This window comes from Carassius carassius, chromosome 40, assembly GCF_963082965.1.
Source record: "Carassius carassius chromosome 40, fCarCar2.1, whole genome shotgun sequence".
NCBI lineage: Eukaryota > Metazoa > Chordata > Actinopteri > Cypriniformes > Cyprinidae > Carassius > Carassius carassius.
The window spans coordinates 27,806,324-27,878,412 of record NC_081794.1 but is presented as its reverse complement, the minus strand read 5'-3'; the positions used below and the strand labels follow the sequence as shown (position 1 = coordinate 27,878,412).

The 72,089-nt window shown below is 38.4% G+C and overlaps 2 protein-coding genes across 2 annotated transcripts; both read left to right on the top strand.

The window, feature by feature from the left end:
* Nucleotides 1-13,046: 13,046 nt before the first annotated feature.
* On the top strand, nucleotides 13,047-38,612 carry LOC132122546 (alpha-tectorin-like). Its single transcript, XM_059532927.1, is given in 34 exon segments — nucleotides 13,047-13,095; nucleotides 13,182-13,208; nucleotides 15,468-15,884; nucleotides 17,796-18,185; nucleotides 18,281-18,352; nucleotides 18,723-19,115; nucleotides 19,257-19,646; nucleotides 19,737-19,826; nucleotides 28,082-28,462; nucleotides 28,566-28,670; nucleotides 29,011-29,132; nucleotides 29,305-29,583; nucleotides 29,678-29,773; nucleotides 29,852-30,005; nucleotides 30,171-30,424; nucleotides 30,516-30,569; nucleotides 30,571-30,663; nucleotides 30,744-31,323; nucleotides 31,407-31,990; nucleotides 32,098-32,662; nucleotides 32,764-33,368; nucleotides 33,478-34,042; nucleotides 34,204-34,409; nucleotides 34,528-34,737; nucleotides 35,034-35,222; nucleotides 35,304-35,593; nucleotides 35,831-36,102; nucleotides 36,654-36,773; nucleotides 36,891-37,075; nucleotides 37,249-37,406; nucleotides 37,518-37,763; nucleotides 37,971-38,133; nucleotides 38,295-38,397; nucleotides 38,498-38,612. Coding segments are annotated over 34 exon segments (8,511 nt in total). The 3' UTR covers nucleotides 38,602-38,612.
* A 5,291-nt stretch (nucleotides 38,613-43,903) lies between these two features.
* LOC132122545 (alpha-tectorin-like) lies at nucleotides 43,904-65,778 on the top strand. Its single transcript, XM_059532926.1, has 31 exons — nucleotides 43,904-43,968; nucleotides 44,177-44,249; nucleotides 44,336-44,362; nucleotides 45,810-46,226; nucleotides 47,536-47,925; nucleotides 48,016-48,087; nucleotides 48,469-48,861; nucleotides 49,003-49,392; nucleotides 49,485-49,574; nucleotides 50,485-50,862; nucleotides 50,945-51,025; nucleotides 52,534-52,787; nucleotides 52,878-53,024; nucleotides 53,105-53,684; nucleotides 53,767-54,350; nucleotides 54,451-55,015; nucleotides 55,117-55,721; nucleotides 55,831-56,395; nucleotides 56,519-56,724; nucleotides 56,844-57,053; nucleotides 57,351-57,539; nucleotides 57,621-57,910; nucleotides 58,148-58,419; nucleotides 58,869-58,988; nucleotides 63,097-63,281; nucleotides 63,455-63,612; nucleotides 63,724-63,969; nucleotides 64,247-64,409; nucleotides 64,718-64,820; nucleotides 64,922-65,374; nucleotides 65,682-65,778. Exons 2-30 carry the CDS (start codon nucleotides 44,201-44,203, stop codon nucleotides 65,023-65,025), a joined length of 7,833 nt encoding a protein of 2,610 aa, XP_059388909.1. The 5' UTR covers nucleotides 43,904-43,968; nucleotides 44,177-44,200; the 3' UTR covers nucleotides 65,026-65,374; nucleotides 65,682-65,778.
* The last annotated feature ends 6,311 nt before the right edge of the window (nucleotides 65,779-72,089 follow it).

Genomic DNA, 72,089 nt, shown 5'->3' with positions numbered 1-72,089 from the left:
CCACTCGCCCCTTCTAATTGTGGCTCTGACATTTTGACGGACAAAAGACTACAAAATAGTTCAACCAGATTTCAGTAATCCCACCGCTGCCACCAGTGTAATGAACCTTATTTAAGTCTATGTCCGTCAAAAATAAGACTCCACAATCATTGTACCACAGAAAGCACTTCTTTTATTACAATTATAAAGCTTCTAAAATAAAGGCACAGGTGCGAGTATGGGGACAGAGGAAAAAGGCACGGGATGACACACAATCCCCACGTCAATTCATCTACACACACACACACAGTGAATCTTCAAATGCAATGGATTAATACAATGGTGCCCCCTATTGGAAACCTCACGTCAACCTACACTACACACATAATTAAGACGTGTTACTCCGTCCCTATACTCCCCGACTCCCCTTCCTTATACCGATCGCCCTTCACACACTCTCACCATTCATTCTCTCTTACACACATGAATAAATTAAAACACTTCCCTCTCCCCCGGTTTACAGGACCCAGCCGTGGGGTAGAGAGCAGTCACGACAGACCGTCAGGGGGAAATCATTCCAATCGGAGACGGGGATGAAGTTCACCGTTACTTCTAGTCCATATACCTTCAGAAGCGGGGGAAACACTCAAGTCCAATTATAGCCTCATTCATTTCCTTAAGTTAGCGTGACAGTCGGGCAAAAACGCCAAACAAACAATCCCGCGAGGTGGTGACTCTAATAGTTAACCCCTCCCTCCTAGCTCAACTCACTCACACACACCGGAGTCTAACTAACTGATTATCTTCATCTCCGGAGGACCTATTGTCCCCGAGAGACAGCCAAACGTAACCACACAAGTCACCCACCTCACAGCCGCTGCAACATCTCATGCACCTCCTTTTCACGAGTCCTTTGATGTGGCAACAGGTGAATACAATCGGAGCAAATCACATAATCACCGGATAACAACGTTCTACAACACCAAGTCATGTCAATTCAGCAAGGGGAAATAACTGTAACCTAAGACCTTCTTTAATGCAGCTCTGAAATGAATTGTATTATGATATTAAAAAGAGAAAAGAACAAAAAGGTAAATTTAAATGGTAAAATACATGATTCTCACCAAGTTTTGATAAAACATGAATCACGAGGGGGCAGCTCATGAATGCAGATAGTGCTTGCAATGAGCTATCTTACAACATTTACAAATGGGTTTATGAATCTGTAATAATTCATACAATGAAAGGCAAATTTTGGTCAAGTGTTTTTATTGAGCTATTCACTATCATAGGCTGCATCCGAAAGCTGAAAAATGCTGCCTTCGGAGGTCGCATTCCAAGGTAGGACGGCTTCAAGGCACTTCCAAAATCAATGTCAGCTTCATCTCCTGTCTCCTGAGATGACTTCATCTGGCCGGTTTTTGAAGGCAGCATAGATGTATCCTTCGCTGCCTTTGATATCCCACAATCCCATGCGTTCCATTCTGTGACAGTTAATTCAAAAAATAAAGATGGCGTCTGAAAGTTGCGGTCGGTGGTCAGTTTGTGTGTAAATGTATGTTTCTGAACAACGTTTTCCACTTATGTAATTTCTAGCGAGAAACTAATATTGCAGTAATGAAATATCCACTTAGTTAAAACCAAAGCTCTCTACATTTTGCTGTAGATCATTAAACCATTACTCCGCCTCAGAAGCCTGTCCAAAATCTGTTTCATGAGGTGCCTTCGGGAAAAAACGCTGCCTGCAAAGTCATTGACTGATTAGACAGCAAGCCAGCAAGTGGAATTTTATCATCTTTTTATTCCACTATTTCCCAGTCTCTACTGTAATGTCAGTGTCTACTAATCACTCAATGCACAGCGTTGCCGACATCACATTCCCATTCTGATGACCGACTATTGATGTGATTACATGGTTACAAGTAATCAGTTTTACATATTTACATGGCAGGATTTTGACTTGGTTTGGTTATAGAAGGTTATCCTACCTCTCAACAGATTACCATTTCGGTTTAGGCATTTTTATTCTGACGGAGGTGTTTCTATGGAGCATTTTCAATCATACTGGACGCCATTCTAAGTTTCTGAAGGGTGCATGCTTCCCCTGCTGGACTACCACCCTCCATTATGCAACCTACAGCATTAATGCATATTACATGTTCCTCATGCCGCAGCAAGGGGTCGTATGTTTCACACGTTTGCTTAAAGGGGGGCTACCAGGGCCGGCCCTGACCAATTTGCTGCCCTAGGCAAGATTTTACCTGGCGCCCCATGCATCACAGCCCATTTCACCCTGTCATTGTGTTCATGATTTAGCATATATATATATATATATATATATATATATATATATATACACACACACACACACACACACACACACACACATTACAGCAGAACTGTTTCCAACACTCATAATAAATCATCATATTAGAATGATTTCTAAAGGATAATGTGATAGACCGGATGTCACATGTGACACTGAAGAATGGAGTAATGATGCTGAAAATTCTGCTTTGCATCACAGAAATAAATGATAATTTAAAGTATAATAAATTGAAAACAAATTATTTTAAATTGTAATAATATATCACAATATTAAATTTTTTTTTCTGTATTTTTGATCAAATAAATGCAGGCTTGATGAGCAGAAGAAACTTCTTTCAAAAACATTAAAAATAGTAATGTTTCCAAACTTTTGGCCTGTACTGTATCCCCCCAAAACTGCACAACTGTAGAGTAAAACATTAATAAAAAAGTGATAATAAAAAATGCGTCTTAAAACTGACATGATTGTACAAAATCACAGTCTGGGGACTCAGAACTCAGAACAACTGCTAACATTAAGTTTAAGGTAAAAAATAACTGCCATGAAATTATAGTATCTTACTCCTATGCAATAAATTGTTCATTCACTACATCTCTTTACCTCTGTCTTTATCCTCTTCTCTTCTTTTTGGCACTGTATCTATCGCAGACTATGCTCATTTACAATGTGTCATGTAAATTCGGCCTTCCGTCACAATCAGGAAACTTTCACCGTGTCTAGAACTGGCGCGAGCTGCCAGGCCCGTTTCTACGAGCTGTGTGTTAACAAAAGCAGTGCTGTCTACATTGGATGCGGCATCGGGCACGCTACACAACAAATTACCAACAACTGATCGCGCGCGCTCTGTTTCTGACGCACTTCAAGCACTCGATGGGCGGGGGAAGATTGAAGAGCCGGACTTTTTTTTTTTTTTTTTTTGCTTTATTTGGTAGTATTTCGAAATAATGGTTTTTAAATAGTAGCCTATTATAAAAAAAAAAATATGTAAAAAAAAAAAAAAAAAAATTCACTCGTTCACTCATTCTGGCGCCCCTATGGATGAGTGGCGCCCTTAGCATTTGCCTATGCCGCGGGCCGGCCCTGGGGGCTACAATGGTGTTTCATGGATTCAGAGTTGTTCAGTGTTAAAGAGATGGATTTTCATGCTAAACATGGCCAATTCAGATGAGTGGAGAAATCTTATTTCTGGGTGGTACAAGTTTCGGTAGTTTTTCGATGATGGATCTATGACGTAGACGATGGTGGAACTCCTTATGAGCATTTCTCTTTGGAAAGCACGCCCATGCACATCTCGACCAGAGGAGAGCGAGACCTCGCCCGTAAACACGCTTCATCATGAAATCGTTGGCAGCGCTGCATAGGATTTGTTTGAGAATGTCTCCAAATAAGTGTGTTTTGGATGTGAGGGGAAAGTTTACCACGTTCAGCTTCTCAAAATATATAGCGTTACATGGACCGTGGATGCAGTTGCTTTTCTGGGCAGCAATGGAGTGTAGCAAGTGTTGTTCTCGTCATTTCAGTGATGAATGTTTTATAAACAAGACCAGGTTGACACTGGATTTGCACATCGTTTGCTATTAAAACATGGTAGAAGACCCCAGTCAGCTAAGTACAACTGCATCAGATTTCTGTTTTTTGTTGGAAATCAGCACATAAGTGAATATATGTTATGGAAACAACACAAATCAGTATTATAGCTCCTTCCACAGCATGCCTCCAGGAGCTTGGTTTTTCCAGAGACAATCGGAAGCTGTATTTTTGTTTTGCAGATATGACCAGGCTGGGGACTTTTGGAGATGGGGATTCGTACTGCTCTGTGGGTACTCGGGACTGGCATGAGATTTAAGCATTTTAAGAAACATGCTTGTTGCACATCCTCAGTTGCTTAACTTGGGGTGACGCTTCCCCCTTTGTGATTTTTAAAGCATGGTAGATACATAAAATTGGATAATACTGCCATTATATCAGACTGCTGCTGCTAGGGGCGTATGCTTCCCCCTTTACAATCACATTTGCTTATTCATTTTAAGAACATACTTGTTGCACACCCTCTATTGCTTAACTTTGGGTGACTTTTGGGAACATCTTTGCATTCGAAATGCGTATTACATGTGGAATATATATATATATTTGAGAGCGGTTCCACATGTAATATGCATTTCGAATGCAAAGATGTCAGCCAATCACAACAGTTGTCGTTTACTCGGAGTCTCACAGCAGACACGCCCCTTCAAACAGAGCATTCAAGCCAGAGGGCTAATATCAGGATATAAAAAATGCTTTTTATTTCTAAATTTTAAATGTAAAAATAATACTAACAATATAAGTACACCTAAGGAAACATTAAAAAGCATTTAAAGAAAAGGAAATAATCCATGTCATGGGACCTTTAAATTGAATGATATACAAACTGCCATCGTATTAGGCTGCTGCTGCTGCTAGGGGTGTATGTTTCCCCCATACAGTTCTCTCAAATATTTTGCATAAGCAGCTAAGCAACATGCTTGTTGTATGCCACTCTCCGAGTTTGGGTGATGCTTCCCCCATAAATATAGTATCAAGCAACATTTCTCATTGCTGGCCATTCAAATTGCATCAGTTGTGTTGGGGAGTTTTGCATATGGTTGTTTTGGGGGTCTGTCTTGCTGCTCTCCCCAAGCATGGCTGCATGGACAGGCGTCTGGAGTGTTGCCCAGAACATAACCATACCGCCAACACTAACTGTATGCATTTATAATTGTCATAAATTTACTTGACGGAAGTGGTCCTGATTGAAATCGAGCATCGCGTTAGTTCAGTCAGGCCATGTTAGTCACGCTTGCATCAGCTGACAGTCAGCTGTTCCTGACGTGTACCAATCCAGTCTTGACACCTATCACCTGCGGTCTATTTAAATTCCCATTATTCAGTGTCTCTTCCATCGCATTGCTGCTTGCAATTAACTCCCTCCTCCAACCCCAACTCCACCAGCTGAACCTGTAATCCGATCTAACTTGTTCTTTCTTTACAGTGTCTTCATTGGAAGCAGTCTCTATGACATTTTGTTTACAACTCATGTAATTGTGAATTGTAATTATATATGCTTATAATGGTTCTGTTCTGTACCCCAGGGGGGTTTGTTTTGCTGCTCTCCCACTGCTCTCCCGTAGCCTCTTTTTCCTATTTGTAGTGGAGATGAGTGGTACCCGGTGGGGTCTTCTGCTGTTGTAGCTCATCCGCTTCAAGGTTGTGCGTGTTGTGTCTTCACAAATGCTTTGCTGCATACCTCGGTTGTAACGAGTGGTTATTTCAGTCAAAGTTGCTCTTCTATCAGCTTGAATCAGTCGGCCAATTCCCCTCTGACCTCTAGCATCAACAAGGCATTTTCACCCCAGGACTATCACATACAGGATGTTTTTCCCTTTTCACACCATTCTCTGTAAACCCCAGAAATTGTTGTGCTTGAAAATCCCAGTAACTGAGCAGATTGTGAAATAATCAGACCGGCCCGTCTGGCATCAACAACCATGCCATGCTCAAAATTGCTTAAATCACCTTTCTTTCCCATTCTGACATTCAGTTTGCAGTAGATTGTCTTGACCAGGACCACACCCCTAAATGCATTGAAGCAACTGCCATGTGATTGGTTGATTAGATAATTGCATTAATGAGAAATTGAACAGGTGTTCCTAATATTATAGGAACACCTGTTCCTATAATATAGGAATATTATAGGGGAAGTCGTGGCCTAATGGTTAGAGAGTTGGACTCCCAATCCAAAGGTTGTGAGTTCGAGTCCCGGGCCGGCAGGAATTGTGGGTGGGGGGAGTGCATGTACAGTTCTCTCTCCACCTTCAATACCACGACTTAGGTGCCCTTGAGCAAGGCATCGAACCCCCAACTGCTCCCCGGGTGCCGCAGCATAAATGGCTGCCCACTGCTCCGGGTGTATGCTCACAGTGTGTGTGTGTGTGTGTGTTCACTGCTCTGTGTGTGTGTGCATTTCGGATGGGTTAAATGCAGAGCACAAATTCTGAGTATGGGTCACCATACTTGGCTGAATGTCACTTCACTTCTCACTTCTTCTATTCCTTTAGGTGAGTTTATATAGGCATCCTTCCGTCTTGTAATACAGCTAATTGTCAGAAATAGCAATACAATTGTCAGAAATAGCAAAAGCTGAAATATGTGATATTGTGATAATTGAATTATGATTTCTTTTAATAATAATAATAATAATAATGGTTAAGCAAAATCTTTTTTCTTTTTTTTCTTTTGTAGTCATTTCCTTTCAGTAAAAGTAAAAGAAAAAGAAAGATGAAGGCTGATAGTGCTATCTTTCTCTGTAATTGTTTTGCATACTTTTCATGGCTATGCTATCTATGCATGAGAAGTGTCTTGCTATTTTGCTTTTCTGGTCTAACGATTTTGAAGAATATATGCACTCTGGCTGAAATGTTCTTTCTTTGAGGGAAAGATAGACTGATTTTAAGTCACTGGTTAGATTAACAAAAATATGTATTGTTGTTTTTAAAGAAGGTGAAGAGAAACTGAAATTGAGGAGTTAGTAGGGCAGAGTGCAGTCACATAAGTTGATGTCTGAACAATCCTTTGATACTCTTCTTGAATTTTCCAACATTTGACTAAAGACTCTGTAAATCCCTTCTTAATAGTTTCATTAGAATGCTGCAAAATTAATTTGGAATATTTTCTCTAAAATTTTTGACTGCATTTCTGCTGAAATTTAAAATTTTAACAGCATTTTTATGAATGTTGATGTGTATCTTTCAATAGAAATCTTTGGAATTGATGACAAAAAAATATAAATCAAGTCTATATTTCTAAATTCTAAATTTTATCATTAGCAATCAGCAGTGGTGCCAGCCGTCAGTGACAAGGTTGTGTGACTTAAATTGTGAATATGCTCCTACCAGACTTGTCATCATCACAATTATATGAGCTAAAGCATAAAGCTGCTGTTGAAGATTTTGAAAAAGGAGGTCAAGGTAATATGATTCACCAATTAATGTGTCAGGCATACTTTAGCTAAAATTCTTTCATTTTGCATTTACCATTACTATGCGTAAAATGAACATCTGGATAAAGCTGTCTTAATTTCAGTTTAGTAAGAAAGTGTTTGTTTAGTGGAAATGCATCCTCTGCAGCATGTCTCTATAGCATCTTTGTGCTTCAATGTGAGCCAATAGCTACGATCATCTTCTAATAATGTTCAGCTTTTTTATGCAAATATTAATTTTTTCATGTTTTTTATTTGATTATTTGGCTCATTGGCAACTTGTAATAATATGCAGAGACTGCAATAACCAGAATTTGTCATAGCAAGATAATGGAAAATATAACAACAATAATAATAATAATAAAATTATGTGAAGGGGACAGTCATGTAATGTACTGCATGAAGTTCTTGGTGAATCTTGTTCAACTGGTTGCAACTGGAAAAATCCACTTTCAGTGATTGACAGGTGCAGATTAGTGTTTTGATCAAGAAACTTTCAATCATCATTGTCTGGTGGTTTTCGAAAAGTCCTAAAATGTATAGAAATTACAAACCTGACTATCCAGTTTGACTAAACAAATGGGGAAACATTTTCTTCTTCTTCTTTATCTCTTTCTATATGGGTGCCAAGTTTGTTGCTGCAGCAGATTTAGTAGCTGTCATTTTTTTTCCCAATAGTGCACACTTGCGCCTGTTTCATCGCTACTAACAGGCGCTCAAGGATGAGCAGACAGCGGCTTTCAGCTCAGAGCGCAGCCGAGCCAAGGACTCATCGAACCATCATCCATGTGGGGAAGAATGATATTCGTAAAGAGCAGTCAGAACTCCTTAAGAAGGACTTCAGTGAACTCTTTGAAACACTTAGAAGACTCAAAGTTCAGTCGTTCATCAGTGGACCACTCCCAGCATGGGGAACAAATATGTTTTAACAGTTGCTTGGGCTGAACACATGGCTACAAAGATCTTGTAATATAAAAGGAGTGAATTTCATTGACAACTGCAATCTTTTCTGGGGCCATAGACAATTGTTTAAACCGGATGGCCTCCACCCAAACAAAGTTGGTGCTAGAGTGTTTAAGGACAATATCTACTTTTCCCTGCGTCATCCTTCAGCAGAGTGTGTCAATCCATTCAGCACACACACACCGGGCCCGAGTCATCATGTGGTTGACATATCCCACAAGGACACTGATAACACCACACATCCAAAACAAGCACTGCTCATGGACACTATCCCGACTGAGCCCTGCCCACATACCTCCTCACAGACTGACTGTGATGTATCAAAACAGCTACAAGATTCAGCACCCAGGGATTACTTTCTGGAAAACAGCCAGGGAAGCCAGGACAACATATCACAGGCACCGGAAACACCAGAGACACAGCCCATCTCACCAGACACATTATCACTTTCTCCAGCATCTCCACTTCTGTGCTTCTCACAGAAAATGGAGGAATTGGTGTATGCTGGGACTAAACTCTCTCACTCATTTGCTGCAAGCCCGCAGATATCACAAAAAAAAAACGGCAGGCCCCAAAACCACCAAAGCCTGTGGTCCCTGCTCCTGCGAGAGCTCTTCGACCACTGCCACAATGCCAGGGCCCAAACCCTCTATCTGCTGAAGGTGAACCAAAAACAACTGATAGCAGCTCTCAGTGATATGTGTCGGGTCCCCGCTATAATAACAGCAACATTCACAAATGCTTACAGAACAAGCGGGAACCCAGTGTGCCTGTAGCTTTCTCTATTTCAGTTTTATCAAGTGATAGAAAGTCTAAGGCCATCTCAAGCCGAAGGGGAAACTCATCTAATCTGTGGCCTATTATGCATCAAACTAAGATTGATGTAAAGACACAAATCACAGCCATCAAGTTAGCATCTTTAAACATTCGCTCACTAAAAAATAAATCATTTCTAATCAATGATTTTATAACCACAAACAATCTGGATTTTATGTTTCTAAACGAAACATGACTAGAAGACAGCTGCAGTGCAACAGTCCTAAATGAAGCAGCCCCTCCTAACTTCAATTACATGAGTGTCTGCAGGACTGTTAAGAGAGGTGGGGGTGTAGCTGCTCTATTTAAAGATGTCTATCAATGCAAGCAAGTGTCATTTGGTCAGTACTTGTCTTTTGAATATCTAGGGATTGTGCTGAAAGATGCTCCACGCATTCTGTTTATTATTATTGACAGGCCTCCAAATTACTCTCCAGCCTTTGTTGAAGAGGTCACAGAAATGTTATCAATGATTTCCTCAGAGTTTGACTCTTTTGCTATTGCAGGGGATTTTAATATTCACATAGATAATTCAGAAAACAAAACTACAAAAGAAATGATAACGGTTCTAAACACTTTTGACTTGACTCAGCATGTGCATGGACCCACACACAAAGGTGGACACACTCTAGACTTAATCATCAGTAGGGGTCTAAACATTTCATCCATTGTTATTAAGGACATAGCACTATCTGATCACTTCTGTATTTTCTTTGTTATTTTTTAATGTCTGCTACAACTGAATCTAGATCGGTCTCTGTCAGAAGGAGATGCATTAACGAGAACACAAGTGTACTATTTATGGAGGCTATATCTTTAACACCAAGCATTTCTGCAGACTCTGTTGATACTCTCCTTGATTTATTCAACTCAAAAGTTAAGAATGTTATTGATGATATTGCTCCAATAATAGTCAGTAAGAAAACAAACAGACAGAAATCAGTTTGGAGAAGATCAACAGCAGTTCAGACTATGAAAAGACAATGCAGAAAAGCAGAGCGGATGTGGCGGAAGACAAAACTTGAAATTCACTATAGCATCTACAAAGACAGCCTTCATGCTTTTATTGTGAAACTAGCCACAGCTAGACAGAATTTCTTCTCAAGCCTTATAAACAGTAACTTAAATAACACTCGTACTCTTTTTGCCACTGTTGAGAGACTGACAAACCCCCCAAGTCAGATTCCCAGTGAAATGCTATCAGACAGCAAATGCAATGAGTTTGCATCCTTCTTTTCTGAGAAGATCATCAATATTAGGAAGGTGATTAGCACATCCTCAAGTAATGCAGAGGTCAGACAGATTAGGCCACAATATCAAAAAGATACTATGTCGATTTTTGAAGCAATTGTTAGCAAAATTCTGGAAGACATAGTGCAGCACCTAAAATCATCAACCTGCTATCTTGACACACTTCCCACATCTTTTTTCAAAAATGTGCTTAACTGCTTAGAAGCAGATCTTTTAGAAGTGGTGAACGCCTCACTTCTTTCTGGGACATTTCCAAACTCCTTAAAAAATGCAGTTGTTAAGCCCCTCCTGAAAAAGAGCAATCTTGATAACACCATTTTGAGCAATTTTAGACCAATATCTAATCTTCCTTTTATCGGTAAAATTATAGAAAAGGTAGTTTTTAATCAGCTGAACAAATACTTAAACTCAAATGGATACCTGGACAATTTTCAATCTGGTTTTCGACCGCATCCCAGCACAGAAACAGCACTCATTAAGGTAATAAATGATATTCGCTTAAATTGTGACTCTGGCAAAATATCGGTGCTGGTATTGCTAGATCTCAGTGCTGCGTTTGACACTGTCGATCATAACATACTACTAGAGAGACTAGAAAACTGAGTCGGCTTTCTTGGATGGTACTCAAATGTTTCAGGTCATACTTAGAAGGGAGAGGCTATTATGTGAGTATAGGAGAGCATAAGTCCAAGTGGACGTCCATGACATGCGGAGTCCCACAAGGGTCAATTCTTGCACAGCTCTTGTTTAGCCTGTATATGCTTCCACTAAGTCAAATAATGAGAAAGAACCAAATTGCCTATCACAGCTATGCTGATGATACCCAGATTTACCTAGCCTTATCTCCAAATGACTACAGCCCAATTGACTCCCTCTGCCAATGCATTGATGAAATTAATAGTTGGATGTGCCAGAACTTTCTTCAGTTAAACAAGGAAAAAACTGAAGTCATTGCATTTGGAAACAAAGATGAAGTGTTCAAGGTGAATGCATACCTTAACTCTAGGGGTCAAACGACTAAAAATCAAGTCAGGAATCTTGGTGTGATTCTGGAGACAGACCTTACTTTCAATAGTCATGTCAAAGCAGTAACTAAATTAGCATACTATCATTTAAAAAACATTGCAAGAATTAGATCTTTTGTTTCCAGCCAAGACTTGGAGAAACTAGTTCATGCCTTCATCACCAGCAGGGTTCATTATTGTAATGGGCTCCTCACTGGCCTTCCCAAAAAGACCATTAGACAGCTGCAGCTCATCCAGAACGCTGCTGCCAGGATTCTGACTAGAACCAGAAAATCTGAGCATATCACACCAGTCCTCAGGTCCTTACACTGGCTTCCAGTTACATTTAGGATTGATTTTAAAGTACTTTTACTCGTATATAAGTCACCAAATGACCTAGGAACGAAATATATTTCAGATATGCTCACTGAATATAAACCTAACAGAGCACTCAGATCATTTGGCAGTTGGAATCAGCTTCCAGAAGAGATCAGATGTGCTAAAACACTAGTCACATTTAAATCTAGACTTAAAACTCATCTGTTTAGCTGTGCATTTATTGCATGAGCACTGTGCAATGTCCGAACTGATTGCAATATATATTTTCACTGTTTTTTTTATTTTATTTTATGTAAAATCATTTTCTAACGGTTTTAAATTAATTTTAAATAAGTACAGTTTTAATAATTTTAAAAGTTTTAAAATTGCTTGTTTTATTCTTGTTATTATTTTTCTTCATTATTATTTTACTTTCTTTTATGTAAAGCACTTTGAATTACCATTGTGTACGAAATGTGCTATATAAATAGCACATTTAGCACTCCCTATCTCAGGTTGAACAGCCTGGCCATTTTCAAAAAAGTCTAAAGACATATCTTTTTCACCAATACCTGATATTCTATTCTATTCTATTCTATTCTATTCTATTCTATTCTATTCTATAAAAAAACAGTAGCTATGTGCACTGTGCTATACTAACTGAAACTTGTCACAGTACTGTTGCTCTCTCATTCGTCTGATTGCTTCTATTGTTCTCCTCATTTGTAAGTCGCTTTAGATAAAAACGTCTGATAAATGTTTAAATTTAAATGTCTAAAAATCTCCACTGCCTGCATCTCTCCAGTGGTTTTTAAGTAATTAAATGGAAACACCATCAAACACCATTAACATGGTGAAACATTATTTACAAACAGAATGATATTTTCTGAACCATTTAGTTCACTCTTTGGGCATTTTATAATACTATTTTTGCAAAGCTGCTTTGAAAAGGTAAAAAGAAAAAAAAAACATAACAAATTAAACTGACTCGCTTGTCATTCCATCAACATGCACATCAGTTCAAGCACAAAGTGAAAGAATGTGTTGCACACAATGTAGTCGCACAAGGAAACAACCAGTTCACATAACAAATATGTCACATGAAAAACTGGTTCAGGACATTGTTGAGAAATTACTTCTGGTTCCAGTAATGATCCACCTACATGTATTAATAAAGGCACTGATAAGTGTGAGATCAGCAGTTCATCATAACTGTGTTCAGCTGCTGAAGAGAGAATCTGCCTGAGTTTGCTCTGCAGCAGCATTTGTCCTCAGGTAAAGTTATTTCTCTACATTTCATCACACTGGGCTCAAATGATTAAGGAATTACTTTGTAAATGTACAATTGTTGTATATGTGTGTGCAGGTGCAGGAGAAGCTGTTTATCACAATGAGGTTTCTGATCTCTCTGTGTGTGTCTCTTCTGCTGCTGATTAATGGTGAGTGATTTACAATCTGACGTGTGCATTAGTGAACCGACTGAATTTCTCCTTAAATCATCATGTTTATATTGTGTATTCAACAGGTGAAATAATCAATGGACAAACTTCAGGTAAAATAATTTTTTAATTAATCACAAATTCAATTATTCCATCCTTTGTATTCCTTCACAAATGTAAAATTGAAAGAAAATGAATAATTAAGTAAATCAGATTACCTTTTTATATGAAATATCATACTGTAGCATTTCTGATGTTATTTTTATCAGGCTAAGTTTTTTCTTTTCACTTGGAAAAACTATCATTATTTTCGTAACTTTGTGATAAAAAACAGACCAAAAACAAATGGTTTGGAAACTTTGAAAATTATGACATGCATATCCAATGATGTCATAAATATTATTTAGTGGAAGTCGTGGTCTAATGGTAAGGGAGTTTGACTCCTAAGCCTAAGGTTGTGGTGTTCAGTCTTGGGCCGGCAGTACCATGACTGAGGTGCCCTTGAGCAAGGCACAGAACCCCCAACTGCTCCTCACGGATTCTGAGTATGGGTTTACATATATGCATCCATATTTTCAGGCTCTTTGGGACAAAATATGCTTTATTTTAAGAAACTAGATAATGACTAAATATTGTTTTAGACAACAACTATAACAAGAAAAAAAGATATTGACTTTTAAAAGTCAGGTTTATAGGCTCATTGGGCAATTTTATTTATTACCATTGTGACCTTATTTCTCATAATTCTAATTTCCAACCATCTCACAAATAACTGTTATTTTATATAGTATATTTATGTATTTATTTATTGTAAACAGGGTTCAGCTAATATATGTTTCTGTTGATGGATGCGCATTCTGGCTTCCCAGACATTACAAAAAAAATAAAAAAATAAACCTGGACAAATCATACACTCTTGCTCAATGCGACTGCTGTATGCTGGAATATGAGCAGTCATTTATTCCGTCATCATCCGGGTGCTGATAGCGCGCACACAGATGAGATCTGAATAGCACACGTTGATATGTCTTTAAACTAATCTCATTTAAATTTTGCCAGATTAAACATTTAAGAGCCAAAGAACGCGCGCGCAGTGAGAACATGTGTGCGTGTGCTCACCCAAAGCGCGCAAACCTGCGCCTCAGAACGCGTGCAAATATTAATCTCTCTCTGAAGTATTGTGTTTAAATCGACAAATTTAGACAAAAATTTGATCAAAATGCTCGTCTTGGTAAGTATCCTATTGCAGACATAGCCGTCTGAATGTAGGACTACTGTATCGGTGCACTGGATCAGTGTATTCTCTTAAAGTGACAGTCTTTAAATTAATCGAATAGCAACAACAAAGAAATCATTAATTGCTCTTGATTAAAAAGATTTTGTAATGTTATTAAGAATAATCTTTTATTTATACACTCCAATATGTAATGCTATTTTACATTTGATTACTTTATTCAATTTTTGTATATAAAAACTAATGCTAGACCTACCAAAAAAAAATAAAAGAAATTAATAAAACCCTGAATATCACTGTCTATTTTTTGTATCTTTACTATGTTGTATTTATTTATGCTGTTGCTTGTAGTTCGATAGAATATTATAATTTTTTAAAATATTTTTTTAAAATTATTATTAATATTAGAAAGTATAATTTTTCCATAAACATATACTGAACTGTACCAAAACCTTGACTCTAAAACTGTGAAACAAACCAAACTGTGAAAAAGTTGAACCGTGCCACCCCTAATATATATATATATATATATATATATATATATATATATATATATATATATATATATATATATATATATATATATGCTCTTGTTTTTGTGTCCTATCAGGACACAACTCTGTATAATGACCATGGGTATGACACAGGTATTATAAGGAGAGGGTGACTTATGAGGACATAACCCATGTCCCCATTTTTCAAAACGCTCATAAATCATACAGAATGAGTTTTTTGAGAAAGTAAAAATGCACAAAGTCTCCTGTGAGGGTTAGGGTTAGGTGTAGGGTTGGTGTAGGGCAATAGAATATACAGTTTGTACAGTATAAAAACCATTACACCTATGGGATGAACACACTTTACAAGTGTGTGTGTCTCTCTCTTTCTCTCTCTCTCTCTCTCTCTCTCTGTGTGTGTATGTGTGTGTGTGAGTATCTCTCTCTCTCTCTGTGTGTGTGTGTGTGTGTTACAATTTAGAAATGGAATGGCCTTCCATTAAAATGTCATATTACTGAAAAACGTTTTTGCAAAGGGAGTAAAGATTCTTCTAAATTGTTGATATATGATTTATCTTGCCACATAAAAAGTGAGTATGTGTATCATCACTGGATTGTCCTTTTCTGTGTCATTATTCTCTCAGATCCTACCACTTCCAGCTTTGATCCATGCTATAATTATAACACTCTTGATGACAGTTGGAGAGAAATACAACAATATAACTACTATGGCCATGATGACACCCTTGATGAATGGAGTGGCTGGTATCGTCTGTATCTGAATGGAGAAAGTGCCCAGATGTCTGAGTGGTGTGTGAGTTATATGGGATGTGGTGGTTACACTGCGCTGTATCTCAATGGCTCTCATCCAAGAGTTGAGGATGGAGTGGTGACCCGTGAAGTCTTGGGAACTTCTTCATGGTGGGAGTGGTGGAGATATTCCAATCAGTGTGGCGCCTACACATCCACATCTATCCAAGTCAAAGCCTGTCCAGGAGATTATTATGTCTATGATTTTGTCAAACCCAACATATCAGACCCCAGTCCTACATATTGTGCAGGTGAAGTTTTAGCATTTTTTCTCTCCAAATTATTGTGACTTTTTTATTTTTATTTTTCCAATGTCAGTATCTAAATCAGAGTAAATAATCTGATAATTTGATAACATAACATGCATTTTAATTTATTATTTAATGAAGTTAAACATGGTTTGACCAGTTAGAATTAGTGCAGTCCATTAACCATTCTGTAGGCTTCTGTAACATAGGTCTACTAAAGCGAGTTGAACAGAACCCAAGAGCAGTTTAGTAATAAGCACAAACATATACTGCGCTCTCCAATTTTTATAACAATATTATTAATGAACTGTTTTGTTGTTAGATCAATTGTGTATTTTTATGTATTATTAATAATTATTATTTTTTTTTTTTGCTCGGACTCGGCTCAGAGAGCACAGAGATAGCAAATAAGTAAAGCTAACGTCAACAGCCATGGCACTGGACGAGCAATTGTTATGATAATCCATGGGCAAACAGTCTAAATAATGCAAGTTGACTCCAGATACAAAAAATGCAAAACTACAAAGTCGCTTTTGTTATCCGTCACCGTGAAAGTGAGAGGACAGGAATAATGAGTAGATTAAGCCTTTAATTTTCATTCAATTTGCTGTGGAATATGTGCCGATCGGGTACAGTCGGGTCTGTGTCTTCCCGGCTGGGTTCGGGTCCAACTTTCAAAATAATAGACGGGTCCAGGTCGGTTCAATGAATTTTTGGACCCGTGTAGACCTCTATCTCCTACGGCGAACGTCAAACTGTCTCCGTTTTTCAGGACAAGCCATGAGCAGAATTAATGCTGGAGAATTTTTCTATTCGCCCCAAGTGCTGCGCTCCCATCCTCCGCTCAACAAAATCATAATATGTTACCTTTTGCTATGATGAACACCAATTGCGCTGCTGTTTTCATGTGGGTGTGTAGTGCTGCTTATATTCATCTTAAATATATCTCAGACAGCAAACAGTTTCGGCCCAGAACCCGCCCACATCTGGCCCGCGTGAAATCCATGCTGGCCAAATGTGGGCCAGATCTGGGCCGAAAACTGCTTGCTATCTGGGTACCGGTATTGCCGACATTCATATACTTTTCATGATTTCAGCCAGCATTTCAGCCCCGCGTGCAATGCAGCTCACAGTCACTGGACATGTATTGGCTGATAATGTAAAACTCAGACCAAGTTTTCTTGTGCACCCCCGTTTTTTAATGCGTCTTGACTGTTGTACATTCTGACATTAATGACAACTGAGATCCCACAGTGTGACATGATCATCATGTTCGTACAGTCTGACAAGAACAAAAGGACTTTTAAAAATCGCCCCCCCCCCACACAAGTTTAGATAGCTAAACAAAAAATAGCACTAAATTAAATATATTTAATTTCTACTAAATTATTCTAAATTTGACTTAAATTTCAACTGTCTTGCCATATTATTAATATTAAAACAATAATTCAGAATCAATAAATTACTTAACTTATAATAAATATCTCTTCATAATTTACCTCTCCTCCAGCTAAAAAGGAATCTATTCATTTCTAGTAATATTAGGATATTTACATCCTAATCAAAATACTAGCTTATTTTTGCTCAAATAAATTTGTAGGCCTTGTGAAATTGCACTGCTTTTGCAGTTTAACTATATAAACTGTAATCATATCAAAACTATAATGTATTATGTAATATTAAACAGTATATTATCATGAATGCAGTGCTTGTACTGTACATAGTAATGGTGTTGTTCTGTGCCGTTCTGCAGGCTGTACACCACTAAATAGATTTGCTATAAGTGGTTGGTTGAAAATCATAAAATGAACAATCATTGTGTTTTACAATGTAATATTCTAAATTGCTTTCAATGTACAGTAAATAGTACAGTAAAACAGTAATTTAACAGTAATTTTTCTAACTATTTCACAGTTGCTTTCAGCAGCATCAGCAGTGACCCCTGCTACAACTATGAGTCTCTGGATCGTCCCTGGAGAGCCACCAATGAAAGTGCAGATTACATTTGTGATGAACGTTTCCCCTGGAATGGCTGGTATCGGCTTTTCTACTATGGAATGAACATCCAGATGTCAGAGACCTGTGTCAGTTTTTACACCTGTAACACAGAATATAGTCTATGGCTCAATGGTCCTCATCCTCAGATAGAGGATGGAGTGGTTACTAGAGAGGTCTGTAGTGGTTATTCTTGGAGCAGCTGCTGTAATTACAAATCAAAACCCATCAGAGTGAAAGCATGTCCAGGCAATTACTATGTCTATGAACTTGTGAAACCACAAATCTGGTGTTCAGGATACTGCACAGGTACCATAATTTTGAATTTTTTATTTATTTATTTAAAAAGTCTTTCCTAACTTTTAAAATGATCTCTGTCATGTCTTGAATGTCCTTCTTTGTAGATGTCAGCACCATTTCACAGGTGGCTCCCACTGTAAGTCCAGATATAATCACTGAATCCAGCATCACATTCAGTAAGTTATATGTTTTAAAAGTATTTATGGTAACACTTGAGATTAGGGACGATGCTCTCTCTTATAGTTGCTTATTAGAATGCAAATTCTTGATTCCTTAATATACGTAAACATAACCACTATAATAATTAATTATTTACTATTGATGAGCAGAAGGTTTACTGAGGGAAATCTCTTAATACTAATCCTGAATGTGTTCTCTAATCTAAATCTTATTTTGCAGAGAAAACATCATCTTTTATACTTTTAGCTTCACTATGTCACAGTCTTGTTGTGAATGATTGTTACTTTGTTTTCCTGGTTGAGATTTGCACTTGTGAAGCTCCTCATTAAAATGTATCTTCTTTGTTTTGATATCATAATAAAACAGATTATGACCCATGCAATAAATACAACATTCTTGACAACTACTGGAGAAGCACACTCAATTACTGGTCTTTGTATGGATACATCGCTGATTTTGATGACACTCGTGTTGAATGGGATGGCTGGTATCGGCTCTTCATTAATGGATCAAATGCTCAAATGCCTGAGTGGTGTATGTCTTACATGTCATGCGGAGGTTTTAGTTCTCTGTGGCTTGGTGAATCTCATCCTCGGCTAGAAGATGGAGTTGTTTCACGTGAAGTTTTTGGTTCTCACTATGAACAGTGCAGTTATTACAGATCTGAACCAATCCAAGTCAAAGCTTGTCCTGGAGATTATTATGTCTACAAATTTACCAGACCAACAGTCTCAATCCCAGCTCCTGTGTATTGTGCAGGTATTGTGTACTTTCATTCATCATTACTGTATATATGACATGCTTATCATCACTTTTACTGTTGGTTTTCATATTATTGTCTTGAATTGATTTAATCTTCAGTATTTACAGTAATGCTCTCTTTCTACTTTTTCATAATAGTTCCTTCATCCACCCTAAGTGTCGATCCCTGCTACACCTATACCAGTATGGATGAGCCTTGGAGAGCCACAGGAAACTCTAGTACCTTTTATTATGACTTGTGTGATTATAATGTGGAGTGGAATGGCTGGTACAGGCTGTTCTACAATGGTGAAAATGCCCAGATGCCCGAATCATTTGTAAGTCCAGGCATGTGTGACAGTGAAGCCCCAATGTGGCTCAATGGCCCTCATCCACAGCTGGAAGATGGAGTGGTCACTCGTCAGGTCTGTTTGTCATTTGGTGCCAACTGTGAATACACATCCCACCCTATAAGAGTCAAAGCCTGTCCTGGAAATTAGTATGTTTATGAGTTTGTCAAGCCAATATTTTGTGGAGTTTACTGTCTAGGTGAGCATTTTCTCATATGTAATTTATTAATTTACTGTATGGTTTTTCTTTAAAAAATATTTATTGATATAAAACTGTTCTTAATGCCAGAAGCCTCAAGTCAGTCCATCCCATCAGTGTCTACAACATCAGAGACAATCCCATCCGTAGAATCCATTACTCCACCAATCACAACAACTGGTAAAGTATTGTCTTGTTTTTGTTGCAAATAAGACACAAAGTGTGGTTTCAAAGCATTCTTCTCAAAGTCATATTGCTCAGTTGCAAAAGGGCTCATGCTTGACTGTAATGAAAGGTGAGGCAGTGGGAGAATCCACATGCACGCACAATTAAGAAAAGGCCAAACTCAGATAGTCCACACATTTTTTTTCAGCGTTTTATCAGTAATCACTTTTGTAGGGCTATGTGAAGTGATTTCCCAACATTTTTTTTCAAACACTGACCAGTTGCAAATGTAATATTTATTTACAACAATTCAGTAATAGTAGGTGTAATGTAGTTGCTTCAGAGGCATAAGGTATTTCAAGTATTACATAAAATATAATAAAACAGTGCAGTGACATAAAAAAAGAGAAATTTACTTTTGATACTAAAGTAATTTTAAAAGCAAGTTCTTCTGTACTTTTGCCTAAGTAAAATATGTATTTACAACTTCCACTTATAATGGAGAAATATTTGACCAGCAGTATCTGTACTTTCACTCAAGTAATGGAATTGTGTACTTTGTCCTCCTCTGGTGAAAACTAAGCAGTATACATAATATACATACAGACAGACAATTAAGGGGGCGTGGTCGGTTGTCATGGGAACACACTAGGGTAACTATGGGAACAAACAAGCAAGATTTGGGGACAGAACATCTTTTTTTTCACAGCTAAATAAAAGGAGATGTTCAAACTTAGGACAAAGTGTTAAATGCTTTAAATTAATGTAAGTGAAACTGGTCAATTTAGCTCAAAGGGAATCATTTATGATTGTAAAGGGAATTTAAACAGAATCACTGTTTCAAGGCTGATCACTGAGACGGCCAGCGATTCGTTGAATGATCCATATAAAATGAACTCTGCAATGGATATTAATATCCAAAGTATAGTGAAAGCACTATTAATTAGCCCAGTAACAAGATCGGCAGTTTAAAACATTAACTTGTAAGCACAAAACACAAGATACTTCTATTTTCAATATGAATAAGGCTTTATTAGATAAATCTAAGACATATAAACACATAAGCACATGCACTCACACATTCACACAAGTTGCGGGAATATAGAAAGTTAGGAAAGAATGAGTTTAAGAGGAAGAAAATGTGAAATCCCAAGTTTACAGCAATACCTGAAATTGCATGGACATGAACAACCATCAATCACTTAATTAACCTTCGCATTGAGTTCCTCAATGAAGTTAAAGGAGATATGTGGAGGTTTTTACATAAAAAAAATCTTTAAGATAGAGTTTTCATTTGTACATGTATGAGCCAACCATGATGTAAAACAAAGAATGACACCTCGACTGTCCACCACGGTTGCCTCTATCAGCCTGTAGGCTCAATTGTGTGTGGAGGAGTCGGGCCCGAATTGGCGCGAAAATTCACAAAATCTGACGTCATGCACATTCTCGTCTACTTGGGCTTACAACCGTTCGGCACGCCAGCCATTAGAGTAAGCAGCAGCAATAGTGTTTTCAAATGGACTCTGCGGATGGAAAGAAGCGACCAGCCTCCAGAACAATTGAGACACCCACGGACACTCCTCATAAGTAAAAAAAAAAAAAGAGCGTGCGCACTGAGAACGAGCATGAGACTGGCTGCAGGTCCTCTAATGGCCACTGGTGTCAGTAATGTTTAGAAATTTCAGAACTTACGCAATGCTCCTTTAAAATTATATTAAATATACCAGTACAGACAGAGTCTGGAGGTTACTTGCGTTTCCTGTGTAACAGGGGTTCCCTTTGTTGTCATTGAAAGAGGGTTTCCAGAGGTTGCTGATTGGCTGGAAGTTCAGTAGTCGTTGAAGTGACGTCTCGGGAAGCCCGTGATTGAGCGTTGGCTGAAGATGCGGAGTTGTGTGGGCTGGTTGTAGTTGAACGGGCACTCGAGGTCAGACTCAGAGACACCGTGTTACAAAACTTAACTCAGAACATTAAACTCTCAACAGAAAAGAAAAGACACTAAAGTAAAAGAACAGAAGTAAAGTTTGACGAGACTAGGTGGTGTTTCTTCTCATCATGGCTAAGTAGCAGCAGGTGTGCAGTCCGAAGCACGCTGGAACCGCGCTCAAAGAACGCTAAACGTGATGACTAAAAGCATGACTAAACGCAAGAGCTAAAAAAGCAATAGCTAAAAGCAGAATTTGATGGTGTCCTGAGTATTAAACTGGCTTTTTGGCCACACCTTAAATGTTGTCTTGACCAATTAGATATTGTCTTTGCTCAGGGTATCATTTCTCTGTAGCTGCCCCTAGATTGTGGAATGCATTACCCCTTTGTATTAGATCTGCACCTTCACTATCTGTTTTTAAATCTATGTTGAAAACGTACCTTTTTGATTTAGCCTTTTAAAACTGAGAATTTTCTACTGTATTGTTTTATAGTATTATTATGTATTGTCTTATTGAAATGTTTTTATTGTTGTTGTCCAGCACATTGGTCAACCAGTGGTTGTGTTTAATAGTGCTATATAAATAAAATTGACATTGACATTGACATTGACAGATTGCATCAAATCAAATGTGTGGGTTTCATAAATGATATGGAACCCTTTAACTGCCCCACCAAGAAAAAGGCATTTGAAAATTTGAAAATGTAATTTTTTTTTGTTTGCATTTCTTGTCTGCTTATGTTGCTAGTTATCACACTCAGTGCATTTTTTTTCATCACATCCCATAATTATTTTAATATCGGCCTCTTCCAAATGGTTGATATGTCACTTAATGGTAAAAATACCAGAATTCATACACATACTATAAAGATCAGAAAATATTAACTATAATATTAATAAAAAAAAAATAATCAAAATAAAATAGTTTTGTATATTGAATCTTCTTTATTTATTGAAGTATGCCATCAAATATTTCAGGTTTTCATTTTAACACAGGAAATTATAAGTTTTCTTGTTTTTTAACAATAAACAAAAATAAATAACAGAAATAACTAAAAGTAACAAAACCAAAAGCATTACATTATTTCTGCATTCAAAAAATAAAAAATAGCAAAAGATAGTAATATAATGGCATTTAAGCTTTTATGATTCAAGAAACACGTCATCAAGTGTGGTAGTGAAACAGGTTTTTATTTCTTTATTTTTGTAGATAAATGAACATTTCTTTGTGAACCAGCAATGTTGTGCATGTGCAGTGTAAGTCTTCAAGGAAACTGTTTTTAGAGTGTGTTTGCCTTTTCTTCTCTTCTAACATGGAAGCTTAGTAAAGAATGTGCTTGTTGAGGGAGCATCATCTTCATCCAGGGACTCAAAAGAATTGTCTCCAGCTACCTCTTCTTGGAAGGGGTGATAATCCAGAATATGTCAGTGGTTCTCAAACCTCTCCATGAAGTACCCCCAGCACTGCAAGTTTTGTGTGTCTCCCTATTTCTGACACACACACAGGTCTTGCAGTCTCCACTAATGAGTTGATGAGTTGAATCAGGTGTGATAGATGAGGGAGACATTAAAAATATGCAGGGCTGGGGGTACTCCAGGACAGGATTGAGAACTTTATTGGGTCATCAACATAACTGAGATCAACATCAGAGTCCTTGGGTTTTCTGGTACATGGGCTTGGAGTTCTTGTACCATAGAAACCGTTGAAATCCATCTAGTAATTGTAAAGAAAACAACAACAAACTAATAAATAACAATCTCTTACATTTATAGTAATGTAAGTACATCAGCATTTGTCATTTAATAAGTAATTGCCTCTGATAATTATGATGTCCACACATTAATTCTATGAATTCATTATTTACTTAAAAAATATCCAAAAAGTGGCAAAAAACCCCACACATTTAAGAAATTATCTCAGTATTTTAATGGGGAAATAACAAGAGCTGTGTCATTTTCATAGCTATGAATAATCAGAAGTTTATTTCTCAGCAAATTGTACATGCAGATATGGATGATCTGAAAACATTAGCACAGCTTTTCTACGTTTACCATAAAGTGACAAATCAACCGTTTGGTTGAGCACATTTTTGAAAAAAAAAAAAAAAATTAAAATCATACTAATGTTTTTTCATGGCACCAAGTAACATAATTTTGTAAAGTTAGGGCTCTTACAGTGTAATATGTAAAAAAATGTGCTTACCTTGCAAAATTTCACGAAGAAGAACTCACATGAAAGGGGTGATTTCTTTCTTTCTGACATCCATGTTAGAAGAGGGATTGTGACAAGTGCTGTTGATTGACACTCTGACATCTAGTGAATTTTTTTTGGCATAACATACATCAACCAGATGGCAGAGATGGCTCAATCAGCTTGAGTTAAGTTAGGTACTCCTCTCAATATAATATAGTGTCTCAAAATGTGCTCAAGCATTTGGTCGAGCACAGTGGCGGAGCTAGACTTTTAAAACAGGGGTGGCAAAGAGGTGGCAAGGTATTATTTTGGGGGGTCAATATACAAAGTGTTCAATTACACTAAAAATAAATTATTTTCCACAAAATGTATACAGATTAAATTTGATTTAATGTAATGTATACAGATTAAAGTTGTTTATTTTCCAAAATGTGCACAATTATATATGTATTAAGTATACAGCAAAAATAGAACAATTTGCTTGTTATTATTTACCATGAGTACACCGTTACTAATAATACACAAATTCTAAAGTAATACATTAGGACAAAATCTGAGTATATTGTGGTCTAGCCTATTTGACAACACAAGGAAAATTGCTTAAAGATGTCTAGACATGTTATGTTAAGTGCTAATAAATTGTATGTCTACACAAAGTTACTTCAGTACTTGAGTACATCTCTACAGTCACATCTACTATCAGGGATGCAAACACATGTATGGTCAAAAAAGAGAGAGGTTATTGAAGCCCTCGCCCCGTGGCAAATATCCAGATACTTACATAATTGTGATTAATTTAATCCTTTGTAAGTTATCATTTTGCATTGTAAGATTAGAGTTAACACCTTTAAATATTACATAAATGTATTATGTATTTTTATTAAACTTAGTGAGTAAGTGTATAAATGAGCAGCAAAAAAGAATTCTTGAAAAAATCTGCACAGTAACTTTATAAAATCTAAACATGTTAATAAAAACAAATTAATATTAGTATATAGTATATTTATATAGCCTACACTACACATTAATAATATACAATTAAATTATGCTTATTTTAAATGTATTGTGTAGGCTACGTATAAAAAATATAGGATTTTAATAATCTTTCAGTGCGCAAAACCATGATAATATGAAACGCTTCAAAACAGAGCGCACAAAGCGCGTATGCGCATCGCGGGTGCAGAATGATGTGCTCAAAGCAAAATGGGGTCACAGTGTGCTGCGCTGCACAAGTGCGCATTTAGAAGTTCACGGCACAAAGTGAAGAAATGTCGAGCGCACAAAGCTGCGTGTCAGCTTAACCAATGAAAAGTGTAGCAGCAGCTGCACGCTTGTGCGTGCTGCGTAAGGATGCATTCACGTCCGCTGGGAGATTTGAGAAATGTTCGTAAAAATGAACAGTGTAATGTTTTCAGCGGGGTGGCAACAGGGGTGGCAAGGACTTCGTCTGGGGTGGCAATTGCCACCCCAACTAGCCCTCTGGCTCCGCCACTGGTCGAGCAGGCAGCAATGGACTGATATTCCATATAATCTTTCTTCCAATTTTTAAGTTTTTAATAACTGATCATAATGTTCGTTGGTTTATAATTTAAATACCTGATTATTCTGGGCTCACTTTACTTACAATTATCTGTTCACTGGGGACCTAATGTCTCTTTTAAGTCTGGATCTTACGATCACAAACTCGCCAGTCTGATGTTAGTCAGAGGGTGTAGGTAGACTGATACCTGTTTTGTTTACCGCCTAATGCTTGCTTATGAGAAAAGTGTAGTTCACTTAGTCTTTTCCCATACAACTTGCTAACACCAGGGATAGACAGAAATCAAAGGGTCTCAGATGACTTGCCTACTGCTCCTATCATTCTCGAGCTTTCAGATTGACCTATCCTGGCCGTAAATAACAGTAATTGCAGTAACAAAAGCCTCCTCACAGTTTACTAGAAATGATGATTTCAACGTCAAATAAATGTCAAATAGAATTTTCAGTCTAAAATAAATCAATAAATAACATTTATTTTGCCATGTATAATAAAACGTTAAAAAGAACAAATTCAAATATAAAAATGAATACATCAATTGAAAAAGAATGTATTTAGAATTTAGAGACACAACTGATCAGCATAAAAATACAAAACATAAAAGAAAAATAATGTTGAAATGGTTTCAAAGAGATACACACAGCAATCGTATGGGAAGATCTGTTTACAGATGCTTCCTTGAATGTTTCGCCAATCCTCTTTAAATACTCAAACCAAATCAATACAACAATACAATTAAATTTAACATCATAAAATATTCACAGGACCTTTTTTGCCCTGGGACAGGGAATTACCTGAAGGCAATATTTAAACTGGGGTAGAGGAGACTGTAACGAATGCACGCACGACACTAGAGATCCAATTGCAGTGTTTTAATAGAGTAATCCAAAAATCAAAATCCAACAGGAAAAGGTCAATAACAGAAGAGCAGTCCAAAAAAACAAGAAACATGAAAAACACAAGGGAACACGAGAAAGCCGGGTGACAGAAAACAAAGACTCCATGAAACAGATAGAAACAGACCGGTTTATATAGACAAGTATAGGTATAGGCAAGTGGAGACAGCCGAGACAGCAATTAACAGGTGTGCAATTAACAGTGATGAATGGGATAAAGGCTTTGTGGGAAATGTAGTGCCTGCAGTGGGGTGACTATGGGGAAGTGAGACCACTAGTGGACACCCAGGGAAACACAGACCAGACACCATGACATTACCCCCTCCTCTACGGAGCAGCTACCAGATGCTCCACCTGAACACAAGAACAAACCAAGGAACACAGAGACCAGGGGGGAGGTGGACTGGTGGAGGAAAAGGGGGAGGGACGGAGGGCCAGGTCCATAAAAGGGAACAGGCACAGGAAGTGGAAAAAACAACAACACAAAGAGGCCAGGAGGGAACAGAAAGTTCAGGGGCCCAGGGCAGAGCCGACAGGGCAGGAATCCAGGGTGGAGCAGGTGGAACTGGAGCCCACCGGGATGGCGCAGAAGACCACCACTTGACTTGACTTGACTTAGGAAGATCATTCGTGTCTTGACTTTGCTCATAAAGCTGATTGGTGACTTGACCTTGTTCATTGCTCATGAAGCTGATTGGTGACTTGACTTTGCTCATGAAGATCACTGGTGACTTGGCTTTGCTCATGAAGATGATTGTTGACTTGACTTTGCTCATGAAGATGATTGGTGAATTGACTTTGCTCATGAAGATGATTGGTGACTTGACCTTGCCCATGAAGAACACTGGTGACTTGACTTTGCCCATGAAGATCATTGGTGACATGAATTTGCCCATGCAGATCATTGGTGACTTGACTTGACTCATGAGGTCTAACTGTGGTTTTGCTTGACTCATGAGTGTTAATGGTGACTCGACCTGACACAGGATGGTCAACAGTGATCTGTGATCTGAGACCACGGGGGCCTGACTCGACTCCTGAGAGTTTAGCTACACAATGAGATTGAGGCCCCCCTACATTACTGTTAGGAGTAACTGAGTAACTCGGGATATTGGTTTATTTCACATCAGAGGGAGTGTAAGGCTTGTTTATAAACCGAATAACTTAAGTTATTTGTGGATTAGTGCGTAATGGAGATGCGAACCATTTCAAACGATTCAGATAGATTTGGTAAACTGGTTGTACCAGTTCACTAAGAAGATCTGGTTAAATAGAAAGATTGGTTTGCGATCTAGACATCACTAGACGAGACAAAACAAATAAAACCCATTACAAATGATGTATTTTTTGCATACAGTGGGACATAATTACTGATTATAATGACATATACGGTACCTCCTGTCCTTATAAAGTTTGAACTGCCCAACTTTATAGAAACATCCATTGTGCCACAGATGCATTGCAGCCTTCTGGTTCAAGAAACAGTCCTCATCCTCCATAAAATGGGCGGCACACATCTGAATATTTGGGGTGAACTGTTCTGGAACAGTGTTGAAATATAACTTAACCACTGATTTCTAGTCATTTGAGACTTTAGTCTTTGCAATGTTATAGACCTTCTTTATGCACCAAGAGCTTGTAACACTCCAATGAGAAAGGACATTTTTTTTTAAATCACATCATATGACCCCTTTAATGTTTCCATATCAACAGCTCCCCCTGTTGACCCCTGCTACAACTACAATGTCCTGGATGATCCATGGAGAGCCACCAACAATCAACATTCCTCTCTAATAATGTGTGACGTTTGGGTCAACTGGAACGGCTGGTACCGTCTCTTCATTCATGGTCAGAGCGTTCAGATGCCAGACACATGTGTTGAGGAGTATAGTTGTGGCACTCATGCTCCACTCTGGTTGAACGGAGGACATCCAGCAGTTGAGGATGGAGTGGTCACTCGAGATGTCTGCGGTCACTGGGACAATTACTGCTGCCATTTCCAATCCAATCCCATTAAAGTCAAAGCCTGTCCAGGAGATTATTATGTCTATGAGTTTGTGAGTCCAACAATCTGCCATATGGCATACTGTGCAGGTAAATATATTTATTTACATGTGCCCTTTGTTTATGTAAGAGATAATTCAGATTTATTATTATTATTACTATTATTGTTTTATATATTTATGATTTCTTTCAGATGCAAGCAACATAAGCACTACCTCTACTACTGTCACGCCAGAGACAACCACAGATAAAACTACAACCACAACCACAGAAACTACAACTATGGATATTACAATTGGTAATATATTGTAGTGTGTTACAAGGTGAAGGATTATTGTTTTGCACGAGCAAATCAGATCCCTGTTATGTGTTTGTGATGCATTAAAATAATTTGTACATTTATGCATACTAATACAGTACATTATCAGCTAGATTAAAGTAGGCAAAATGCCACAGTTCAAAGCCATGCTGATATACAATCATTTTGCTGTATCATATTTGTTTCATTATGCAAAGAATACAAATGTTACAGCAAGGTGATTGAAAATGTAAATGACAGGTATCAGAAACTGACATATTGTTACTTATTGTTCAATAATTAGATTTTTCTTTTTTCTTTTCTGGAATCATTATTTCAGGGCCATTTTATCCATTTGGAACTGGAGACACAGTGAATGGACGCATTGATGATGGGAGTTCATCAGTTATATACCTTCAGCAGACATTTATATTTTTTGGGCAAACGTACAACCAAATTTATGTGAGTCATTTTGGAATGGGTGAAATTCAGATTCTGAGTGTCAATAACAGCAGATTGTAAACAGTAAATGGGGTAAATGTGACATCTCACTGCAGTTTAAATTTCTATTACAAACTATTTTGCATATTTTATAAGAATCCTACATTCAATAAACAGTCTTCTTCTATTTCAGGTTAACAACAATGGACACTTGACTTTTGACGGGGCATGGTACAGCTACACTCCATACCAGTTCCCAGCCTATGGAGGGAAAGACCTCATTGCTCCATTCTGGACAGATATTGACAATCGTTGGAATGGTGTAATCTCATATCAACAGTACACCTCTGGCAGTGTCCTTACACAGACAACCCAAGACATAAACCAGTACTTCCCTGACTTGAGTTTCTCTGCTTCATGGGTCTTTGTTGCAACATGGGATAGAGTTGCATATTACTACAATTCAGGAACAGTAAGTAGTTCAGCTTTGTACATAAAATATTCCTGAAAAGAAAAAGAAAGTTAAAAATTATCATACCACATAATGACTTTTCTTTCTTTTTAAGGAAACATCTTTCCAAGTGGTTTTGATTTCAAATGGCCATCTCTCATTTGTTGTAATGAACTATGGTGCAATCGCTCCAACACAACGATATGTACAGGTATGCAGTAGATGACAAACTGACATAAAAGGTATTGCATTTTCTATGAATAACATCTGGATGTCTTCCTTATCTTAGGCTGGTTATGACACTATCAATTCAAGTCACCATTTTTCAATTACTGGATTGCTCCAGAATGACATCACAAGTCTACCATACAGCAGCAATGTCAATGTGCCAGGTAGATGGGCCTTCAGAACAGATCATGGATCACGGGGCTGTCAATTTAATGGTAATGTTGCTTCCCTAGCTGCATGCTATATTTGCAGCCAGACTATGAATTACCTATTCAAATTGATTCCAATGTTCCATGCTAGTAAACCATAGGTAAAGCCATCCAGTAAATGCACAAATTATTTTAGGTGTTTATACACATAAACATGAGTCTTTCTCATAGGTTTTCCAGTGCAGCTGGGAGACTCTTTCTGGAGTGATGCTGTCTGCCAGGAAAGATGCACCTGTACCACAAGAGGCCTCCAATGCAGTATTGAGCCCTGTACTTATTCCCAAACTTGTCGTACTGCTGCTTTCCAATACTCTTGCCAGAACATTCAGCGACAAACGTGCACCATCTCTGGTGATCCTCACTACTACACTTTTGACAATCAGATTTTTCACTTTCAAGGAACCTGCACATATGTTCTCTCTGAGGTAAGTAATGTTGATATGGATTTCTAATTATTGTACAGATTTGACAAGATCAGGAATCCTTTATTGATACAGAATTTTTGTTATTGTATAGGCTTGTGGAAATGGTTTGCCGTACTATCGAATTGAGGGAAAAAATGAGCATCATGGGTAGCACACATGTGTCATGGACTCGAATGGTCAGACTATTTGTCTATGATGAAGAAATTGAATTGGTTAAAGATCACTATTATGAGGCAAAGGTAAGTATCACTGTATTGCTGTAATATTGAGCTCAGGCATCCTTCCATTTTCCTAATTTCCTTTTGTCAACATTATGAAGGTTAATGGGACCTTTATAGCCACACCATTCACCCTCCACAATGGCTCCATCCAAGTCTATCAGTCTGGTTTTTCCTTGGCCATCAGCACTGATTTTGGTCTCCTAGTTACATATGACGCATATAGCTACGTCACCATCTCTGTACCTTATGACTACCAGAATGCCACATGTGGTCTGTGTGGAAACTATAACCTGCATCCTGAAGATGACTTCCGTTCAATCTCTGGGGAGATCTTGAGCTCAGATGTTGATTTTGCCAACTCTTGGAAGGTAGAGGGAGACATAGATCCCGAATGCCATGATGTCAGGTGCACAGGTCTAGGTTGTGCAGTTTGTACTGCCAATGAAATTAGCCTTTACAGTGACACAAACCACTGTGGGATACTAGGAGATGTCTCAGGGCCTTTTGCATCTTGCCACTCTGTGTTTTCACCCCAGACCTACATAGAGAACTGCGTCTATGATCTTTGCTTAGGAGGAGGGTACCAGCCCATTCTGTGCCAGGCTCTTAATGTCTATTCTGCTCAATGCCAACAGCAGGGTGTACAGTTAGGGCACTGGAGACAACCAGGCTTTTGTGGTAAGTGTTTTGTGGAAATATTTGTACTAGTTGAAATATTACTGAGTTTGAGGCATATACTTACATCTGTTCTGCTTTTCCAGAGATTCAATGTCCTGAGCACAGTCATTTTGAGTCCCATGGAACAGGCTGCCCAGCAACTTGCAGCAACCCCTCCGCTCCAATAAACTGTCCCTTGCCCAATCAGGAGAGCTGCTTTTGTGATGATGGGCACATTCTCAGCACTGGGCAATGTGTGCCTGAAGTGAACTGTGGCTGTGTCTTTGAGGGCTTCTATTACTCTGACGGACAGTCAGTAGTGTTGGGCGAGGACTGTGGGAGGCAATGTGTTTGCAGTAGGGGGTTAATGGTGTGCAGTCAGCACAAGTGTGGTCCAGCAGAAGTGTGTGGACTCCATAATGGTGTAAGGGGTTGTAGACCCATCAGTTATGCTACCTGTTCAGTTGAAAGCCTGGGTTCATACCACACCTTTGATGGAAAAACTTTCAGATATCCAGGAGCTTGTGGACTGACCCTTGCAAGAGTGATGGGGCCATCCCAACTGCCATACTTTGTATTGACAGTGGAGAAAGTACCTAGAGGCATTCAAGAGTTTTCCAGGTTCCTAAGGTTTGAGGCAGGAGGAACTCATGTTTCCATTGAATTGGGAGAAGGTAGCAATGTGCAGGTTAGCCAAAAAAAGAATAATAATTTCGGCTTAACCTTGTATTAAGAACAGTTTAACCATTGTATCAAACTCAAATGCTAGATCAAAGTCAGATTTTTTCTCCCTAGGTGGATGGACAAATGGTCGGTCTACCCATCAGTGTTGGCTCCAGTCAGATCCATATCTATCACAGCAGTGCAAGAGGATTTGTTTTGGAAACAAACTTTGGAATGACAGTAAGAGCTGACTGGCCACACATTGTCCGAATCATAGCTCCAACCACTTACAATGGTACACTTGGAGGTCTGTGTGGGAACTTGAATGGAAATATTGATGATGAATTCTACAGCCCAAATGGTGTCCTGCTGGATGACTCCCAGCTTTTTGCAGACAGCTGGCGTGATGGGTCCCTGTCAGCTCACTGTGTGGATTCAACAGACATGTGGGAACCAGGTCTTTATCAGAACAGGAGTGAGTTCAGTGAGCACTGCAGCATCATGGTTATGAATGATGGACCATTTGCTGAGTGCAGCAGAACACTAGACCCTTGGCAACGGATTGAAGATTGCATTCAGATGCTAGAGCAGACAGACGGTGCCAGGGAGGCCCTATGTGAGGCCCTACGAGGCTACACACTGTACTGCCAACAGAATGGCATCACAGTTGGAGAGTGGGGGAGTATCACCCACTGTGGTTAGTATTTTACAAATGTGACAAGATTTTCAGAATTAAAACTATATATCTCATTCAAAGTGCTGATCATTCATTGTCTTTTCAATGTTTTGTCTTCCTAGATCCCAACTGTCCGGCTAATACCCATTACGAACTGTGTGGCACATCCTGTCCTGCATCCTGTCCTAGCCTCTCATTTCCCTTCCAGTGCACGCTGCCATGCCAGGGGGGATGCCAGTGCAATGATGGACTGGTGCTGGATGGAGACCGCTGTGTTTCCCCAACTGGTTGTGGCTGCCACTATGATGGGTGCTATCGGCAACCTGGAGAGCAGTTCTGGCATGGTGAAGAATGCCAGTTTCAGTGTGTCTGTGATGGAATCACTGGAAATGTCCGTTGCACACCATCATCTTGCAGTGAACAGGAGATCTGCCGTGTGGTGGAAGGAGAGTATGGCTGCCATCCTCGTCCACATGGTAGCTGTTATGCTTCTGGAGACCCCCATTATATCTCTTTTGATGGAACCTATTTTGACTTTCAAGGCCCGTGTCGATATGTGCTGGCCAAAGTTTGTGATGAGGCTCGTGGTCTACCGCACTTCCAGGTGGATGCAAGAAATCAAAGATTGGATGGATGGCCAGTGTCAATAACTGTTGAAGTTTTTGTCAATGTGTCTGGGCATCTTGTGCACATTTCACAGGACATGAACAGTTATTCTGCTGTTAAGGTAAACAAGTCCCACAAGCTTTAATTTGGCATGTTATATTTCAGATTTTACAGTTGTTATTATTGATAAGAATTTTTGTATAAACAATATTTTCTGTTTCTTCAATCAGATTGATGAAGAGATCAGAAACCTCCCTGTCTACCTTGACTCTGGTCGAGTGTCTGTCTATTCCACAGGAGGGTTTACATATGTCTCAACTGACTTTGGTTTCACTGTCACTTATGGTTTCTGGGCAGTAAACATTGTTGTGCCGGCAGACTACAGTGGAGTTATGTGTGGCATTTGTGGAAACTTTAATGGCAATCCCGGAGATGACTTCCTCACTCCATCAGGCACTCCAGCACCTTCAGTAGACCAGTTTGGGGCAGAATGGATGGTTGAGGATGGCATGCCATGTAAATATGGATCTGGAAACACTTGTCCTGACTGTTGCAGAGATGAGACCACGACTCTTATCTCACAAGCCTTGTGTGGAATCATCAGGGACAGTCAGGGTCCCTTTAGCTTCTGCCATGGTTCTGTAGATCCACAAGCCTATTTTGATAGTTGTGTGTTTGATGTGTGCACTTCTGAGAACAACAATGATGTTTTGTGTCATTCTGTTCAAGCCTATGCCAGTTCTTGTCAATCTGCTAATGCCGTTGTCTATCCCTGGAGAGAAAATGCATCCTGTGGTAAGTAGCTGGAGTGTATGTGAAATGTAAAAAGACAGACTACTGTTGAATTTGTTTTCTTCTTTCAATGTGTTTTCCCCTTTTATATAAAAAAAGAAATAATAATATTCTACATATTATTAAATACATTGTACAAATACATTGTGTTGTTGCATTTCCAGTCATGGACTGCTCAGCAAACATCCCAAATAGCCATTATGAGGTGTGTGGCACAGACTGTGGCCATACATGCGCCAGCAGCATTGATGCTAGTTGTGAACACACATGCTCAGAAGGTTGTTTCTGTGATGAGGGATATGTGAGGAGTGGAGGACTCTGTGTGCCAGTGGAGCAATGTGGCTGCTTGTATGATGGATTCTATTATAATGTAAGGACTAAACATAATGTTTTTACCTTGATGCTTTTTTTGTAGATGAATATTACATTATGCATATACATTATGTTCTGAAAATGTAACATTAATTATTATCATTATGGTTTTATAGATTGGTGAACAGTTCTGGGATTCAATATGTTCCCAACGCTGTCAGTGTTTTGCTCCAAATGATTTACGCTGCTCTGCATCTGTCTGTCCACCAGCCTTGGAGTGTGCAGTCAGAAATGGACAACGTGACTGCTACAGTCCAATGTCCACCTGCACAGTCTGGGGCGATCCACACTACATCACCTTTGATGGAGCTGTGGCTCACTTTCAGGTATAAATTAGTAAATTAACTGGTAACTGCTGTTTTTTTTCTCCAGTCAACTACATTAACTGTTGTTTTGAATCCATATTGTCAGAGACAACTGATGTAACAGTCAGGTTTTTTTTCAAATGAGGTTTAGGAGGGTTATTGATGTGACAATGTATTTCCCAAATATTACATAGCTCTGAAAATCCTTCAATTTATGAATGTTTACAATGTCTTGCATGGAATTTCTGGATTTGAAGTTGCATCTTTGAGGTAGAAAGGTGTAATGGACACTATGTGTATTATATTAATCCTACCAGGGAACTTGTTCATATGAGGTTGCCCAGACCTGCGGTAATGTTACAGACAGTGATCTGGAGTTCCGTGTGGTGGCCACCAACAGGCACCGTGGAAACATGGTGGTATCATTTGTGTCTGCAGTGGATGTTTGGTTGTCTCAGCATGGACAACAGACGCACATCACAATTGGCCAAAACAGGATAGTTAAAGTAAGCCGGACTTCAAATGGTGTCAATATCACTTTCATTTTCCTTCTTTTGTTATATTGGAATTTTCTGATTTCCCTCCAGGTTGAAGGGAATGCCATCGACACACCAGCATATCAAAACAATGATCTTGTAGAGATACGTGAAGAGCAGGGATTCGTGATTCTAAATGCTTTTAATGAATTCATTGTCCATTTTGATGGACATAGCAGCCTTCTAGTCAGAGTGAGTGAAAGATTCTATGGATTTCTATGTGGAATGTGTGGAAATTTCAATGGAAATCCTGCAGATGACAAAGTGCTGCCCAGTGGAGACCCCGCTCCTGATGATGATTCCTTTGGCCACAGCTGGCAATCAGACACCAGCATTCCAGGGTAAGAACCATGAGACTTTAGGACAGTTGTTTTTACCTGATGGGTCATCTGATAAAAAAAGCAATGTTTCTCAGATTTGTTTTAATAGAGCAGTGGACAGGGAAAAGGTTCAAAGGTTTACATCTTAAGGTTAACATTTCCAAAAATAGCAAATCATGTTAATTGTTTGACTGTAAACTCTTTCTGTGTCCAAGTGTCCAAGTCCTTTATGTTTTCATATATTCATGTGTTATTCAGCTGTGGTGTCAGAGACCAGACAGGTAATGCTGGTGAGTGTCCATCCAGGCAGAGATATTCTGATCTCTGTAGTATTATCACCAACACCACTGGCCCCTTCCAGAACTGCCATCTTCATGTTGACCCTGCACCTTACTACTACTCTTGTGTGTATGATCTGTGTCTGTACACACGTGCAAATGGCATGTTATGTTCAGCTGTTGAGGCCTATGAGACAGCTTGTGCCATCTTGGAGATACAGATCCCAGAATGGCGCTCAGGTCTGCGGTGTGGTAAGTCATAATAATATTTCAGCACAGATTATATTGTGGTCTTGTCTCCTGTGTTGCAAAAAATAATAATAATAAAAATATTTTAAAATTAAATATTGGTAGGTAGCTCAACTATCCGCTCGTATGACAAAGTGCTTACAAATGATTCAGTGCATGAAAAAGCTATGATTTGAACATTTTGTTACCCTAACCTGTCACAAATCAATCACAGCTAACATAGACTTAGACATATAGAGGGTGATTATATATATATATATATATATATATATATATATATATATATATATATATATATATATGATTATTTTACAGGTAAAGTAATGAAATCCCCCAGCAATGTATTTCTAATACTAATTCTACTGATAAATAAATATTATTTGTGGATATCGGTGGGAAAATTATGGACTATATAAAATTCACTTTAATTCACTCAAAAATATACATTTCATTTCTTTGAAGACTGTAGAGCGATGATTATTCAGGGGGCTCACTCTCTGTTATTATGATTTAATGTCTTTGGGTTGTATTTCATCTATCTGTGCGTCTCTTAGATGTGAGAGATCGCTGTTCTGAGCTCAGCTGCTCTGAGGATGAATGGTGTGGGAAGAAAAATGGTGTTTATGGCTGTATGTGTAACAATGACCTACCCAGATCACAAGCTGACTCTTTTGGTTGGTAACATTCTACAAAAGAATGCGAAATATGATTGTTCTTTTTGGTTGTTATTACATCTTCCTTTTTAATACTTCTGATGTTTTTAATGTTTTGGATGATTTTAATTCTCTCAGATTTCTCAGAAAGCTGTGAAAGCAGCTCTGGCTCCATGTCTGTGTCTCGCTGTCAGCTCTTTGAGGCTGGTTTTCCAGCTGATGTCTTGCACCTCAATGATCCCAGCTGCAGAGGAACGGTCCGGAATGGCAGAGTGGAATTCCATTTTGATAACGATGAACACATCTGTGGCACAAATCTTGTGGTAGGACAAATTATGTATAATCCAAACATTTGTAGTGTCTCATAGAACCAAAAGAGTTGGATTGACTGATAGAAATTCCTTGGGGTTTTATATTTAATAATTTTGCTGTAATAAAAGTTTTTATTAACACCTTGAATTCAATTTAGTCAAAATGTTATGCATGTTGTTCACAGGCCAATGGCACCCACTTTATCTATGATAACTTTATTATGGGGACACCGAGGTCAGAGGGTCTCATCAGCAGAGAGAAAATCCTCAAGCTTTCTTTCAGCTGTGTTTATCCACAAACACAAACACTTTCCATGAATGTGGAAATCAACCCACTGGAGAGGTGTGAGTCATATATAAATTCTGATTTCAACTTTACTGATTAATTAAAGGAGTAGAATTTTAGCCGTAAAGTGTTGTAGTTTTAACACAGATCTCTCCATTATTTCAACAGTGTTGTGCACAAGACCCTCCCGGCTGGTGAAGGCAGATATCAGGTGCGGATGATTCCATATGAGGATGATGAGTTTACTCGGCCCTTCACTGGTAGAGTGGATGCAGAGCTGGACCAGAAGATGAATGTGGAAGTTCGTGTCGAGGGGGTTGACAGCCGGCAGTTTGCTCTGGTGATGGACACGTGTTGGGCTACACCTGTGAATGATCCTGATTACAGTCTCCGCTGGGATCTCATCGTTAGAGAGTAAAGCTGTTTCTAATCCTTAAAGCTCAGGCTTAACTGTACCTGTAACTTTTAGCATTGCCCCAGAATTGTATCTTTCAGTATTTTAAAACTAAAGTAAAATATCCAATGTTTTATACCTGAAATATGTGTGTAAAGATTTACAGAATCACTTTTGAACTAAATGAAAGAATTTGATTCGTTGATTGTCATGATTGCTATTCTCAGGTGTCCCAATCCAAATGATGACACAGTGGAGCTGCTGCAGAACGGCGTCTCGACATCCAGCCGTTTCTCCTTCAGGATGTTCATCTTCACTGCAAACTCCACTAAGCTTTACCTGCACTGTGCTGTTCACCTGTGCCTTATGTCGAGCAATCGCTGCTCAACAGTGAGTTTAGAAGTTATAATGGTTTACAAATGTGCCATTGATACATTATTTTTAATCAAACACTAAATATCATCAGGAAAATATCACCCTTGATGTCCATGGTGGTAAACTACCTATTACTCCTGTTTCGTTTTTCTTCTTCTTCTGATTTTCTCTTTTAGGATTGTAACTCTGGACACCAGTTGAGAGAGCGCAGGTCTCTGGACTTCCATGACAGTGCTTCTATATCCATGGGTCCTCTGACTTTGTCTGAAGGGAACACAGGTGAACATTTAATTAATTTTAATCATTTGTAAATAAAGGTTTGTAATGATTTCTTCCTTTAATTCATTTCACTTCATTGCATTATATTCCTTGTTCACAGATAAGTGGGTCCCAGATCAAGTGAAGGTGTCTGAGGCTTCTTCTCTGTGTGCTTCTCTGATGCTGTTACTCGTTCCTCTTATGAGTGTCCTGACCCTCTTTTAGTTTAAGTCAACAAAAATGCTTGTTATCTATTAATGTGGAACTGATGTTAGAGTTGTGGTGGGTTTCTAAATATTTCTTTATTTTATTTGTTTTTTTTACGTGGTGTCATTAAAAATTGTTTAACACTTTACATTAGTTATTATATACTATATTATTAATAGGGTAATAGGGTATAAACTTCTGTTTTGCGCTTCCTTTTCAAAATGTAAACTTTTAATAGTCGATGGAAATTATTCTATAAAAGGCTGATTGTCAGAAATAGCTGAACTGAAATATGTGAGTGTAATTCTGCATCTTCAATAAATCTGTGAATATAATATTCACTTCCTTGAATTCCCCAAGAACAGGCTTGATTCTTTACTTGAAAGGAAATGATATAATGATTAATCTGTTTTGTTTGTTTGTTGTCTGAGATTCCCGCCTCAGGAATGTACCAATATTTTTGTGTTATAATTCTGTTAGTTTGCACATCTAAAAATCTGAATCATTGCTTCCACCCCTCCAGTGGTCTTTAATTAATTAAATGTAAACATTATTGAGCATCATTAACATGGCTAAACATTATTTACAAACAGAATTAATTAACACATTATTAAATGAATTAGCATTATTCTTTTCTGTCACCTTTAGCTCACTCATTGGGGGTTTTATTATACTGTTTTTGCTGAAAAAACTTGTCATCATTCCATCTACATTCTCATCTCAGCACAGAGTAAAATAATTTATTTTTAAATGTAGTTGCACACAAGGAAACAATCAGTTCAAATAACAAATATTTTCATGTCACATGGAAAAACTGGTTTAAGACATGGTCCATAGGGTTGCAAAAAGGTGGAAAGTTTCCAGTAAATTTGAGAGACATTCCAGAAATTTTGTAAACTTTTGCAACCCTATTCAGAAATATCTTCTAGTTCCAGATAAGGTCGATCCACAGTTATTAATAAAGGCACTGATAAGTGTGTGAGATCAGCAGCTCATCATCACCATATTCAGCTGCTGAAGAGAGAATCTGCCTGAGTTTGCTCTGCATCAGCATTTGACCTTTTTTCTTTTCATTATATTGGGCTTGAAGAATTACCTTGTAAAATGATGTTTGTTATGTAACCTTTTCTGTGTATGAAATTTGCAAAATGTATATAGGCTAATGAGCGAATTACATGAATTACATCATGGACTACGATACATTTATAATAAGTGCTTATATTTGGGCTATTTTGACCTGGTCGGGTCGACACTGCTGCGGAGTAACACAGCTCTCACAGCTCACAGCTACTGTTCAAATATTCTTCCACGGGATGCATGCAGTTCTGTTTATTTACCGCTAGAGCGCCAAAAGTTACATAGTGCTGCTTTAATTTAATTACTTTTTGCAAAAAAAAAAAAAAAAATCCTTACAAAAATGTAATGATTTATATAATAGTCTTATGCCAAATAAATTAAATAAGAAACATATTTAATGTGTTTGCATGTTGTATATTGTATGTGTGTGTGAATGTGCCATAGGAGCCTGTTAAAAATGCTAATCTTGTAAGAAAAATATCAGATGGCATTTAGAGCCTTTTTTGAAGCTGTTTAAGTACAGATACAAAGGATACACTTAATGTAGGTTTGTTTAGTCCTTTTATTTAATCCATCACCAGTCTACCATCCCAATATCTTGTCTTTCAAACATAAACATTGTACAGTATTTTATCTTGTTTCTGTCTTTTTTTCTTCATTCTTCCAGAATCAAGAATGCCCATCTCTGATCCATGCTATGATGATTTATCACACACTTGATGAATCCTGGAGAGACATACAGCAATACTATTATTCTGAACATGAGGACACCCTTGTTGAATGGAGTGGCTGGTATCAGCTGAATAGAGAAAGTGCCCAGGTGTCTGAGTGGTGTGTGAATACTGTGAGTTTAGGTGGTTACACTGGACTGATTCTCAATGGTTCTCATCCAACACTTGAGGATGGAGTGGAATTACCATCAGTGTGGTATATATATATATATATATATACAGGTGCTTCTCAATAAATTAGAGTCATAAAAAAAATCATTTATTTCAGTAATTCAACTCAAATTGTGAAACTCGTGTATTAAATACATTCGATGCACACAGACTATATATATATATATATATATATATATATATATATATATATATATATATATGTATGTATATATATATATATTCTAATAATGTTCAGCATTTTTATGCAAATATATATATTTTTGCATGGTTTTTATTGGATTATTTGGCTCATGGATTATTTTGACAACTTGTAATAATATGCAGAAACTGCAATCACCAGAATTCGTCATAGCAAGATAATGGAGAAATAAAAAAACTGTTCATGCGAAGGGGAAAGTCATATTCTGTACTACATGTAGTTCTAGGTGAATCTTGTTCAACTGGTTGTGACTGGGAAAATCCACTTTCAGTGATTGACAACTGCAGATTAGAGACTTGATCAAGAGACTTAAAGCATTATCATTGTCTGGTGGTTTTCTAAAAGTCCTACAATGTATAATGCAATGTTTATATGTTAGGCTACATTTTATTTTGATGGTCCCCTTATAGTCTGTCGCCTATAAGCAACTTTGCAACTACATGTCAACTAACTCCCATTAGAGTATTAGTAAGCTTATGTTAAAGGTTAGCGTAGGGATAATGTTGACGTAAAATAGTCAATTTGTCTGTTGGGGAACCATCAAAATAAAGTGTTGGAATATATTTAGCAGACATATTACTAATACACCAATGACTGCAGTACTGCACACTAGCACAATTAATATTGGTAATTCATGATACCTAATTAAATAGCTGGTGAACATTAGTTGTATTGCTTTTAATAAATAATATGTATTATATTATACTGCTTCATAAGAAATTATTTTATTTAAAATGTATTAGTTTATGGATAAGATAGTAATATAACAGTAAAAGTATGTTCATAAATGCTGTAAATTTATTGTTGATTTAGTTTAAGTGAAGTGAAAAAGTGAACAAGCGGTCAAATATGGTGTCCCATACTCAGAATTGATGCTCTGCTTTTCACCCAACCAAGTGTATACACACACTCAAATTGAAAAAAAAAAAAAACGACAGCTACTTTGCACTAAATCTGCTGCAGCAACAACCTTGGCACCAATATAAAAAGACATAAAAAAAAAAAAGTGGTATCACTTTTTGCCTCTTTGGGACGGCAAACTACAATGCATCATTTACTTGCAGAATGCAAGCTTCTGGAGGGCGTGTAGGTCTGAACTGGTGAGTTTGGGTATATTGGCGTAGCACCAGTGGTTGTCTTGTAGGCAAACTTCCTTGAATTTGAAGCAAGCAGCCAGTGTAAACTGATAAAGAGAGGTGTAACGTGAGCTTTTTAAGGCTTGTTAAAGAGCACTCTGGCTACTGCATTCTGGATCAGTTGCAGAGGCTTGAAAGTACAAGCAGGAAGACGCACCAAGAGAGCATTACAATAGTCCAGTCAGGAGAGAACAAGAGCTTGGACAAGGAGTTGTGAAAACAGAAAAACAGAAATACATACATATTTTTATTGCAACTTACAACTCAAACCTAAATCCTAAAGTAAACTAATGTCTTTAAAAGCAGCTGTAGAGCAACATGCTAAGGTTGGTTAACAAAACATTAAGATAATAAATAGGTATTTAATATTTGGATAAATAAAAAAAAAGGGAAAAACTAAAAGAAGAAACAACAAATATTAAACAGAAAAATAAACAGAATGGGGTAGAACAATTGATACTTCCCTAAAGCAATGTCACATTTACTGAAAAAAAGAAAAAGTTAAATCGATCATAATCAAAATAAAATCAAGTCAGAAGAATCAAGTCTGTTCTTAGACAATATAAAGAAGTGAACTTTAGTCACAGTTTAACCGGAGGTGCAGAATTAGACTTTTTAGGAATGTTCTACATTCCTCTGCTGCATATTTTAGCTCATCATTTAAAAACACACGTCCCACAAACCATGTGATGCACATTAATGTGTCCTAAAGGTAACATCTCCTCAGGAAATTTACAGACTAATACAAATATAGAGGAATTTTTTTTTAAAGTTGATATTGTGCCACAGTGTATTTAACTTTCAAATCTTACTTGTTTTCAAAAGTGCAGGAGTTTTTGATAGCTGTATGGTTCAATTTGTTTGTAATTATGTAAGTCATGGCCTAGAAATTTTGACTTGTAACCTAAAGGTTGAGTCAGGGATTGTATGTGGGGGAGTGAAAAACCAGCAATCTTTTTTCATCTTCAATCCCAAAACTGAGGTGAGACCCTTGAGCAAGGCACCGAACCCCAAACTGCTCCCTGGTTGCTGCGGAAGAAACATATGCCCAATGCTCTCGGTTTGTGTTTAAAAAATTTTCAGTTTGTGTTACACTGTTACTGAAGTTTGCCTACAAGACAACCACTGGTGCTACGCCAATATACCTAAACTCACTAGTTCAGACCTACACGCTCTCCAGAAGCTTGCATTCTGCAAGAGAACGATGCTTCGTAGTGTGCCATCCCAAAGAGGCACAAAATAACTTTTCCTGGACTGTCCCCAGCTGGTGGATTGACCTGTGTTTCTCAGTTCGAACAACTGAGCCATTTTCAAAAAAGTCTAAAGATCTTGATCATCTTTTTCACCAGCACCTGAGCACTTACTAGGACTTACCTATTCTATTCTATTCTATTCTATTCTATTCTATTCTATTCTATTCTATTCTATTCTATTCTATTCTATCCTACAAAAGACTTGTCACAGCACTTTTGCTCTCTCATTCGTCTGATTGCTTCTATTGTTCTCCTCATTTGTAAGTAGCTTTGGATAAAAGCATATACTAAATGTTTAAAAGTAAATGTCTAAAAATCTCCGCTGCCTGCATCCCTCCAGTGGTTTTTAAGTAATTAAATGTAAACGCTATTAGAGACCATTAACATGGTTAAACATTATATACAAACAGAATGATATTTTCTGACCCCTTTAGCTCACTCATTGTGCATTTTATAATACTATTTTTGCAAAGCTGCTTTGAAAAGGTAAAAAAAGAAAAAAATAAGAAAAACATAAATCAAACTGACTCGCTTGTCATTCCATCAACATGCACATCAGTTCAAGCACAGAGTGTAAGAATGTGTTGCACACAATGTAGTCGCACAAGGAAACAACCAGTTCACATAACAAATATGTCACATGAAAAACTGGTTCAAGACGAGTTTGAGAAATTACTTCTGGTTCTAGTAATGATCCACCTACATGTATTAATAAAGGCACTGATAAGTGTGAGATCAGCATTTCATCCTCACTGTGTTCAGCTGCTGAAGAGAGAATCTGCCTGAGTTTGCTCTGCAGCAGCATTTGACTTCAGGTAAAGTTATTTCTCCTCATTTCATCACACTGGGATCAAATGATTAAAGATTTACTTTGTAAATTTATGTTTGTTTATATATTATTTTAATTTAACAAGTCATTTTGTTTTAAATTAAATTTAGAATAATTAAAATAATATTATTATTATGCTAAATAATTAATATAAGAAACATTTAAATGTATAATTGTTGTATATGTGTGTGCAGGTGCAGGAGAAGCTGTTTATCACAATGAGGTTTCTGATCTCTCTGTGTGTGTCTCTTCTGCTGCTGATTAATGGTGAGTGTTTTATCATCTGACATGTGCATTAGTGAACCGACTGAAATTCTCCTTAAATCATCATGTTTATATTGTGTATTCAACAGGTGAAATAATCAATGGACAAACTTCAGGTAAAATAATTTTTTTACTTAATCATATATCATTTCTTCCATCTTTGTAAACAGATGGAATGTAAAAATTAAAGAATAATTAAGCAAATCAGATAACCTCTTGATATGAAATCTCATACTGTTGAATATTTGTTTTTATTTATATCAGCCTCCTAAAGAAATTTGTTTTTGTTTTTCTTTTCACTTAGAAAAACTATCATTATTTTCATAATTCTGAGTAAAAAAAAAACAGACCAAAAACAAATGGTTTGGAAACTATGACAATTATGACGTGTATTCCAAACTTGCTAATTCTGTGTTCAGTTCATTTTATGATGCATGTATATTCATCAAGCTATCAATAATTAACTGTTGTCATAATTATAATATTCATATATTTACACATACACATCCACATTGTCAGGCTCTTTGGGACAAAATAGGCTTTATTTTAAGAAACTAGATAATGAGATAATGCTTTAGACAACAGAAAAAAAAAGATATTGACTTTTAAAAGTCAGGTTTATAGGCTCATTGGGCAATTTTATATCTTACAATTGTGACTTTATTTCTCATAACTCCGACTTCCAAACATCTCACAAATTTGAGATTCTGTATAACTAATAATTTATGTCTGTATTTTACTGTATTAAAGTATTATATATCAAAAGGCTCAGGTCGGACTTGGATGCAAACTCAAATGTCAGGTTTATTAAAGTCCAAATCAGACATGAAACTACATAAAGGAAGGAACAAACTAATATAGCTGGAAAGATTGGGCTGAGCAATATTGAAGAAAGCAGATATATACCGTATATATGCATGCAGATAATTAGCTGGTAATGATGAACAGGTGAAGTGGGTGGAGTAACAGGTGGGATGATGTATGACTGACAGCAGAACAGTGACACCAGACTTCACCTGCTGGACAGAACAGGAAAAACCAGTGAGAGAGAGATGATTGTAGGCATGTTACATACATACTCCTTTAATTACATACAAGAGCAAGTGTTTACCCTAACCCTAACATTATTCATTATTTTCACTTTCATGGTTTCAATAAATGTTTACATTTTCAGCTTTTATTCAACACCTCAGTGCTTCAGTACTGTTTGAAAAGAAATGTTTCCTGTACAAATACAAACAAGTGCTACTATAAGCCTAATACAGATATGCATTACAACCTGTTCAAAATAGATACATATTTTGAGCACACAAAAACAACTGTACTATTTTTTAAGAGCCACACGTCATTCAAGCTGATGGAAGCGAACATAGCTCCTATAAATGAACTGAGATCTAGTAAAAAAAGTAGAGAACAAATGGCTTAAACTGCAGATACACTTGTTGTAGGTGAAGTCAGTTTATGTAATCCCTCTTTAGTGTGCAATCCCAATATCTTGCCACATAAAAAGTGAGTATGTGTATCATCACTGGATTGTCCTTTTCTGTGTCATTATTCTCTCAGATCCTACCACTTCCAGCTCTGATCCATGCTATAATTATAACACTCTTGATGACAGTTGGAGAGAAATACAACAATATAACTACTATGACTATGATGACACCCTTGTTGAATGGAGTGGCTGGTATCGTCTGTATCTGAATGGAGAAAGTGCCCAGATGTCTGAGTGGTGTGTGAGTTATATGGGATGTGGTGGTTACACTGCGCTGTATCTCAATGGCTCTCATCCAAGAGTTGAGGATGGAGTGGTGACCCGTGAAGTCTTGGGAACTTCTTCACGGTGGGAGTGGTGGAGTTATTCCAATCAGTGTGGCGCCTACACATCCACGTCTATCCAAGTCAAAGCCTGTCCAGGAGATTATTATGTCTATGAATTTGTCAAACCCAACATATCAGACCCCAGTCCTACATATTGTGCAGGTGAAGTTTTAGCATTTTTTCTCTCCAAATAATTGTGACCTTGTTATATATATATATATATATATATATATATATATATATATATATATATATACACACACACACACACACACACACACACACACACATACATATATTTGTACTTTTTTCATTGTCGGTATCAAGAGTAAATAGTCTGATTATTTGATAACCTAACATGCATTTAATTTATTATTTAATGAAGTTAAACATGTAGAATTAGAATTAGGTTAGAATAGGCTTCTGTTACATAGGTCTACTGAAACGAGTTAAACTGAACCCAAGTACAGTTTATTAATAAACATAAACAGAACTAATCAAAATGTGATACAAAATCAGAAGAACAAATGAACTAAACTAGATCTTGACATTACCAGACTTGAATAGAAAACATCAGACTCACCAACAGTAATGTTACAATGAACAAAGCTAAACAAGAGATAATGGTAAATGAGGGCTATATGTACAAAAGACATTTATCACTAACTAAAGATATCTGTGAACAATTAAGACTATGACCAATGAGAGAACAGAACAAAACAGTCTTTACAGCATAGATGCATCTTGAACAATCCTAAAGACTAAAGAAGCACACAGCAAGATACCTGAGGGCCAGGGAATGACTTGACTAAACAGAAAACTAGACTAAGAGCGTGAATACAAAGTAAAAGACATGAACATCAACAAAACCCAAAACTAACAATGATAGCTATGTAAAGCCCGGCTCACACTGTGTGATTTTGGCCATGATTTGGTATTTTGAAAGTCCAAAAATATTCCTGTAATCCTAGGCTAAAATCTATAGTCTTTGATCGCTGGTTTGACATGTTCACTGACAGCTGATAAATGGCTGTTGCGATCAAATTGTACCAGATTTTAATTCTGGAAGTGTCAGAAGATTTGGCTCACAGTCCTGCAGTGTGTCATTCTGACATTAATGGCAACTGAGATCCCACAGTGTGACATGATCATCATGTTCGTACAGTCTGACAAGTACAATCCTAAAGGACTTTTAAAAATTGCAAAGTGTGAGCCTGGCTTCAGTCTCACACCCTTACCATACACACCCATCATATCAACACTATTATACATTTTATGATATTATACAGTATATTATCATGAATGCAGTGCTGGTACATAGTAATGGTGTTGTTCTGTGCTGTTCTGCAATCATAATCATAAAATGAACAATCATTGTGTTTTACAATGTATTTTTTTATTGCCTTCAGTGTACAGTAAGTAGTACAGTAAAATCAATTTTTTAACAGTACTTTTTCTAACTATTTCACAGTTGCCTTCCAAAGCATCAGCAGTGACCCCTGCTACAACTATGAGTCTCTGGATCGTCCCTGGAGAGCCACCAATGAAAGTGGAAACTGGATTTGTGATGAACGTTTCTCCTGGAATGGCTGGTACCGGCTTTTCTACTATGGAATGAACATCCAGATGTCAGAGACCTGTATTAGTTCATACAGCTGTAACACAGAATATAGTCTATGGCTCAATGGTCCTCATCCTCAGATAGAGGATGGAGTGGTGATCAGAGAGGTCTGTGCAGGGTTTTATTGGAGCAGCTGTTGTGAATACAATACAAACCCCATCAGAGTTAAAGCATGTCCAGGCAATTACTATGTCTATGAACTTGTGAATCCACAATTCTGGTGTTCAGGATACTGTACAGGTACCATGCTTTTTATTTATTTATTACTTAAAAAGTCTTTCCTTACTATTAAAATGATCTCAGTCATGTCTTAAATGTCCTTCTTTGTAGATGTCAGCACCATTTCACAGGTGGCTCCCACTGTAAGTCCAGATATAATCACTGAATCCAGCATCACCTTCAGTAAGTTATACATTTTAATCTTTAAAAGTATTTATGGTAACACTTGAGATTAGGGAACACTACTCTCTCTTAAGTAGTTGCTTATTAGAATGCAAATTACTAGCATGACCATATTCTTTACAACTTAATATACGTAAACATAACTACTACAATCACTAATTATTTACTATCGATGAGCAGAAAGTTTACTGAAGGAAATCTCTTAATATTAATCCTGAATGTGTTCTCTAATCTAAATCTTATTTTGCAATGAAAATGTCACCTTTTATACTTTTAGCTTCACTACTTCACGGTCTTCACAGTGTTTTTCCTGGTTGAGATTTGCACTTGTGATGCTCCAGTAATATGTGACTTCTTTGTTTTGATATCATAATAAAACAGATTATGACTCATGTGAAAACTACAATGTGATCGACAACTACTGGAGAAGCACAAGCAATTACTGGTCTTTGTATGGATACATCGCTGATTTTGATGACACTCGTGTTGAATGGGATGGCTGGTATCGGCTCTTCATTAATGGATCAAATGCTCAGATGCCTGAATGGTGTATATCCTTCATGTCATGTGGAGGTTTTAGTTCTCTGTGGCTTGGTGAATCTCATCCTCGGCTAGAAGATGGAGTTGTTTCACGTGAAGTTTTTGGTTCTCACTATGAACAGTGCAGTTATTACAGATCTGAACCAATCCAAGTCAAAGCTTGTCCTGGAGATTATTATGTCTACAAATTTACCAGACCAACAGTCTCAATCCCAGCTCCTGTGTATTGTGCAGGTATTGTGTACTTTCATTCATCATTACTGTATATATGACATGCTTATCATCACTTTTACTGTTGGTTTTCATATTATTGTCTTGAATTGATTTAATCTTCAGTATTTACAGTAATGCTCTCTTTCTACTTTTTCATAATAGTTCCTTCCTCCACCCTAAGTGTCGATCCCTGCTACACCTATACCAGTATGGATGAGCCTTGGAGAGCCACAGGAAACTCTAGTACCTTTTATTATGACTTGTGTGATTATAATGTGGAGTGGAATGGCTGGTACAGGCTGTTCTACAATGGTGAAAATGCTCAGATGCCAGATTCATTTGTAAATCAAGACATGTGTGGCAATTATCAACCACTGTGGCTCAATGGCCCTCATCCACAGCTGGAAGATGGAGTGGTCACTCGTCAGGTCTGTTTGTCATGGAGTGCCAACTGTGAATACAAATCCCACCCTATAAGAGTCAAAGCCTGTCCTGGAAATTACTATGTTTATGAGTTTGTCAAGCCAATAGTTTGTGGAGTTTACTGTGTAGGTGAGCAGTTACTCATATGTAATTTATTAATTAAATTTATGGGTTTTATTTAAGAAAATTATGAATTTAAATAAAACTGTTCTTAATGCCAGAAGCCTCAAGTCAGTCCATCCCATCAGTGTCTACAACATCAGAGACAATCCCATCCGTAGAATCCATTACTCCACCAATCACAACCATTGGTAAAGTACTGTCTTCATTTTGTTGTAAACAAGACAGAAAGTGTGTTTTCAAAGCATTCTTCTCAAAGTCATATTGCTCAGTTAAAATCAAAAGGGCTCATTCTTGACTGTAATAGAGAGATGAGGCAGAGAGCGAATCCACATGCACGCACAATTAAGAAAAGGCCAAACTCAGATAGTCCACACATGATAAACAAGGAACAGGAAATGATACAGGAAACATTTCAAACAACGACCAGCAAACACAAATGACAAAGTACATTCACTTGAGTATTGTACTTAAGTACACTTTTTTAGTATCTGTACTTCACTTGAGTATTATTTTTTGCTGGAAACTTATGACTTTAACTTCACTTCATTTGAAAGACAAATATCGAACTCCAGTAGATATATATCAAGGTCCTGGAATAAGAAAGTCGTTACTATATAGCAGCTTTGAAAGGCAGTGGGTGATTTTTTTAGAGAGATTTTTAGGGCTATGTGAAGTGATATCCCAACTTTTTTTTTTAAACACTGACCAGTTGCAAATGTTCACAGTGAAACGGGGAAACACAGGCAGGATCATAACATTGAAATTTTAAATTAAATTAAATTTATGCATTTAGCAGACGCTTTTATCCAAAGTGACTTACAGTGCATTCAGGCTATCAATTTTTACATATCATGTGTTCGCCCGGAATCGAACCCCCAACCTTCCGCCTGATAGCGCAGTGCTCTACCAGTTGAGCTACAGGAACACATATATATATTTTAAATACATATATTTTTTCCAAAGATAAATGATAGATGAAAAAATTGTATTTGCTTTTAATTAATTAAAACTTTATCAGGGAACTTCATTATAGAGTGTTCTGGATATTTCATACCAGTTAACATTCATTCAATCAGGAGCATTTTTCCATCACAACAGCTCCTGTTGACCCCTGCTACAACTACAACATCCTGGACAATCCATGGAGAGCCACCAACAATCAACATTCCTCTCTAATAATGTGTGATGTTTGGGTCAGCTGGAACGGCTGGTACCGTCTCTTCATTCATGGTCAGAGCGTTCAGATGCCAGACACATGTGTTGAGGAGTATAATTGTGGCACTAATGCTCCACTCTGGCTGAATGGAGGTCACCCAACAGTTGAGGATGGAGTGGTCACTCGAGATGTCTGTGGTCACTGGAACAATGACTGCTGCCATTTCCAATCCAATCCCATTAAAGTCAAAGCCTGTCCAGGAGATTATTATGTCTATGAGTTTGTGAGTCCAACTACGTGCAGTTTGGCATACTGTGCAGGTAAATATATTTATTTACATGTGCCCTTTTTTTATGTAAGAGATAAATCAGAATTTGTTTTTATATTTATGATTTCTTTCAGATGCAAGCAACATAAACACTACCTCTACTACTGGCACGCCAGATACAACCACAGATACTACAAATATGGACATTATAATTGGTAATATATTGTAGTGTGTTACAAGGTGGAGGATTATTGTTTGCATTAACAAATCAGATTCATGTTATGTGTTTGGATTGCATGTAAATAAATTAAAATAATTTATAAAGTCATCCATACTGAAACATTATCAGCTATATTAAATCATGCTAATGTACAGTCATATTGTTGTGTCATATTTGTTTAATTATGCAAAGAATACAAATGTTACAGCAAGGTGATTGAAAATGTAAATGACAGGTATCAGAAACTGACATATTGTTACTTATTGTTCAATAAATATATATATTTTTTCTTTTCTTTTCTGGAATCATTATTTCAGGGCCATTTTATCCATTTGGAACTGGAGACACAGCGAATGGACGCATTGATGACGGGAGTTCATCAGTTATATACCTTCTGCAGACATTCATATTTTTTGGGCAAACATACAACCAAATTTATGTGAGTCATTTTGGAATGGGTAAAATTTATATTCTGAGTTACAATAACAGCAGATTGTAAACAGTAAATTGGGTAAATGTGACATTTCACTGCAGTTTAAACTATTTTGCATATTTTATAAGAATCCTGCATGCATCCTGCATAATAATCCTTCTTCTATTTCAGGTTAACAACAATGGTCACTTGACTTTTGACGGGGCATGGTACAGCTACACTCCATACCAGTTCCCAGCCTATGGAGGGAAAGACCTCATTGCTCCATTCTGGACAGATATTGACAATCGTTGGAATGGTGTTATCTCATATCAACAGTACACCTCTGGCAGTGTTCTTACACAGGCAACCCAAGACATAAACCAATACTTCCCTGACTTGAGTTTCTCTGCTTCATGGGTCTTTGTTGCAACATGGGATAGAGTTGCATATTACTACAATTCAGGAACTGTAAGTGGCTAAGTTTTGTAACAGGAAAATTTACCTGTGCCTATAAATAGTAAAACAATTATAATAATTTAATTAATTAATTAATTAATTAATTATTTAAAAACAGACTTTTCTGTCTTTTTAAGGAAACATCTTTCCAAGTGGTTTTGATTTCAAATGGCCATCTTTCATTCGTTGTAATGAACTATGGTGCAATTGCTCCACCACAACGATATGTACAGGTATGGACAAAATGACATTGATATAATAGGTATATTGCATTTTCTGTGAATAACGGTCTAATCAGACATCTGGATATCTTCCTTATCTTAGGCTGGTTATGACACTACCGATTCAAGTCACCATTTCTCAATTACTGGATCACTGCAGAATGACATCACAAGCCTACCATACAGCAGCAATGTCAATGTGTCAGGCAGATGGGCCTTCAGAACAGATCATGGAACAAGTGGTTGTCAATTTAATGGTAATGTTGCTTCCCTAGCTGCATGCAATATTTGCTATTTGCAGCCAGACTATGAATTACCTATTCAAGTTGATTCAATTTTACCATGCTAGTAAACCATAGGTAAAGACTTCCAGTAATTGCACATACACATAATCACAAGTCTTTCTCATAGGTTTGCCAGTGCAGCTGGGAGACTCTTTCTGGAGTGATGCTGCCTGCCAGGAAAGATGCACCTGTACCACAAGAGGCCTCCAATGCAACGTTTGGCCCTGTACTTATTCCCAAGCTTGTCGTCCTGCTGCTTTCCAATACTCTTGCCAGAACATTCAGCGGCAAACATGCACCATCTCTGGTGATCCTCACTACTACACTTTTGACAATCAGATTTTTCACTTTCAAGGAACCTGCACATATGTTCTCTCTGAGGTTAGTAATGTTGATATGACTTCAATTATTGTACAGATTTGATAAGATTGGGAATCCTTTATCGATACTGAATTTTTGTTATTGTTGTAGGCTTGTGGAAATGGTTTGCCGTACTATCGCATTGAGGGAAAAAATGAGCATCGGGGTAGCACACATGTGTCATGGACTCGAATGGTCAGAGTATTTGTTTATGATGAAGAAATTGAATTGGTTAAAGATCACTATTATGAGGCAAAGGTAAGTATCACTGTATTGCTGTAATATTGAGGTCAAGCATCCTTCCATTTTCCTAATTTCTTTTTGTCAACATTATCAAGGTTAATGGGACCTTTATAGCCACGCCATTCACCCTCCACCATGGCTCCATCCAAGTCTATCAGTCTGGTTTTTCCTTGGCCATCAGCACTGATTTTGGTCTCCTAGTTACATATGACGCATATAGCTACGTCACCATCTCTGTACCTTATGAGTACCAGAATGCCACATGTGGTCTGTGTGGAAACTATAACCTGCATCCTGAAGATGACTTCCGTTCAATCTCTGGGGAGATCTTGAGCTCAGATGTTGATTTTGCCAACTCTTGGAAGGTACAGGGAGACACAGATCCCGAATGCCATGATGTCAGGTGCACAGGTCTAGGTTGTGCAGTTTGTACTGCCAATGAAATGAGCCTTTACAGTGACACAAATCACTGTGGGATTCTAGGAGATGTTTCAGGGCCTTTTGCATCTTGCCACTCTGTGTTTTTGCCACAGACCTACATAGAGAACTGCGTCTATGATCTTTGCTTAGGAGGAGGGTACCAGCCCATTTTCTGCCAGGCACTTAATGTGTATTCTGCTCAATGCCAACAGCAGGGTGTACAACTAGGGCACTGGAGACAACCAGGCTTTTGTGGTAAGTGCCTTGTTAAATATTTGTACTAGGTGAAATATTACAGAGTTTGAGGCATATACTTATATCTGCTCTTCATTTCCAGAGATTCAATGTCCTGAGCACAGTCATTTCGAGTCCCATGGAACAGGCTGCCCAGCAACTTGCAGCAACCCCTCCGCCCCAATAAACTGTCCCTTGCCCAATCAGGAGAGCTGCTTTTGTGATGATGGGCTCATCCTCAGTGCTGGGCAATGTGTGCCTGAAGCAAACTGTGGCTGTGTCTTTGAGGGCTTCTATTATCCTGAGGGACAGTCAGTAGTGTTGGGTGAGGACTGTGGGAGGCAATGTGATTGCAATAGCAGGTCAATGATGTGCAATCAGCACCAGTGTGGTCCAGCAGAAGTGTGTGGACTCCATAATGGTGTAAGGGGTTGTAGACCCATAAGTTATGCTACCTGTTCAGTTGAAAGCCTGGGTTCATACCACACCTTTGATGGACAAACTTTCAGATACCCAGGAGCTTGTGGACTGACCCTTGCAAGAGTGATGGGGCCATCCCAACTGCCATACTTTGTATTGACAGTGGAGAAGGTACCTAGAGGCATTCAAGAGTTTTCCAGGTTCCTGAGGTTTGAGGCAGGAGGAACTCATGTTTCCATTGAATTGGGAGAAGGTAGCAATGTGCAGGTTAGACAAAAACAAAATCCACTCAACCTTGTATTAAGAACAGTTTAACCATTATATCAAACTCAAATACTAGATCAAAGTCAGATTTTTTTCTCCCTAGGTGGATGGACAGATGGTTGGTCTACCCATCAGTGTTGGCTCCAGTCAGATCCATATCTATCACAGCAGTGCAAGAGGATTTGTTTTGGAAACAAACTTTGGAGTGACCGTTAGAGCTGACTGGCCACACATTGTCCGAATCATAGCTCCAACCACTTACAATAATACACTTGGAGGTCTGTGTGGGAACTTGAATGGAAATATTGATGATGAATTCTACAGCCCAGATGGTGTCCTGCTGGATGACTCCCAGCTTTTTGCAGACAGCTGGTGTGATGGGTCCCTGTCAGCTCACTGTGTGGATTCAACAGACATGTGGGAACCAGGTCTTTATCAGAACAGGAGTGAGTTCAGTGAGCACTGCAGCATCATGGTTATGAATGATGGACCATTTGCTGAGTGCAGCAGAACACTAGACCCTTGGCAACGGATTGAAGATTGTATTCAGATGCTGGAGCAGACAGATGGTGCCAGGGAGGCTCTATGTGAGGCCCTACGAGGCTACACACTGTACTGCCAACAGAATGGCATCACAGTTGGAGAGTGGAGGAGTATCACCAACTGTGGTTAGTATTTTACAAATGTGACAAGATTTTCAGAATTAAAACTACATATCTCATTCAAAGTGCTGATCATTTATTGTCTTTTCAATGTGTTGTCTTCTTAGATCCCAACTGTCCAGCTAATACCCATTACGAACTGTGTGGCACATCCTGTCCTGCATCCTGTCCTAGCCTCTCATTTCCCTTCCAGTGCACGCTGCCATGCCAGGGGGGATGCCAGTGCAATGATGGACTGGTGCTGGATGGAGACCGCTGTGTTTACCCAACTGGTTGTGGCTGCCACTATGATGGGCGCTATCGGCAACCTGGAGAGCAGTTCTGGCATGGTGAAGAATGCCAGTTCCAGTGCGTCTGTGATGGAATCACTGGAAATGTCCGTTGCACACCATCATCTTGCAGTGAACAGGAGATCTGCCGTGTGGTGGAAGGAGAGTATGGCTGCCATCCTCGTCCACATGGTAGCTGTTATGCTTCTGGAGACCCACACTATATCTCTTTTGATGGAACCTATTTTGACTTTCAAGGCCCGTGCCGATATGTGCTAGCCAGAGTTTGTGATGATGCTCATGGTCTACGGCACTTTCAGGTGGATGCAAGAAATCAAAGATTGGATAGATGGCCAGTGTCGATAACTGTTGAAGTTTTTGTCAATGTGTCTGGGCATCTTGTGCACATTTCCCAGGACATGAACAGTTATTTTGCTGTTAAGGTAAACAAGTCCCACAAGCTTTAATTTGCCATGGAATATTTCAGATTATACAGTTGTTATTATTGATAAGAATTTTTGTATAAACAAGATTTTCTGTTTCTTCAATCAGGTTGATGAAGAGATCAGAAACCTCCCTGTCTACCTTGACTCTGGTCGAGTATCTGTCTATTCCACAGGAGGGTTTACATATGTCTCAACTGACTTTGGTTTCACTGTCACTTATGGTTTCTGGGCAGTAAACATTGTTGTGCCAGCAGACTACAGTGGAGTTGTGTGTGGCATTTGTGGAAACTTTAATGGCAATCCCGGAGATGATTTCCTCACTCCATCAGGCACTCCAGCACCTTCAGTAGACCAGTTTGGGGCAGAATGGATGGTTGAGGATGGCATGCCATGTAATGATGGATCTGGAAACACTTGTCCTGACTGTTGCAGAGATGAGATCACGACTCTTATCTCACAAGCCTTGTGTGAAATCATCAGGGACATTCAGGGTCCCTTTAGCTTCTGCCATGGTTCTGTAGATCCACAAGCCTACTTTGATAGCTGTGTGTTTGATGTGTGCACTTCTGAGAACAACAATGATGTTTTGTGTCACTCAGTTCAAGCCTATGCGAGTTCTTGTCAATCTGCTAATGCCGTTGTCTATCCCTGGAGAGAAAATGCATCCTGTGGTAAGAAGCTGGAGTGTACATGAAATGTAAAAAGACAGACTACAGATTAATTTGTTTCCTTTCATAAAAGAAATTCTGTAATTAAATATATTGCACAAATAGATTTTGTTGTTGCATTTCCAGTCATGGACTGCTCAGCAAACATCCCAAATAGTCATTATGAGGTGTGTGGCACAGACTGTGGCCATACATGCGCCAGCAGCATTGATGCTAGTTGTGAACACACATGCTCAGAAGGTTGTTTCTGTGATGAGGGATATGTGAGGAGTGGAGGACTCTGTGTGCCAGTGGAGCAATGTGGCTGCTTGTATGATGGATTCTATTATAATGTAAGGATTAAACATAATGTTTTTACCTTGATGCCTTTTTTTGTAGATGAATATTACATTATGCATATACATTATGTTCTGAAAATGTAACATTAATTATTATCATTATGGTTTTATAGATTGGTGAACAGTTCTGGGATTCAACATGTTCCCAACGCTGTCAGTGTTTTGCTCCAAATGATTTACGCTGCTCTGCATCTGTCTGCCCACCAGCCTTGGAGTGTGCAGTCAGAAATGGACAACGTGACTGCTACAGTCCAATGTCCACCTGCACAGTCTGGGGCGATCCACACTACATCACCTTTGATGGAGCTGTGGCTCACTTTCAGGTATAAATTAGTAAATTAACTGGTAACTGCTGTTTTTTTTTCTCCAGTCAACTACATTAACTGTTGTTTTGAATCCAGATGGTCAGAGACAACTGATGTAACAGTCAGGTTTTTTTTCAAATGAGGTTTAGGAGGGTTATTGATGTGACAATGTATTTCCCAAATATTACATAGCTCTGAAGATTCTTCAATTTATGAATGTTTACAATGTCTTGCATGGAATTTCTGGATTTGAAGTTGCATCTTTGAGGTAGAAAGGTGTAATGGACACTATGTGTATTATATTAATCCTACCAGGGAACTTGTTCATATGAGGTTGCCCAGACCTGCGGTAATGTTACAGACAGTGATCTGGAGTTCCGTGTGGTGGCCACCAACAGGCACCGTGGAAACATGGTGGTATCATTTGTGTCTGCAGTGGATGTTTGGTTGTCTCAGCATGGACAACAGACGCACATCACAATTGGCCAAAACAGGATAGTTAAAGTAAGCTGGACTTCAAATGGTGTCAATATCACTTTCATTTTCCTTCTTTTGTTATATTGGAATTTTCTGATTTCCCTCCAGGTTGAAGGGAATGCCATCGACACACCAGCATATCAAAACAATGATCTTGTAGAGATACGTGAAGAGCAGGGATTCGTGATTCTAAATGCTTTTAATGAATTCATTGTCCATTTTGATGGACATAGCAGCCTTCTAGTCAGAGTGAGTGAAAGATTCTATGGATTTCTATGTGGAATGTGTGGAAATTTCAATGGAAATCCTGCAGATGACAAAGTGCTGCCCAGTGGAGACCCCGCTCCTGATGATGATTCCTTTGGCCACAGCTGGCAATCAGACACCAGCATTCCAGGGTAAGAACCATGAGACTTTAGGACAGTTGTTTTTACCTGATGGGTCATCTGATAAAAAAAGCAATGTTTCTCAGATTTGTTTTAATAGAGCAGTGGACAGGGAAAAGGTTCAAAGGTTTACATCTTAAGGTTAACATTTCCAAGAATAGCAAATCATGTTAATTGTTTGACTGTAAACTCTTTCTGTGTCCAAGTGTCCAAGTCCTTTATGTTTTCATATATTCATGTGTTCTTTAGCTGTGGTGCCAGAGACCAGACAGGTAATGCTGGTGAGTGTCCATCCAGGCAGAGATATTCTGATCTCTGTAGTATTATCACCAACACCACTGGCCCCTTCCAGAACTGCCATCTTCATGTTGACCCTGCACCTTACTACTACTCTTGTGTGTATGATCTGTGTCTGTACACACGTGCAAATGGCATGTTATGTTCAGCTGTTGAGGCCTATGAGACAGCTTGTGCCATCTTGGAGATACAGATCCCAGAGTGGCGCTCGGGTCTGCGGTGTGGTAAGTCATAATAATATTTCAGCACAGATTATATTGTGGTCTTGTCACCTCTATCTGCTCGTATGACAAAGTCCTTACAAATGATTCATTGCATGAAAAAGCTATGATTTGAACATTTTGTTAACCTAACCTGTCACAAATCAATCACAGCTAACATAGACTTAGAAATATAGAGGGTGATTATAGAGATATTTTAAAGGTAAAGTAATGAAATCCCCCAAAACGTAATTCTAATGCTAATTCATTCTAATACTAATTCTACTGATAAAAAAATATTATTTGTGGATATCGGTGGGAAAATTATGGACTATATAAAATTCACTTTAATTCACTCAAAAATATACATTTCATTTCTTTGAAGACTGTAGAGCGATGATTATTCAGGGGGCTCACTGTTATTATGATTCAATGTCTTTGTGTTTTATTTCATCTATCTGTGCGTCTCTTAGATGTGAGAGATCGCTGTTCTGAGCTCAGCTGCTCTGAGGATGAATGGTGTGGGAAGAAAGATGGTGTTTATGGCTGTATGTGTAACGATGACCTACCCAGATCACAAGCTGACTCTTTTGGTTGGTAACATTACACAATAGAATGTGAAATATGATTGTTCTTTTTGTTTGTTATTACATTTTCCTTTTTAATACTTCTGATGTTCCCTGTCAAGGGAACTTCGAAGTGCGTCCTCTGACGGGAGACTATGGGGAACACCTTGTCGTGACCCGTGTCTGAAGCATACTTTGAAAAATGGCAAAGTGTTGGCCGGCGACAGCCTCTGACGTCACTACCAGTGCGACTATAAATACGCGCCCGTAGGACCCGTCACTTATCTTCTTCGTCTTCATTGACTGTTTTGTTTGAAGCGTGTATCTGAGAAACGACCAAAACGGTAAGAGCGATCTATTATTGTTGTCATGGCATCCACTAGCAAGGCATTTAAACAGTGTGTGCATCCGTGTCAGTGTTATTTGACACCTGACGACACACACACTCTTTGCGTCTCTTGTTTGGGCGCAATGTCCTCGAGGGGGCAATCTGCGTGCACTGCGAGCGTTTTTCTGTGAAAAAGCTCCTCTCTCGTTTGTCTCTCTTTTCGAGTAAAGAGGGACAGCCATCTGGATCCCGCGGCTCAGGACCCACCGTTGCCGAGGCACGGAGGAGGATGAGCTCATGGGGATCACAGGTGGATCTCGCTGAGGAGTGTAGAGAGGGACTTTTTTTCCTTTCACACTCTCCGGCGGCAAACGAGAGTGAACTTCGGGAGGAATATGCGTTGTCATTTACCCATTCTGGCACTGAAGTTAGTGCTATGCTGGGTTTTACCCAGGAAGAGCAGGAGATGTCTGAGAGTGGCGAAGAAGCTGAGGCTGAGCCTTCTCAACTGGCACAGCACTGTGGGGAATTTCATGGATGTCCGGCCAAGTCACCCTGACGGGCCGCCTGGCCGCTTGGCGCATCCGGGGAGGTGGTAGTTACGGAATTCTTCTGTATTTACTGCCTCAGGTGATGCTCCCCTCGCTTGAGGGTTGGAGCTCGCCTCTCCCGTGCGATCAAGCGCCTCTGCGATGCTTAGGAACCTTTTTTCTCAAAACCACATGGTGGTCAGTGTGCACGTTAACACTTTGCGCAATGTCTGAAATCCATGTAAGTGGTAAGTGTGCACGCAAGACTCTGCGCACTTTCTGAAATCCACGTAAGTGTTAAGTGTGCACGCAAGATTTTGCCCACTTTCTGAAATCCTGTACGGTAGGGGTTACGCGCTCCGCTTCGTTCCCTTTCTTGAGATGATTAGCCCCGGGGTTCCTTGGGCTTCATTCAACCAGTGTGTATTTGTTATACACCTCAAGCATCGCTTCCCTCAACATGAGGGGCTGGGTGGACTCCCACATATTGTGGTTATCAGGTAGTAGGCTTCATCAGGCCTCTCTGAATGTGAGCTAGAGCTTAGATCGGGCCCAACAAATCAAGCCCGACCCTACCCGAGCCCGAGCACGTTGTGTCCGAGCCCAGCCCGGCCCGACACGTTCACTGTAATTATGAGCCCGAGCCCGTTTTAAACCCGACCATTTTTAATATGTGGGCCGTTATAACTGATGGTGAGCTCCCACATTCTGTGGTTGTCAGGTAGTAGGCCTCACCAGGCCTCCCTGGAGATTTAGCTCCCACATACTGTGCATTTCCACTAAATAGCATATTGTGGTTTTCAGATATTATGCTTTACCAGGTTTCTCTGAAGGCGAGCTCCCACATACTGTGGTTGCCAGGTAGTAGGCCTCACCAGGCCTCCCTGGAGATTTAGCTCCCACATACTGTGCGTTTCCACTAAAAAGCGAGCTCCCACGGTTTGTGGTTGTCAGGTAGTAGGCCTCACCAGGCCTCCCTGGAGTCGAGTTCCATATTACTTTCAGTTTCCATTTGAGGTGGTTATCTGGTAACAGGTAGTAGGCCTCTCTAGGCCTCTCTGTAGGTGAACTCCCACATGTTGTGGTTATCAGGTAGCAGGCTTCACAGGTCTCTCTGAATGTGAGCTAGAGCTTAGATCGGGCCCAACAAATCAAGCCCGACCCTACCCGAGCCCGAGCACGTTGTGTCCGAGCCCGGCCCGGCACGACACGTTCACTGTAATTATGAGCCCGAGCCCGATTTAAACCCGAACATTTTTAATATGTGGGCCGTTATAACCAGGGGCGGCGCCAGATTTTTATTTTTTTTTTACCGCAGATGCTGCTGTGCTGTAGATCATTTAGGCTACGGGGGAGCTGCGCAGTTTTATATATATATATATATATATATATATGCGTGCCGCATTTAATGCACGAGACAAAGCCAACATATATGTTGTCACTCCCCACGACTAGTTTAAAATGTTTCCATACCTCCGATTTTCCTCCAAACTTGCTCAAAGTTAATTCTCCTGTTTGAATTTTTTTCTTTGATTCTTCAAGCTCCATGTTGCACTTATTCTATTGAATAGTAGAGCACGCACAGCAGGTGTGATGCGTCACGCATGCGAGACTGCGAGTGGACGAGACGCTGTGCATGTCACGTGACGTGCTTTATCAAGGGCCCGACCCGACCCGGCCCGAGGACGGCACGCGGGTCGGGTCGAGCCCGAGCTCGGGCTCGGGAAGAGAATCTAAGCTCTAAAGTGAGCTCCCACATACTGTGGTTGTCAGGTAACCTTTCAATACACACGCTAAGCCTGTGTACTTTCTCAAAACCACATGGTGTTCAGTGTGCACGTTAACGCTTTGCGCACTTTCTGAAATCCAATTCGAGTCAATTCTCGTGGTAGTTTAGCAGCGCTCCCCTTTTCTGAAAGGGTCGCCTATGAGCATGCTGTTTGGAGCTCGGAGTCCTCCTCTCATGGGAGACTGATTCTCGGTTCTTTCAGAGCGCTCCAGTACTACATACTGTTTTGAGACGCACTGTGAGAGCAGACATCCTGCTGAGGCAGGGGCTGAGGCTCGGGGAATGGCGCCTTCGCACCAAGGTGATGAAGCAGAGTTGGAGAGGTTGGCCAGACTTGGGTGGATCGGTTTTGCGGCTCGAGAGAGCATCCCACTATCCCCTCTGGCTTCCTCTGACTCATCCAGCTCCATTGGGGGCTGGACGCCATGGTACAGACGTGGCCGAGGCTTCATCTGTACGTTCCGTCCTCCAATTGCTCTGCTCCCGGGCCATTCCATCTACGAGCTGCTCTATCAGAGTTCCACGAGAGCTCCTCCTTAGAACAGTATTTGTAAATCCATGTTATGGTAAGTGTGCACGTGAAGTCTTTGCACACTTTCTGAAATCCACACTGTGGTAAGTTCGCATGCTAGTACTCTGCGTTCTTTCTAAAATCATATATGGTGAGGGCCTTCGCGCGGCTGCTTCGTGCCCTTTCTTGAGTCGGTTAAAGCCCCGTTCATCTAGGGCACCACTCCACCTAGGTATCCTCCGATACCTATCTAGAACAGGGCGCCGCTACTAGAGTACTGTTGGGACAGCTCTTTCGACAAGTTTTTGCGAAAGCTAGCAGTAGCCCCTGTGTGACAGACAAGACTTGGTAGAAGAAAGTGCTAGGTTCTTAGCCGTATCCCTTTTAAAGGAATCTTTTTTGATTCCAAGCCTTCAGCTCTACCCCGGGCCAGGGCCCTACAGGTAAGTTGGGTATGTAGCTTAGGCCTTTGGCCGTAAGGGATAATGTCATAGACAGCCATCGAACCATCCCAGGGGCGACTTCCGGTGAAGTGGTAGAGTTGGTACTTAGTGTTTGCCATGATTCTGGTCTGCACTCCCCTCAGCATGGCGGCGTGGGTATACTGTTCCCCATAGTGTCCCCTCAGAGGACGCAGTTCGAAGTTCCCTTGACAGGGAACGTCTCAGGTTGTAACCATGGTTCCCTGAGAGGGAACGAGACACCGCGTCCTCTTGCTCCCTGCCATGCTTCGGACACAAGCTTCACGAAGAAGATAAGTGATGTGTCCTACGGGCGCGTATTTATAGTCGCGCTGGTAGTGATGTCAGAGGCTGTCGCCGGCCAACACGTTGCCGTTTTTCAAAGTATGCTTCAGACACGGGTCATGACGAGGTGTTCCCTCAGAGGACGCAGTGTCTCGTTCCCTCTCAGGGAACCATGGTTACATTCGTAACCTGAGACGTTTTTAATGTTTTGGATGTTTTTAATTCTCTCAGATTTCTCAGAAAGCTGTGAAAGCAGCTCTGGCTCCATGTCCGTGTCTCGCTGTCAGCTCTTTGAGGCTGGTTTTCCAGCTGATGTCTTGCACCTCAATGATCCCAGCTGCAGAGGAACGGTCCGGAATGGCAGAGTGGAATTCCATTTTGATAACGATGAACACATCTGTGGCACAAATCTCGTGGTAGGACAAATTATGTATAATCCAAACATTTGTAGTGTCTCATAGAACCAAAAGAGTTGGATTGACTGATAGAAATTCCTTGGGGTTTTATATTTAATAATTTTGCTGTAATAAAAGTTTTTATTAACACCTTGAATTCAATTTAGTCAAAATGTTACGCATGTTGTTCACAGGCCAATGGCACCCACTTTATCTATGATAACTTTATTCTGGGGACACCGAGGTCAGAGGGTCTCATCAGCAGAGAGAAAATCCTCAAGCTTTCTTTCAGCTGTGTTTATCCACAAACACAAACACTTTCCATGAATGTGGAAATCAACCCACTGGAGAGGTGCGAGTCATATATAAATTCTGATTTCAACTTTACTGATTAATTAAAGGAGTAGAATTTTAGCCGTAAAGTGTTGTAGTTTTAACACAGATCTCTCCATTATTTCAACAGTGTTGTGCACAAGACCCTCCCGGCTGGTGAAGGCAGATATCAGGTGCGGATGATTCCATATGAGGATGATGAGTTTACTCGGCCCTTCACTGGTAGAGTGGATGCAGAGCTGGACCAGAAGATGAATGTGGAAGTTCGTGTCGAGGGGGTTGACAGCCGTCAGTTTGCTCTGGTGATGGACACGTGTTGGGCTACACCTGTGAATGATCCTGATTACAGTCTCCGCTGGGATCTCATCATTAGAGAGTAAAGCGATGTTGATTTTTTCTGTTTTTTTTTATTTTTTCAGCTCAGACTTAACTCACTGTAACATTTTTAATTGTAACTTTTGATTTGCGCATAGACTGACAAAAAAATGCATATCCCTTTTAAGATGACCTGACATATTATCTTCCAATACTGCAGTACTAACGAAAAGAATTACATTTATTGAATATAGAATGCAAATGTGTGATGATTTACAGTAAGTTGCTTTTGAGTCGAATGTCTCTCTAATAAAAGAAATTCATTTGGTGATTCTCAGGTGTCCCAATCCAAATGATGACACAGTGGAGCTGCTGCAGAACGGCGTCTCGACATCCAGCCGTTTCTCCTTCAGGATGTTCATCTTCACTGCAAACTCCACTAAGCTTTACCTGCACTGTGCTGTTCACCTGTGCCTTATGTCGAGCAATCGCTGTTCAACGGTGAGTGTAGAAAACCTCTCATCATTAATAAAACTGTGAGGATATGTTTCTGTGTAGCTATAGAACTAATGTATGGAAATGTATTGAATATATCTCCATAGTTAAATGTAATGATTAAATTGTCAAGTTTTAAAATTTTACCATTGATTAACCCCTGTTAATCAAACCTTAATTACTGGAAGAAAAATGTTACCCTTAAGGTCCACGGTGGTATGTGTTTTCCTCTGCTGGAGACTTCTGTTTCATGTTTGTTCAGTGATATTTAACAGGGATTCACATTGCTGGATTTTTGCTTTTTTCTCTTTTAGGACTGTAATTCTGGACATCACTGGAGAGAGCGCAGGTTTCTTGATTTCCATGACAGTGCTTCCATATCCATGGGTCCTTTGACTTTGTCTGAAGGGAACACAGGTGAATATTGTTTTTATTTAATCATTTGTAAATTATGTTTTTTGTTGATTTCTGCTGTGAATAGATTACAATTCACCGTGCATTATATTCTCTGTTCACAGATAAGTGGGTCCAAGATCAAGTAAAGGAATCTGAGGCTTCTTCTCTGTGCGCTTCTCTAATGCTGTTACTTTTTCCTCTGTTCAGTTTCTTGACCCTATTTTAATGTTTTTCTTCATACATAATGTAATCTTTAATATGCATGATTTCTAATGCCTTTTTAATGAATATTCTATGGTTTCTTAATTTCTCCTTGTTACAAATGTTATTTTATGTTCCATAATGACATATTTAAGCATTTACATTAATTGTTATATACTACATTAATCTTATTATACTTCAGAGGTTGTTTTACATTACCAAAAACAATCAGATTCTTGTATTATTGCTCAATCATGCAAAAACATTAAAAAGTAATTCCTGTTCTGCAATTGCTTTTCAATTCAACATCATTTTATAACAATTGGGTAGCAGACTTTTAGAAATATGTGATACTGTGATCAGGGTCAGACTTTGTTGGCACCCTAGACTAAATTTCTGAAACATTTAAAAACTGGACAACAGTTTACTGTATTCAGATTAAATAAATATCATAAAACATAAATATAAAGTAAAAAAAAAAAAATGACAATAATGACAAATTTGACTAATAGCCTGTTTCAAATGACTTTCTTATTTTTTAAAAGTATACTAAACAAAATACAAACATGCAAAGCATGATAAACAAAGTTGTGAAGTATGAATCATGATAGAGATTCAATGTCATTCAATGTACTGTGAACAGCATAACACAATCACTGTGAGCACTGTCTGTAAGGAGAGGGTAACGTAAATATAGATATGCATTTATTGAATTTATTATAAGGAATATATAATAGGGACACAAAAATGCATTTGAAATGATCTAGAATGTAATAAGTGGAAAATAATTTTGATGGCTAAGCAAGTCACCTCACAATTTGCCTGTTTTCCCTTTTGCAATAATTTACTTTTAGTACAACAAAGTAAGAGATTAATGATGATAGTGTTATTTTTTATTATAATTTTTTTTGCTACCATAACATTTATGATGTGTCCTGCTATTTTACTTTAAAATATTTGAAGAATGTCGCCGCACTGGCTGAATTGTTTGTTCAAAGAAAGTCATGTGTGAGGTCTGATGGCCAGATTAACAGAAATGTTCTTGTATTGTTCTTATGTTTACTTAAGAAACTGAAATTGAAGAGCGTGGTAGGTCAGAGACTACATTCAGTGTGAGACAGTAATTTGCATTAGAGGTCTGCAAGCCCGTCCAATCGGGCCATGCTAGGGCCTAGTTTATTATTATTATTTTTTTTTTTTAAAGATCGAGCTCATTTAGCTTCTCTCCTTTTATTGTGCCCATATATGCACAGAGCACACATAGACTAGGCTAATGTATGAAATACTGTTATAATGATTAAAGGCTATTATAAATATTATATATAGCCTATGCAATATGCAAGGCATGAAATAATTACCATGTGCAGTGCTCACCATCTCCTCATTAGAAGCACCTTTAAGTAATGCATCTATACGGATTATAATAAAAGTTTTTTATTTTTTTTATTTCGTTAAGTACTAATTTAAAGCTTTCTCTCTCTCTCTCTCTCTCTCTATATATATATAGTGTCTGTTAGGCATGTATTCGCTGAGTTTCAGTTCATTTTTGTGAAGTGCTCCTATTCAAGATCAGACAGAAGAAAGTGCATCATGTTTGTTTTCTTTATTTAATAAAAGCACAACATTTTGTTGATATTGTGAGTGAACAAAAAATAAAATTAGACCCTTTACAGTTACGAATGATGAATAACTCTTACCTTATGAGTAAAAATGATGGCATATCCATGGAAGACATGCAAGTGATCATGCTGGCGCCTCCATGTCCTGAAGCGTCTAATTAATTAGCCGGTAATTCTCATCAGCTGTCAGACAAATGTTGCGTCTCGGGCCAGGGCTGGGCTTGGGCCTAAATTTGAGGCCCGTTATTTGAGGCCCGTTATTTGCATAAGTTCATATCTGAACAGTTCTTTGACACTGTACTGAAATATTACATCTTACATCAAACCCCCTGTAAAGTAGTCTTGTAGTGAGAGAGCCTTCACATCGAAAGACATTTGCAGACCCACTGCGACATTTAGATTATGTAAGTTCCTACATTTAAACATAACCAGTCAGTATATTCAGTGATCATATTATGTGACTTAAATAGTTCCTTCCTAACAGGTTAAGATAGGATGATGAACATGTTAAGATATGAGATAAAAGAAAAAGTATGAGCTGCAGTTGTTATAGTGTTAATCTATTTAAGAGGTATTTCTTGTTCTCTGAGAGTTAAAATATACTACATATCCGAAAGACTCTCCTCTGGTCTTTTTAAAATATTAATTAACATGCTGATATCAGTTTTCATTATCGTGTGAAGTTGCAGTGTCAATGTGGCTGTAGTTAGTTATTTTTATTTCTTGTTAAGCACTATATGAGCTGCATTTTATGTATTAAAAGTACTAAACAAAGCATTGGAAATGTTTTACTATTATTCAAAAACAAAGAACACCACGACTCCAGAAAGCAGCACATTGGAAACCACTACAAAAACAAGTACAACCACTGGCACCACAACTCCAGAAAGTACTACAACAGAGACCACAACATCAGAAAGTTACACCTCTGGTACCACCACTCTAAACAACAACTGAAAGCATCACAACTGAGAAAACTTCAGAAAGTACTGTACAACAGCAGACACTACACCAACAGAAAGCACAACAACAAAGAGTACTACAATTGAAAGCACAACAACAGAAAGCACCACAACAGATACTGCACCAGCAGAAAGTACAACTGAGACCAAAACAACATGAAGTACCACCACCAGTACCACAACTTCAGAAAATACAACGGAGACGGCAACATCAGAAAGCACCACAAAAGATAAAATTAAATGTAAATTTAAATGAATGGAAATGGTAACAATCCACAAGTGGCACTATTTTACTACTATTTATGTTATTTAAAAAAGAACTAGTCGAGTTGCTGGATGAAAAGTTGGGAGCAGCAGTTACCTTTTGTGAATTTGCTCAGAAGAGATTTGAGATAGGACAGTAAAACCTTTTAATCCTGGATAAATTATTGATAAATGACAGTAAAACTGTTAAGACTTTACAACAAGGTCTCATTTGTTAACTATGTAATGCATTAGTGTACATTTTACAGCTTTTTAAAAATCTTTGTCGGTTATTATTAAAAAATGAATCAAATTGTTCATTTTCACAGTAATAAAAAAATGCTAATATTTGAGTTAAATTAAACTTAAACATATAGTTCATTGTTAGTTCATCTTAAGTAATATTAAAAAAGAAACCTTTTTGTAATGTGTTCCCATAAAATATTGCTCTTCTACAAGTGACTCAAGGTAGAGAAAATATAGGTAGAAAGAGTTTTTCCACATTTTTCTCATAATTGTAACACATTTTGGGAATACAAATTGTAATTAAAAAAATAATAACCTATTTAAAAAAAATATCTATTAGAAAATCACATTTTATATTTTTTATCCAGCTCATTCTGAAAATGAATGAAAAAAGTAAAATGCAATGCATTATGGGATATACTATTTGCAGTAGTTCTGGTTGTATACTGTAAGAAAAAAGAAAAAGAAAAAAAAATTATATCACAAATCATAACACAGTTCTGGGCATTTTGAGTGCATAGGCAGACGATTTTACACTGTATATACATGCTGCATTCTGCAGAAATAGTCAGGATGGGTATCAGGGAGGCTTTTGTGAATACAGTCTCTGTGTGTCGCTTCATGTTACCCTCAGTTCTCTCTGAAGCAGCAAAGATAAACCATCTACAGCAGTGTGCAGTTATTCTGTTTGACACTAGAGGGTACTGTGACTTTTTGTTTTTTCAAACAAACCTGATTCAAGTGAAATACCATTATGTTTGGGACATTTGTTAGTAAAATATTAGTAACATTTTTCAGCAATATTAGCTTACTGTACTATACAGCTTCTCAGAACTTCACTGAAAAAAATAAAGATGGAAAATTTGAAACAGAACACATTGTGACCCATTTTTTCAACCCACCAGCTGAGAACCTTTGTTGTATTACAGTACAGGAATGAAATTCAGTTTGTTCAGAGTTTCTGAATCATAAAAAAAGAAGAAGAAGAGAAAAAAAATCTCTCTCTCTCTCTCTCTCTCTCTCTCTCTCTCTCTCTCTCTCTTCATCTCTTCATGTGCAAAATGCATAGTATATATGTTTATATTCTTAAAAACATTTTTACACATTTTAATACATTTTTTTTATTGTATTTTAATTGTGGGGTTTATCAGTGAAGTTTATTTTTAGTTATTTATTTTTTTTCCAATATAGAAATCATCATCTTGCAGACAACTTCAATTATTTTATCATTTGTCACTAGAGGATAAATCAACAATAAAATAAAACTTGTTTTGGACAACTTGCCCTAGTCAAAGCCATGGGGCAGAGTTGGAAAGTTAAAGTAACAGATTATTATTAGTCAGACTAGACAATATTGCAGTAGGAATTTCCACGGCTAATACACACACCTTCTCCCATAGAGAGTCACAGGCGGCTGGAGACAGCAGCATGCTTCAGTGCATTTAGATTTATAAACCCAAGAGGAATCACTGCAATTGGACACAAACATACAGTACGAACACACAAACATTTGTTTCACTCCATTAGTGCAGACATCTCACATGCTTCCATTGTTTTTATATCAGCTTACCATGTTAATGGGTAATAACCATTCGGAATTTTATTGTGGTTTGTCATCAGCTGTAACTTTTTCATCCCTATTTGTAATCCACAACAGGAATTGGGGCAGTCATAGCCTAATAGATAGAGAGACTGACTTTCGAGTTCGAGTCTCAGCTCTGTCAGGGATTGTCGTGGGGGAGTGAATTACCAGTGCTCTCTCCACCTCCAATACCACGACTGAGGTGAGACCCTTGAGCAAGGTAACGAACCCCCAACTGCTCCCATGTAACCACACATCTGACTCCCACAGGTTTTTCAGTCTTGCATTCAGTTTTAACATAATTACTTAAAACTCACCAAAGAAACAAAATAACAATTTGATCAAAAAATAAAAACAAACAAACATTAAGACAAACACGTAATGAATGATCCTAAATATCATTTAGACGGATGACAAAAGAGTGATTCAATCATCACACATGTGTGCGTGTGTGTGTGTGTGTGTGAGAGAGAGAGAGAGAGAGAGACAGGACCTTACTTTCTTCAACTTAAAGGGTTAGTTCGCCCAATTTGCAAAATTATGTCATTAATGACTCACCCTCATGTCGTTCCAAACCCGTGAGACCTCCGTTTATCTTCTGAACACAGTTTAAGATATTTTAGGTTTAGTCCGAGAGCTCTCAGTCCCTCCATTAAAGCTGTGTGTACGGTCTACTGTCCATGTCCAGAAAGGTAAGAAAAACATAATCAAAGTAGTCCATGTGACATCAGAGGGTCGGTTAGAATATATTGAAGCATCGAAAATACATTTTGGTCCAAAAATAGCAAAAACTCTTCTTCTTTTTGAACCATTTCACCAAATCAAACTGAATCGTTTGAAACGATTCGCGTCTCCAATACGCATTAATCCACAAATGACTTAAGATGTTAATTTTTTAATGTGGCTGACACTCCCTCTGTGTTCAAACAAACCAATATCCCGGAGTAATTCATTTACTCAAACAGTACACTGACTGAACTGCTGTGAAGAGAGAACTGAAGATGAACACCGAGCCGAACCAGATAATGACTCGTTCACGAGTCAAGAACCGTTTCTGTCAGACGCGTCCGAGGAGCTGATGATACTGCGCATGTGTGATTCAACGTGAAGCAGACCGACATACAGGGCGTCTGAACCTGAACTGATTCTTTTGGTGATTGATTCTGAACTGATTCTGTGCTAGTGTTATGAGCCCAGGTAAACCGAAGGCTTGAATCAAGGGCAATCATCGCCAATGATGCCATTACGTCGAGCGCAAAAGAACCGGTGAACCATTTTCTTCAACCGGTTTATTGAATCGAAGTGTCCGAAAGAACTACTGGTGATCCGAAAACCGATGCAACCAGTTCTTGACTCGTGAACGAGTCATTATCTGCCTCAGCTTGGTGTTCATCTTCAGTTCTCTCTTCACAGCAGTTCAGTCAGTGTACTGTTTGAGTACATGCATTACTCCGGGATATTGGTTTGTTTTAACTCAGAGGGAGTGTCAGACACATTAAAAAAGTTAACCGCTTAAGTCATTTGTGGATTAATGCATATTGGAGATGTGAACCGTTTTAAACGATTCAGTTTGATTTGGTGAAATGGTTCAAAAAGATCCGGTTACATCAAAGGATTCGTTCACGAACCGGAAATCCAGCAGCTTTGTTTTGAACTGTATTACAACAGACATGGAAGAGAAGACAATGCTGAATAAAGTCGTAGTTTTTGCTATTTTTGGACCAAAATGTATTTTCGATGCTTCAAAATATTCTAACTGACTCTCTGATGTCACATGGACTACTTTGATGATGTTTTTCTTTCCTTTCTGGACATGGACAGTAGACCGTACACACAGCTTCAATGGAGGGTCAGAGAGCTCTCGGACTAAATCTAAAATATCTTAAACTGTGTTCAGAAGATAAACGGAGGTCTTACGGGTTTGGAACGACATGAGGGTGAGTTATTAATGACATAATTTTGATTTTTGGGTGAACTATCCCTTTAAGTTAGTTTGTTATGTTGCTGTTTAAAAATGAAAAAGATCTGCGTGTTTACAAAGATGAAGATGAAAATGCAGCAATGAAAATCCGAAAAACAGATGCTGATCAATTCTTGGCAATAGTCAACTGTAAATAAAACATAAGTGTATTATTTATATTATTATTTATTCAACTATTATGTTGATTTCCAACCTGTTTTGGGTTTATTTTAAGCAAGATATATACACATTTTTAAGCAATAGTTAAGTTAAACAAAACTAGCCAGATGGTTGAGTAAAACTTATTTTTTATATGTTTTTATTTCACTCAGCACTGGGTTGTTTTGCATATTTGACATACAAATTCAGTTGTTTTTATTCCATATTTATCTAGAAAAAAAAACGGCTCATCAAAATAATGATGACTGAACCTTTCTAATTGGTTTCAGTCCTTAAAAGCAGGTGCAAAAAAATCAA

Excerpts from the sequence above, each read along its gene's own strand:
- LOC132122545 (XM_059532926.1), top strand. The coding sequence starts at position 44,201 with ATGAGGTTTCTGATCTCTCTGTGTGTGTCTCTTCTGCTGCTGATTAAT. Across the intron at positions 44,363-45,809 it reads AATCAATGGACAAACTTCAG|ATCCTACCACTTCCAGCTCT; the intron begins GTAAAATAATTT and ends TTATTCTCTCAG. Across the intron at positions 49,393-49,484 it reads TTGTGGAGTTTACTGTGTAG|AAGCCTCAAGTCAGTCCATC; the intron begins GTGAGCAGTTAC and ends TCTTAATGCCAG.